This window comes from Lytechinus variegatus, chromosome 4 (genome assembly GCF_018143015.1).
Source record: "Lytechinus variegatus isolate NC3 chromosome 4, Lvar_3.0, whole genome shotgun sequence".
Lineage (NCBI taxonomy): Eukaryota > Metazoa > Echinodermata > Echinoidea > Temnopleuroida > Toxopneustidae > Lytechinus > Lytechinus variegatus.
Window position 1 is genome coordinate 59,332,366 of NC_054743.1, and position 72,089 is coordinate 59,404,454.

The 72,089-nt window shown below is 36.5% G+C and overlaps 3 protein-coding genes across 5 annotated transcripts; 1 reads left to right on the plus strand and 2 right to left on the minus strand.

Annotated features, from left to right (window-relative positions):
• Nucleotides 1-3,752: 3,752 nt before the first annotated feature.
• Nucleotides 3,753-7,204, minus strand: LOC121413117. Its single transcript, XM_041605880.1, has 4 exons — nt 7,120-7,204; nt 5,543-5,688; nt 4,645-4,848; nt 3,753-3,940 (listed from the first exon to the last, which is right to left on the minus strand). Exons 2-4 carry the CDS (start codon nt 5,661-5,663, stop codon nt 3,753-3,755), a joined length of 513 nt encoding a protein of 170 aa, XP_041461814.1. The 5' UTR covers nt 5,664-5,688; nt 7,120-7,204.
• Nucleotides 7,205-14,325: 7,121 nt separating this feature from the next.
• Nucleotides 14,326-34,234, minus strand: LOC121414411 (methyltransferase-like protein 27). Of its 3 annotated transcripts, XM_041607576.1 has the most exons (7): nt 34,054-34,234; nt 29,633-29,799; nt 23,436-23,558; nt 20,818-20,956; nt 18,244-18,336; nt 17,000-17,186; nt 14,326-15,306 (listed from the first exon to the last, which is right to left on the minus strand). In XM_041607576.1, exons 1-7 carry the CDS (start codon nt 34,058-34,060, stop codon nt 15,303-15,305), a joined length of 720 nt encoding a protein of 239 aa, XP_041463510.1. In that variant the 5' UTR covers nt 34,061-34,234; the 3' UTR covers nt 14,326-15,302. The 3 variants fall into 3 exon arrangements, with proteins under 3 accessions (XP_041463510.1, XP_041463512.1, XP_041463511.1); XM_041607578.1 differs by lacking the exon at nt 23,436-23,558; XM_041607577.1 differs by lacking the exon at nt 14,326-15,306 and having other exon boundaries at nt 16,996-17,186.
• A 30,417-nt stretch (nt 34,235-64,651) lies between these two features.
• Nucleotides 64,652-69,270, plus strand: LOC121413118 (uncharacterized protein K02A2.6-like). Its single transcript, XM_041605881.1, has one exon. It carries the CDS (start codon nt 65,356-65,358, stop codon nt 69,268-69,270), a length of 3,915 nt encoding a protein of 1,304 aa, XP_041461815.1. The 5' UTR covers nt 64,652-65,355.
• Nucleotides 69,271-72,089: the final 2,819 nt, after the last annotated feature.

The window sequence follows — 72,089 nt, forward strand, 5'->3', positions numbered from 1 at the left end:
TGCACTTGTACACATGTTTCATCTTGGTTTGAGAATTTTTTAAATCGGCTGCTCACGAAGTTAAACAATACCTTTAAGTCTTCAATGTTATTGTAAGAGAAAGCTTATTAGAAAGAAAAGGAAATAGTGATTATCAATACCCCAAATGGGATTCGTCGACTGGAAAACATTATTTCGATATCTGAATGAATAATGATAATATATATAATTAACTTAAGACTTTGTTTGTATCTAAGCGCGTACTTCTTTGTTTTCATCCCAGTCATCGGATTCAAAAGTGTCCGGCACACAACGATTGCACATCCTCCACTCCCTGGGGAGTATTCCATCTAGCCACTAAACCAGACGCATACAATGCTGGACAAGTTTCAATTACTTTCAAGTCATAAAGGATATCCACGGATGGAGAAGGGCGAGTTGTGGATTAACGCCTTGCCAAAGGTCATGGTCAGATTCGAACCCGCGACCCTCTGATTAAAAGGCAAGAGTCAGAACACCATGACTCTTGAAAAAAAGAATAAGCCAGTTCGTAGCTCCACTCTTTGCATGATCAGAGGAAGGTCATTGGTACTTCATTGGCATGGTGGTTTAAAATTTAATGGGATAAGCACCCACTTTGATATCTTGATTATTTTATATATTCTTTGGAATTGTGTTTTTCATTTACATCCACAAAAAACCCAATGCGTTCACGAACGACTGGTATTTCACAGTTTGCCAAGTACATTGTACAATATGTATATAATATGCATTCACAATAGAAATGCAACAAATAGTTTGATAGAGTGTTCATTGGTGTGCTATTATAGTCACCTGGTTTATTCAATTTCTTCATGCTGCTATGTCAGGCATGCTTACGTAATATCTTGCTTTAAACTTGAAGCATAATGAAAGAATGAAAATAATGAAAGACAGGTCATTTGACCAAATTGTCCATTAAGGAACTCCGAACTGGTCTATTGTTTCCATACTTTCTCTTCATTTTAGACTTCGCTTTGTGTTCGGTGGTATGTTTTTCCCTTGTGACATTAGAGAGTTTACGCAATTGCGACGAGGACGTGTTCTACAACATAGACAATCTATTGTCGAAAACCCTAAATGACAAAGAAGTCTTTGTCGAAAATTGATTACTCAAAGCAGCAGACTCTGTACAAACGACATATTTGACCTGCATTTTCAATAGATTTTCTGTGTTTTAGAATCCGCCCCCGTCGCGATTGTGATAACTTGCTATTGTAAGAAGCGGTTGGATATGTAACAGTACCAATACCAGTAGCGTTTCCAGCAAACATGTCAGGCGGAGCACGATTTCTTTTTGACAAACAAACACACAAAAATGGTTATCAACATTTTGTCGCGGTGGGCACTTTACCCCTGCTCCCATCCCCCTAGCCACGCCTCCTACATAATAGCTCCACGAGAAAATTCTTCAAACATCTTCCTCTTTTAGCTATAATCATTCTTAATAGGCATCTAAATAGATGCACATGGTAAGAAATAAGATGCAATTTTGCACCTTCATGTAAAAAGCTTATAAAGTTCCTGTTGGGGTGCAACTTTGCAGTCAAAATCATCTTTTATGATGCAGTAAGCGACATTGTTTACCCTGTTAGGGGTGCAGAGTTGTATCTTTTAAAAGTAAAGGACGATTTTGCACCTTTTTAACGCATAACAACAACATAAAATGATGCTCCGTGGAAGGTGCTTTTATTCTGGATGCAAACCAGATATTTTCTGGGTGCAAACAAGAAAAAAAGCGGCATTTTGCACCTTGGTCACGACTGCACCATTAAATTGCTTCTTGTGTTGAATTTATGGGTTGTTTTAAATCTAAGTAGTGCGCATGGTGGACACTCAATAAAAGACAACAACATACATTCAATTGAATATGTCTCGGTAATTTTTTTATATACTCTCTTCAATAGGGTGTCGTCACATGAATGTTATATCTTGGTCACATTTGCTCTTCGGCGGCCGTACGGCGAGTCGAAAACAGTCGTATTTAACATTTTTTTTGTACTCCCAACCGCGTAATCTATATCAACTACATAGAGGTGGTTTGAATTAAAATTAATAAAACGGCTGTTTTCGACTCGCCGTACGGCCACCCGTAGAGCAAATGTGACCAAGGTATTAAGGGTGCCGTGTGCGTTTTCATCCATAAATGTTATCAATAGTAGTATTGCTAATATAATATACATGATATACTGAATGAGTGACGTATACATGAATGCATTGCAAAATGAGCACACAAATGTGTTGTAAAATAAGTATGATCAAGCTTATTGCGAGTTTGAATCAACAAACCACACAAAATGTATAATGAATGTAAGCGGAATATATTTTTTTTCCAAATAATTCATTTCTACTTTAATAATAAAATTAACATTAACAAATATGATGCAAATGCCACAATACTGGAAATAAATGAGGCCGTATGCTGCATTTTCTTTTTTTTTTATAGTGGGAAGAATGCATCAAATGTTAAAAAGCTTATAAGCTTTTTAACATTTGATGCAGATTATATTATAATTTGAAGTTGTTGCTTGTGTAATTACCACAAATACCGCAAATACCTAGCATAATTTTTATTTTAAAAATATATAAATAAATAGTTGAAATGTTAGATCGCATGGAATAAAACTAATGAAGATTTTGAGATACAAAATCCTTAACTTTATCTATCAACGTGGCGTGATCACATGAGTTTATCTCGAGGTTAAGCACAGACAGTATTCTATCTGATTAATTGCCACTGCCAAATTTTATTTGAATTTACCATGTTTTCTAAATGTCTACAATGTAATATATAGTAGTCATATATTATTTTCCTATCACCAAATCACGATAAAAACAGTATGTAATATAAGTAGACTTAACGAATTCATGTGAAGAGGATATATGTGAACAAAATCTTCCACATTGAAAAAAAAAATCCTGTGAGACATGTCCATAAAAGACTTGCAGTGCAGAATGACACTAAGAACGGGTACACAACGTACGAAAGTTGAGATGAGGAGATATCTTGCCCAGTCGACTTTGCAAGAATAATTTTGTCGACATGACGACATGTAACACTTTCGAAATGGCGAGGCGTGTTTGTAACTTTGTAGAAGTCGACATGTCAAGAGACCTATCTGTGCCATGACGACATGTAATGTAGAAGTCGACATTACAAGATACTGTTCTCTTCCATGTAACTTTTTAGAAGTCGACATGGCAAGGGAATTTTCTTGGTCTAACATGTATATGTGTAGAAGTTGACATGGCAGATACTGCATGTTATTTGTCATGACGATAGGTAAATTTAAATAAGTCGACGAGGCAAGATAGCTTATATTTAAAAAGTCGACGAGATAAGTCTATCAAGTCGAATTGGCAAGATAACGCATCTCGCCCTCTCATCAATTAGAAAGCAGTTCAAAGTGTCCTTCGTATCAAACGTAGGATTTTTGAACAATATTAGTGAACACACCGAGTTAACAGGAATGCATATAGCATTTCTATTTATTCAAAGGCAGGATAACAGAGAGTTGTCGATTAAATGCCTTGCCCTCTGGCCTAGGTACCGTGGTCAGGGATCGACTTTTAAATGTCCAGTGAAGCGCCTAAGACCACTAGGCCATTCACCTCGGATGCATCTTCCATACTGATATCAGCCTTTCGTATAAGGTATTATAGGCCTACAATAAAAATACAAAGCCTATGAAGTCGACATCTTTCATCTCCTGTTGTATGATAATATTTGTGCGTCAGGGGAAGAAAACATGGTCGAGTAGAGCGACAAAGACGACGACGAAGGCACTGACGGTCATCGACGACAATGTGGCTGAGCAAGGAATGTCGACATCTTCATGGCGATCCTTGTTGTCGACGTAGTCGCTGTATTCGACGACCACAGAATTGCATGTGTGCAGATGATAGCTACCGAACACGACACCTGTGTTAGAAGGGATAAGGTTGAGATAGGAGGAGGAGAACGGGAGATACAGAAAGAAAAATTAGGGGAGAAGCGAGACGAGGAAGGGGGTCATCAAAATGAGTGAGAATGAGAGAGGGAGAGCGAGTGTGGGGGGGGGGGGAGAGGGAGAGAAGGTGAAGGGGGGGGGGGGGGGGGGGGAGAGGAAGAGAAAGAGGTTTTAACTATTTGATATATTTGTTTTGAAATATGAATTTGTTGTAATAATAGTAATATTAATAATAGACATTTATATAGCGCCATCTATCTAGAAAATTAATAATCTATTCCGAGGCGCAAGTTGTTTATTATTATTATTATTACCCTGGCTTTAGCTCGAGCTGCCTTTCAGCGCTAAGTGCATTCAAGAAATTAATCCTGCTGGGTACCCATTCATCTCAACTGGGTTGAGTGCAGCACAATGTGGATAAATTTCTTGCTGAAGGAAATTACGCCATGGTTGGGATTCGGACTCACGACCCACTTTTTCAAAGTCAGAAGACTAATCCACTGGGCCACAACGCTCCACGCGTTTAGTTTTAACTGTTTGCTATATTTTTTGAAGTGTGCATATGTAACAATATGACAAGATGTGTATTTACAATGAATGCAGAAGAAAATAAAACATGGGAATAAAACAAACAATTTGACACGATTCTTTGGAAAAAAGACTTCTTGTGGCTTACCTCCAGAAAGTAGATACGTCACATTCTCTTGTAAGTCGGGTATACCACAGGCTTTGGCTGAACTGATAGTAATAATGTCGACTGAATTGTCGACGGAGATGCCGTCTGTTGAGTTGCGGTATACTTCGGCTATCCGAACAGTGTATGTAATTAAATCACCGGCAGTGACATTGCCTCGGATACCCGTAACCGTTCCTCTGATACCTGTAAGTGTTGTACAAAATGTTTATTTTCTTAAATATAAAACCAACACTATGCATATAGGCTTATAATCAACTTGCACTTTTAATGCAAATAATCTAAACAAAAATTTATACATAGGCCTGAAGGTTCAATCTGAAAAAACAACAACCACACAACGGGACGCCCCTTGTTGAATCAGGGTTTATGGCGCTATCCCAGTGGTCTTCAATACGCATCTAAAAAAAGCGTTCAAGTGGTCTGTTCATATTTAAGTTATAACAGGGATCATTTTTTTATATTCATTCTGCAGCTGCAGGAACATCTGGTCAGGGGCAGGGCCCCCCAAAGTCAAACTATTTTCTAACGAATTTTAGATGGGTACGATGTTCCCTGCGTCGCACTTATGACGTGGCTTACAGTCACCCTTCCCCATTCTTAATGCAGGGGCGGAGCCAGGATTTTCCAAAGGGGGGTGGCACTTTTTCCCGAGGAAAATTTTGACAAGCAAAAAAAAAGAAAAAAGGTATTCACTTTCAAAGGGGGATGGGGGCACACTTCTGTTTTAACGGCAGTTTTACATTAAATATTTTAATTGTGCCTCTGAGGGGAGGGGGGGAGGGGATGGCACGGGCCGGCTTAGCCCCCCCCCCCGCCGGATCCGCCAGTGCTTAATGTAATTTGTAAAAAAAAAAACACTTTGGGCACTTTTCATTACCAAATCCTACAGAGCAGAAAGCCGGTTCCGTGGCACATTCGCAACCCGATGCCCTGGAGAAGATGGCGGCGAGAAGAAATATACTTAGCGCTGATGGGATGAACATGATGACGGTCGTCATGGAAACTATATATGTCCTTCAAATACTGTGAAATATAATGAAATTGTGGAAAAGAGAATGTAAGAGAGAGTAGGGGAGAGCGAGGATTATGGACGAGGTGGGCAGTGAGGATATAGGGAGGGAAAAGAATATAAATAGGTAGACATGGTAGAGAGAAAGGGGGAGAGAAAGGGGAGGGGGGTTCAAATGGGAAGAGATTCCCCATTGAAGAAAGGAGAACGAGAACAAAGCGACAGAAAAAATAAATATATAAGGAATTAACATTCAGATCAATGGTTCACATAAAAAACAACAACAACAACAAAAAAGTGTGATATACAGCCAGATGGATGGAATTTCACAAATGCACAATAGAAATAAAGATCAACCATGGACAAAAAAAATCAATTTTAAAAACATACAGGTATATGTGAAAGACGTTATAGTAAGCTTTTAAAAAGTAGTCAAAAACATTTGTAATAAAGGTACAATGATAATGTTATTTTGATAGAATTAAATTGAATATATACAATTGCATAAATAAATACATTTTTGTAAAGTGATCAAGCTCAAAACTGATTTGAAATGGAACTAATGAATGATAATTTGTTTTACAATTCTAAGGCTATGAATATGAAGATCTGTGTAAAGTAACGTACAGCTATAAAGAAAGAGGCAGATACGCATAGGGAAAGAAAGAGAGAGAGAAAATGTAAGGTTATTTTCGGTTTAAAACATATATTTTGGAAAGGAAAACGGAAGGAAAGCTGCCAGAAACTACAACATCCAATGTGGTGTACATGCAGTATCACTATAACACTTCCATGGTACTGTTATTGTGAGCCTATCCCATTGTCATAAAAACATTAGGTAATACAAAGAAATGGAGCGACCGGTATGCATATTACTATAAAAGAAAATCGCACTGCTCATACAGCCTCATACGTAATCAAATTTTATTCGAAATGATTCAATTATATCCAGAGTCAAGAGAAACAAAAAGTGTAACTGTTTACACAATACATACACTGTAAAAAATGAAGTGCTAATTTAGCACTTCCAGTGCTTGTATAGTGACTGCACTACCAGTGCTGATTTTCTAGTTCAAATTAAACTAGAAAGTCAGCACTCGAAGTGCAGTCACTATACAAGCTCTTTAAGTTCTAAATTAGCACTTCATTTTTTACAGTGTACATATATATGTTACTTTAGAGCTTGAGTAAAATTTTCTGGGAAAAAAAAACGCTTTTAGCTACCCACTTCCACCAAAATGACCCTATAGTATGGGCCATTCCTTCGAAAAAAAAACAACAACAACGAAGCACCCCCCTTTTTTGGGGGGGGGGGTGGTCAGCTATAACGAAGCTCATATTTTGTGCTCACTTGTTTTTAAAGGACACCCATCCTGCTATTTTTGTGAAAGGATAATGTAAATTAACGTACCATAAAATAATAAACAAAAATATATTATCAATACCACGGTATGTATACTCCATCCATGAACCTTGTCTGTCACAAACATACCATTAGACCACGGAACCGCTCCACATCGATTGCAACACCACTCGGCACGTTGTAAAACTTTTAACAACAACAACATACCTATAAGCCTCAGAGACTTGTCCACTCTCACCTTAAATCTCACTGGAATAAAACTTGACTGGCAGTATCCTCCTGATATAAAGTTCCAGGGGCTTTTAATTGTATCAACAAACTATATTTCACGCGATATTTAATCTGATGAATGTATGTCAAAAAGCTCCAGTATGTCCGTATCCAACGCTATTTTCCAAACAATATTTGAAAAAAAGGTTCACGATCTTTGTAACATGTTCTTTCAGAAACCGACGCCTCCCAAATGCTGAGTTGACGGAAAGTCACATTTCCAAGCGAAAAACACATTTTTTGGTCACTGTTTGCGGAAAGGCGACGTTCTCTATATCACTTATTGTTATCCGGTATTCACAGTATGCAATGTTTACCGAAATGATATTCATTCGATGTTCTTTGATCCAGCTCGGAAATACCATGTTTACATACCAGATCTCATGGCTTTGGTGTTCACATGACACATGGAAACTCATTCCCCGGGGCAAGTAATGTAATGTGTCATTAGGTAGATTACTATCGAGCATAATTAGCGGTTCTAAATTAGATCATTACAGAGTATAACGCATTTCTCTGAATGTGACTGTGATTACAAAAAGGGGGGGGGGGGGCCTCGCCCGCTGCCCCCGACATTTCAAGAACAATTACCTTTTCCATTTGGAATGCTCTATCGCCCATTATGTCCTCAGAAAGTAAGGGAGAGGGCGGGGGTGGGGGCTTAATGACGGCGATGCCGATTTCCCCTGTGCCATCGTTGTGTGACAATGAGGTATTTTATTTTTTTTTGGGTAAGGGAGGGGAAGGGGGCTTCACATACATTCATTCCGTGGTTGTAATTTTGTATGTAATTTTTCAGGATAATTTTGTGGAATCTAGTAACATTAACCATAAATTTTAATTTCAATATTGTAAAGGTTTGAGCGTTTGTAAGAAGGGGGGGGGGGGGGGTGGCATAGAAATTAGACCCCATTCCTTCAATAATGTATCGTGAAGGAAATTATAAAGTTATATCCCCTCTCGTGAGGAAAGGGGAGGTCGAGAGGGTGTTAATCAAACACCAAAAACATCAAAATAATTCACTTCCTCAATTTGCTGTGTCTCCCCTATATTAGTAATACATTACCTATATTTTACGCCACTGCATGACAAGTCCGACAGAGTCCGACAGAATTTAAAAAGTTAGATTTTCGCATGTTTTGTATATACAATAATATGTGCTTATGGAAATTTACACAAGGCAGAAGCCTGGAAGAACGTACTTTCTTTTGCAGTCAACTTTTAAATCCATGTATTTTGCAATCTTGATCACGTGATTTCATCGACACACGTACAACCAAGAGTCCCCATTCATGTCCTCCTTTTTGCTATTTATTCGTCTGGCCAATTCAAAATGAGGCATGAGAGTCTTTGAAGTCAGTAGCGTAGCTACGGGGGGGGGGGGCTGGGGGCACGTGCCCCCCGAGATTTGGTGTGCCACCCAGAAAACATTGGCAGAGCAAAAAAAAGAAAAGAAAAAAAGGGAGAAAGAAGAAAGAAAAAGGGAAAAGAAGAAAGACAGAAGAAAAAAGAAGAGGAAAATAAGAGGAAGACGAATGAATGAATAATGTGAGGGGAAGACTTGCAATTAAAAAAAATCATGTTACTATATAAAATTTTTGCTGGCGCTTCGTGCCATAATTGCCTGTTCGATGGGATTCATATCTTGCTCAATATGCTGATGTGGAGCAAGTTTTGAAGTCAATATGCAAAACACATTTTAGATCGGACATCGAGCTTTCATTATTTTTTTCCTTTACAAATTTAAGTGCTCTGTAAAATGTCCGTTTTATGGTCTACATATCAGCATTTTAAGCTCACGCTGCGTGGTCACATTTTTTGATTTGCCAAGTTCATATTGTCTACGTGTATTCCATAATGTTCCATTTAACAAATGTATTCAGAATGCCCATATTTTAGGTTTAAATATAAAACATGCGCGATAGCGTGCACGTTCTTTATTTAAAATGTACTTAAATTATCCAGTTTTACATCAGAATATCAATAATTGCCTGCTCACGCTTCACGATCGCTTTATTAATGATACCCAATTGAATATATCCTATTTATGACTTACAAAATATGAATAGTTTCCCGCTTTTAGGTGTAAAATCTCAATTTTCTTCCTCTCTCGCTTCGCGCTCGCATCAATTGTTTAGTTACATACCTATCCCATTAATTAATACAAAAAGTGCTTAGAATGACCATTTTTTTTTAGGTCGGAATGTCAAAAAATTTGCTCGCGCTTCGCGCTCGCATTATTGAAATATAAACCGTCTTCGTAGGTGACTGTAAGCAGTCCTTAACAGGTCCCTTTTCGATAATGCTAGAACAGTTGCTAAAAATTTCTGTTCGCGCTTAGGGGGTACATACGAATCTCGTTCAGGATTACACATAACATTGCCCAGAAAATTAAACTTCAGGAAAAAATACATTAAAGTAAAAAAAAAAAATCGCTCGCGCTTCGCGCTCGCACTTTTTATAAGGCTTATGAGATTATTTTATGTTTATGTTGTTTTATAAGAATAAAAATAACAGGTGACTGATATAGGTGAAGATAATTTCGGGCCCCTTCCCCGATTTGCGAAAGTCGGATCCGCCCTTGGGGACACATACACACCGGAAAAATGGCCGGTGCCCCCGCTGAAAAAGCAAGGACCCCCCAGTGCCCCCCGGGAAAAAAAAATCCTAGCTACGCCACTGTTTGAAGTATATTATCTTTTAACTTTTCGGTAAACTCAAAGCTACTGATCCAAGGGCAATTATATTTCCATTTCTTCAAAGGCGAACATGCATCACAATAGTTGAAGAGATGAATTGAATGTGAAATTCAATTCTATAATAGCAAATTATGCATCAAGCGATGTGTCAGTTAATCACGCACGTACGCCCATGCATTATCATGTTAAGCATTGCCCGTTGGTAGAACATTTTTTTCGGAACTGAAGTGGCTGAAAAAAAAATGACGTTATTTTTATCGTCATCATCATCATCATCATCACCATCATCATCATCATCATCATCATCATCATCATCATCACCACCACTATCATTATCATCATCATCATCATCATCACCATCATCATCATCACCAACATCATCATCATCACCATCACCATCATCATCACCAACATCATCATTATAATGATAATAATTATTATTATTATTGTTATTATCATTATCATTCTTATCATTATTATCTATGTTACCGTGTAAATCCAAGACTACTATTTTTCCTCTATATATCATTTGCTCTAAAAACACGTTTCAATTAAATTATCAGTCCCTCAAGCAGCCAAGGCCGGGCGCCGGTATCATTCGTACTTACGACGACGGTAATTGTGTCGTTATGGTAATTACAAAGGTAACCATGGTTGTGATTGGCTATCAAGCCCTGTTACCATGGTAGCTGATAATGACCCTAAAATTGCTATTTTTTGTAAGAGTTGTAACTCTATTTGAAAAGGGCCCCTGTTGTCATCTCTCCTTCAAGCGAAATAGTTTGCTGAGACCCTTCCCCCGAACCCTATACGCACTTCTCCACCATAATTCATTTCATGGTTTATTTATTTCCAGTAAAACAATCACACACATACTGCAGCTAAAAAAGCTGAAATGTATGCATTTACAGAGGTACAACAATTAATATTTGACAATATATTCATCATAAAACAATAATGTAATAATGATAAACTTAATGGTAAATTAAGAAAAATCCAGTATGTATACATTATGAAATTATAGAGAAAACATGCAGTTCACCAGTTAAGGAGACTGATAAAATCCGGTATTTTATTGTTTAAAACGGTTGGTCCTGGATTTATATTGCATTTACTGACGTTTATTTCGTAATTTCATGCCAACAACGTTCCATTCCGATAACCAGTTTTTACAATGTGGATTTTTGCTCACAGATACTGCATAATAGTTGCATAATTGTTAACGTTTATCGTTTAATGGATCCAGTTTACATCGTTATAAAGCATTTTCATAATCTAAATAACTTTTGCCTGGGATAATATGACAAAATCTTCTGGATTCTTTCTATTTTGTGTATTGTCTAAAGTTAATGTTTGCAAAAGTCGCAATGTAATCACAAATCGTAAACACTTGTGCATTACTTAGTCATAGATGAGAAAAATAAAGCAGTTAAACGAATAATTAACAGTTCTAATATCAAAAGTTTAAAATTTTGGTAAAAATGACATATTTAACAGAAGAATGTTATAGTCCAGGATAGGCCCCATAGAAACTTGACCAAACCTTGTTTTTTTATATATACAATATTTTTTGATGGTTTCTTGTCAATTCGAGGGTGCTGATTCCGAATCTGGATGATGCCACTCTTGTAACCTTGAGCATTTTCCGCAAATCGGCAAAATCCAATATGGCCGCCAAAATATGTAAATTACTCATGAAAATCCTAAAATTGTCCGCACATTGGATATGAAATGCATGAAATCGTGTGGCAGGAGTGAAATACTCTCTGAAAAAATAGTTTTTGACAAAATATTTATTTTTCTGATATTCAAAATGGCGGCCATAGGCCATTGTATACTCTATTATGTACAATATGAATAGGGAAAACTAATTTTCACAAAAATTAGCACTAAACCGTAAAAAATCGCGATGCATGAATGAAGTTATATATGCAAATCATCATTACTAACGAGATATATCATTTATTATGTCATACATGGGGATATTGCTGTATTTTGATATCTAAAATAGCCGCAGCTGGCCCAAAGAGTATGTACAATGGCAATGGCCGGGGCCAAAAAAAAATGACAAGAGTAAGCACTAAAATGCATATTATTAAGATAAACGAGTGGAATGCTGACTAAAAGCATCATTGCCATTAATATGCCATTTATGTGATAAATGCTGTTAAATGCTGATAAATGCTTTGACATCAAAATGGCCGCCAGCCATAGGCCCTATATTTACCATGTACTGTACAATGCGAATGGACGAACTAATTTTCACAAGAGTGAGAATCATAAAATGCATATAACTGTGATATACGAGTAAAAATATTGTATTAAGCATGATTTCCAACTAAATACATCAAATATTGGTCGTGGAGGTAATGCATGTTGTACTTTGAAATCCAAAATGGCTGCCATAGGTCCTAAAAGCATTGTGTACATTGTAACATGGGACATATAACTTTGACAGAATTTGGCTTTCCTTGACTCTAGATATTGCATGTAATTGTGAATTGTGAAAGGGTGAAATATTGTCTAAAACCATGGTTTCTACCGAGATATATTATATCATGTGTAATTAAGTTGCATTTTTAATTTGAAAATGGCCACCATAGGCCCTTATCGTACAATATATAATTTGAGTGGAGATAAACAATGTTCACAAAATGGGCATATGGCAGCCATTTTGAATGTTGAAATACAGTTTTTATCACCTAAATTACATAAGATATGATATATTTTGGTATACATGTAAGTCATGTTTTCAGACAATATTTCACTCATACATCACCATTTGGCCAAGCAAAGCCAAATTCTGTTGAAATAATTTGTTCCCATTCACATTGTGCATAATACCATTAGGGCCTGTAGCGGCCATTTTGACTTTCCAATAACAGTATTTATCACCTAACTGGCAGAATAAATGATATATCTTAATAGCAATTTTGCTTTCAGACAATTATTTTACTCATAGATCACTATTACGTGCATATATGGTGCTCACTCCTGTGAATATTGGTTTCCCACTTTGCATTATACATAATACTGTTAATGTCTATGGCGGCCATTTAAGTCAAAATACAGTATTTAACACAAACTTGAAACCTGAATGATATATTTCGTTAGAAAATATGTTTTTAGACAGTATCCCATTAATTTATCCATTATGATTATATATGCATTTTAGTGCTCTCTCTTGTGATTTCTTTGCTCCTCTTTCTCATTGTGCATAATACTTTTAGGGCCTTTTGCAGCCATTTTGAATATCAAAATAAAAGATTCATCACATACATGGCATATTAATAATATATTTCGTTAACAATTATGTTTTTAGTCAGTATTCCACTTGTTTAATCTTAATAATATGCATTTTAGTGATCACTCTTGTGAATTTTTTGGCCCCCATCACCATTGTACGCAATACTGTTTGGGCCAGTGGTGGCTATTTTAGATATAAAAATACAGCAATGTTCCCATATATGACATTATAAATGATATATCTCATTAGTAATGGTGATTTGCATACATTACGTAGTTCATACATCGCGATTTTTCGCAGTTTAGTGCTCATTTTTTGTGAAAATTAGTTTTCTCTATTCATATTGTACATAATAGAGTATACAAGGGCCTTTGGAGGCCATTTTGAATATCAGAAAAATAAATATTCTGTCAAAAGTTATTTTTTCAGAGAGTATTTCACTCCGGCCACATAATTTCATGCATTTCATAGCCAATGTGTGGACAATTTTAGGATTTCCATGGGTAATTTACATATTTTGGCGGCCATATTGGATTTTGCCAATTTGCGGAAAATGCTCAAGGTTACACGAGTGGCATCATTCAGATTCGGAGTCAGCACCCTCGAATTGACAAGAAACCCTCAAAAAATATTGTATATATATATATAAAAACAAGGTTATGCCTCTTCTATCCTTTACTAATTTCAACTCGTTACAGTGACTCTTGATTATTGATCGTGCTTCAACATCAATTTCATCATCTCCAGCATTGTGGACATTACTTCAAGGAATCTTCGCCAACCAACTTGGATTTATCTGGATTCAATACAGGACTATAACGATTTTGGATAATAATCAGAACTGACACTTCAAGAGATGTAAGATCATTATTATTTGTTTAGTGATCTATTTCCTGTAATAAAAGAAGAGAAAATCAATTTCTAAAAACTAAAGTTTCAATGTTATTTGTTGCAGTATCGTAGCAATGTGCATAAGTTTGTTTTGAAAAAATGCTTCTGTCCCACTCATTATGTTTATCAGACTCGATAAAACAGTTACGCAGATTAAATGCATCACTCTTGGACATAGGTGCAGTGGTGGGATTCGAACCCCAAATTTTATCTATTCATACTCGTTGAAAGTTAGAGATATACAAATAATGCAGCAATATCATTTTAATATACTAACCTTACAGTGGAAAATGTTCAGTACCTTCTTTAGATATACTTTTGTAATCATAAAGCTGAATAAAGATTACTAAAACTAATATTAACAAGGGTGTTAGTAAAATAGACGGGGCACACATAATGCGCTTGGTTATAGGAAGGGGAGAATTCTAAAAAGATTGTCTTTTATAAAATAAAAACGTGGACATTTCATCATAATTACTGTATTTCATCCTTTAAAGCTTTTAAAGTGTAAAGCTATTCGACACCCATGGATGAAATGCTGAAGTCCTGAGATTTATTTCATTTGACATCTTCAGAATAAACTTCTGAAATTCGTGTCGAGCATGGAGTACATTAATCGCACGTCTGCGAGCACTTCACCCATAAAGAATATCCCACTATTTAAACAATTTAACGACACTTATGCTGAAAATCATCCTGAATAGTAATAATCCTCATAAATCAAGCGTTTTAACGACGCTCATTTATCACGATTTCTCCCAAATTCCTAAAAATACTATCCTAAACACAAGAAATGTCTTAACTGAATATCAGCTGTTTCACTAATCTATAATCATACAGTGAATGTGATATTGTCAACTAAAACATTTGTCGAATCATCAATGTAATCTCAACTCTATTTTAATGAGTTGTATCTCGAATGACAAAAATAAAAACAGCATTTTATCATAATTCCAATGTTTTAAGCGTTATAGCCGTTACATATACACGTGCAAACCAATTCAATTTGTTGACTGCTTTAAGCGCCAATATGGCATTTCAGCAAGGTTAAAGTGCATCTATATTACCAATATTATAATCAATGTACATGACTCATTTGTGCATTGCACTTTGCGATGTTCAATTTAATCGACAGACGCTCCTATAAAGGAACCCTTTTCACCATGGGTGTCGATCGGTATTCTTGGTTGGGGGGGATGATTGACACAAATGTTCTTGTGGATGGGGATATTTCAACATTACCCCCACTAAAATCACAAGTTAGGACATTTGGGAGTGGTTGATATGCATGGTGTTCTTGGAAATTCCTTCATTGTTGTAGTGTACTATACTTGTATAATTTTTTTGAAAATTCAATTTGTGTTACAAGTAAGCCTATTCTAAACTCATACCAAGAAAAAAATGACAAAAATTGACTGGATCATGTACATAGTGATCTGTTTATTGAGCATGATGTATACACAGGGGCGTCGATCCATTTTTCAGATGGGGGGGGGGGGGCCAAAATTATGAATCAACGTTCCAAAGGCGCTCGATCACAATATATATATATATATATATATATGAGAAAGAGACACATACCTCACCTTCACCAACAATGCGAGCGCGAAGCGCGAGCTAAATTTGTTTAGTATGTCATGAAAATAGGAAAAATGTACCTGTTTAGGTTTGTTTGTAGTAACTCATGAGGAGGGTCGATGCATGTATCTCACTAGAGAGCGAGCTGAAATTTCTTTATATTCTGACCTGAAAGCTTGATATTCTAAGCATTTTTGGTACCAATGATTAAGATGGGTATCTAGAAGAACAATAGATGCGAGCGCGAGCTGAAAATTTTGATATTTTGATCTGGAAAAAGGACACTTTAATGGAAGATATATATCCAACAAAAGATTATTGCAAAATCAAAGTTCTTTTGAGGTTTAGAATTGAAAACGGGACATTATATTCACCTATATAATCATGAAAAGTATGGGTTTTTGGTACATGATGCGAGCGCGAAGCGCGAGCTGAAAATTTTTATATTCCAATCTGAAAAGCAGACATTTTGAGCACGATTTTAAATCAAAATCGAGTTGGTATCTCAATCTCGCTTGCTGATTTCAGTGTAGCATTACAATCCTATTTTATTTTTTAGAACACATACGGAATTATTGGGGGGGGGGGGGCAAAACGATATGTTTGCCCCCCAATATTTTCATTGGTGGGGCGATCACCCCCTGCCCCCCCACCCAGGATCGACGCCTATGTGTATACAACTTCTCTCTTAAATCTAACCTGACTGGCAATATCTTTATTCTTCTTAATGCATGATGATAAAATGCAGATTCGGACCAATTAAAACTAGCACAGATTACAACCTGTGTGGCTTCTCGTGCGCCATCGGGCTTACCGTCATTCCTTTATTTATCTTGCAACCCTTTTACTCCCGTTTATTTTTCCACCCTTTTGAATTAATGATTTATCTAAATTAATTTATTCACCACTGTTGGGATGGAACACCCTATCAACAAAAGTTGATTTTCGTTGGGGTCCTTTTATGTCATGTGTTGAAAAATATCAGATATATAAACATTTCATTCTTTTTCATCTTGAACCTCCACCCATCTGTTTAATAGTCCTGAAAAAGAATGTTTTTATTTAATAACAATATACACAAATTGCGAGGGAAACAAACTGATTGATGGCATACTATAATCATCATGATCAAACTTTTCATGTTTCATCATCATTATTATAATTTTTCTACCCTAAATTATTGGGGGGGATGATAATACAGGCCATCCCCCCCACTTGAAATATTGGGGGGGATATATCCCCCCCATCCCCCCGTGATCGACACCCATGCTTTTCACAACATTTTGTAGGTTAATATCAAGCCCGAAACTTTTTTTTCAGCATCAGTGAGATACTCTATCTCCTCATGAGATATCTTCTGGAGTTGACCCTTTTCTATCAGACCAGCAAAGGTAGACTTCAGTTTGATATCCCCAAGCTCTTCATCAAAAACGTTCTTCCTGGTAGTGATGATAAAAATTCCACCTGAAAAAAAGTGCACTTCTGAAGATGTAAAACAATGATATGTGATTTCATGTACAAGGCGTCCCTGAAAAATAAATCGAAACTGGGAATTATTGATGATTATCTAAACCTAATCATAAATCCATTCGACAAATGACCTATCACTGTCAAGCTAAGAATCTCTTTACTGTACGACTCAAAACATTTCTCATTCACACAGGATTGAAGAAAGGAAACAAAAAAGTCACTTAGGTGGCGGTATATGAATAAAAACGAAAATCACATGTCTGCAAAGTTATCATCTGCTCTTTCATTCGATACCAGAATCAAAGAAAATGGAACAAAATAACAAGTTTAGTTTTTTTAAAATAATGCTTGAAATTCAATTATTTTGCAAAATGAATCTGACGCTTTTACATGCTAGCTATCGGACCTTACTAAACACTCGTTTATGTGGACGACCAGCCACTTAAAACAAAGTCTAATGTTAACCATGCGATAGTTCTGGCAGGGAATCTGTGAAAACACGTTTATTGGAATTATGGAAGCACAATCATGTCAAAGAGACAGACCATTTTATTTGATTTAGTTATTATTAAAGGACAGATGATATTAATCTGTACTATACATTTGATTTTCTATTCGAAATTCAGATACCACCCGACAAGTGACTTTTTGGTATATTTCGTCGGATTGCTTTTGCTCAATCATGCGTGAATATGGTACCATCTTAACTATGCCAGATGGAACGCAAAGATGAATACATTAAAGTAAGAATATGCAATTTCTCAAAGTTGAACCAGAAGGTTCTGGAAGAAACATGCAATTTCTCAATATTAAACTAGAAAGTTCTTTTCCCCTATGTAGATGATTGAGTTATGCGAAAATTCAATCTATATAGTGCAATTCATTACTTCTTTAAAGAAAAAATCAAATTCAAGTCTAGTTATTACACAACTCTAAAAATATATACGAGACAGTCATAATACATCGATAACAAAATTCAAAATGATTCTATAATAATGAAATGCAATATTTAATTAAAAAATGATTTTAGGATAAAGGAGATTGAAATTACCAGGTTTAAGAAGACGGAATATCTCTGGTAGACAGGTGTGAGTGAGATGGGCTGGTACAAAAACACCACAACTAACTATCACATCGAAATACCCTGAAAATAACAAAGAGTATTGCATAAAAGTTCTTTACTGTTTAAGTACCAAGATATTTCTACGATGAATCATCTCAATTGCATTTTAAACAATGACAGGTGGGGTGTATCGTTATTATTTCCGAAATCCACTATCATTTATTTTGTTTATTTGTGTTTTACTGTGATATCTGTTTGTAACTTGCAATGAAATCGGCTACCTTATTCCTGTACACAACTTCATTGTTATTAGTAACTAGTTCAATAAAGCATGTGTCATCTGGATATTCAGCCATTTTCCAGTGTCCAGTGTTACCCTGGTAATCTGTATCATTTGTGAAAAGAGTAAACAGCATTGGCGACAATACACAACCTTGTGGGGTACGCGTATTGAGAATTACAGAGTGCACATCCGCACTCTTACCCTTTTGGGATCGACCTACCTATCATGAAATCCATATCGTTAGCATCAGCTCGGGGTTGACATTCATATCGTTCAACTTTATAATCAGCATATGTGGTACAATAGTGTTGAAAGCCGACCGGGGGGAGGGCATTGGCGGCGGAAGCAACAAAAAAATTAAGGGGGTCTACCTGAAATTTTGTGATGGACACAAGTAAAAAAAATTTACAAGCAAAGAAAAAAAAGTCATCAACCTAAATTTTAGGGGGAGGGGTGACAAGAGACATTTTAAGGGGTCCACCAGAATTTAGGGGGGGGGGGGGCCGCAGGAAACAAAATTGACAAGCAAAAAAAAAGTTATCAGCTAAAAATTTAGGGGGGACCCTCCACCCACCTCAATTTTTTTTTTTTTTTTGGGGGGGGGGAACTGTCCCCCCGTCCCCCCCGCTTCCGCCGCCTATGGGGGGGGGCACCTCCATTGACGAATGGATACCATTAATGACAGGCGTAAGTTTTTTGTTTTGTAATAATATTTATTAATCATTCAGTTCAAATCAAAGTGATGGTGCATTGTAAAATATTACAATATCAATATTAACAAAACACTCTTCACAAAAGACAAATAATTATCCACAATACAAAATATCGTACAAAATGACATATAGTATAACATATACAGTGGATAACTGCTCAATAGTAAACTGAATGAAATTTGTAATATAAAAAAACGGATAAGGGTTCGAGTGCACACTCCCCACACACGCCCACATACACACACAAACAGAACGAAATCGCTCTCACACCCGACCCCCCAACACAGACAAGACATAAAACAAGTAGACAGTACGAAAAAGTTAAACAATACAAAACAAGAAAGAAAAGCAGAAGGAAGGGAGGAAAGAAAGAAGGAAGGATAGAAACAAAGTGAGAGAGAGAGAAAGAAAGAAATAAAGATAGAAAGAAAAAGAAAAGTAACATGCAAAGTAAAGAAAACAGTACAGTTTAGTGACAGTTCAGCCAACCCCGCAGGTGTGCAAACCGGGTAAAGCCATCCCTTCCTCATCCTTCCTAAATAATAGTTGTTCCCACTTTTTATAGTGCTGTGTTAATGTTTTTCGCTCCATTGCAATTTTCTTATCTTCTTCTTTACTTTTAAAAAGCTTTACTTGTATCTCTTTGGCAGTTGGTATTTTATCATTCGCCCTTTTGTGATATATTGAAAATTTGATAAGTAAAATATATGATTTAATAATTGTCTATTTTCTGTTGTCTCTTCTAATCCAACATACATATCCTTCCACTGTAAGCTTTTAAGAATCGGAAATTTCCATAATACTTTATCCATTTCACATCCATAAAATATATGTCTATGAGTTTCTTCATCTTAACCGCAAAAAGAGCATTCATTACTCGATATAAATCGAAACCTATATAAATGGTGGTAATATTGTATAATAATTTATGTTGAAACTCTCTTAGCTTACTATCTAATGTGCAAATCTTGGACGATGAAATACTTTTTCGATTTCTTTTTCAGACCTATGTTATATGACGATTCGAGATTGTAAAAACTGACAGGAGTGTCTGCAATCTTTTCTATACATGATCTATACAATTGTTTTGAACAACTTGTAAAATATTTTTAAAGAAAATAAATTTGTCTTCAAACAATCAACTTAAGTAGTATTTTTAAATCAACTTTCCATTCCACATGTGCAATTATTTCATTATTGTTAATATTTCGTCGTCATTTAGACCCATAGATCTAAAATAACTATTTTAGATCTATGGGTCTATTTTAGATAAGTTCACCATGTTCATTTACAATATGGTGCAATTTGCATGTGCTTTTAAAAAAATATATATTTTCATGAAAATACGCTTTTCCTTCATTTCTAATATACCAGTTATCGAAAAAAATCATTTCTTTTATTACTTATGTCCTTTTTGATGAGCACAGTTATATGTAAATATGCTTTAGGTCTGAAATTGTTTCACTATCTTGGTCTGGCTACTTCGGATTCAGGACATATTCATTTAAGTTCTACACTTGTAAGTGCTCTGTATCTTTCGCTAATTTACTATACATCAACACTTACCATCAGCATATTCAAGAGGTGTGGTTGGATCAAATCTCGCTTTCACAAGCTTGGTGTATATCTGTTTCTTTTCAAGAACTTTGAGCATTCCAGCAGATATGTCTACACCGTGTATATCGCGGTATCCTTTATCAAAAAGCTACAACGGTAGTAGAAAGAAGAAGAGAAAGAAAGAGAGAGAGAGAGTTAGGGGGGAGGAAGGGGGGTTCTGTAAAATTCGCCATGGCTTAACAAACTTCCATTCCATGTACCTGGAAAGCTTGAGGAACGCTTAAAAATCAATTGACTTATTACAGAGAACGATTCACAACGGGGACGGATCGCTAATACTAACATTATTTTATACTGTAGTTAATCATACATAATACAGGGCAAAATTAATGTATCACAAAATGCAGATTTTTTTCACATAGTGTATTAGTCGACAATTGGGTAGTCTCCATGGAAATGGGGGTGCCAAGATTTTCCCGAGGGGTGCTGCGTGTATTATTCTCCATAGGCAGCACCCCCCGGGAATTCTGGAAGGTGTGAAAAAAAACGGAGAAATGTGAACAAAAATCACCTTTATTTTGAAGTAAAACTTTTTTTTTTGCTTAAAAAATTATCGGGACCAAATTGACCTCCATTTTTTTCTTTAAATTTTGTGAAAACCCTTATTTTGGCTTTTCAAGCTGCTCGTAACAAGACATTGTTCGTCATGAATATAGCATGATGAACCAAATATGCTAAAGATAGAAGAAAACAGTTGAGGTCAAAGAAGTCTTTTCAATCTCACCAAGTCTTCGTTGGAGCTTTTTCATATTCCAAATTATAAGATAGTGAAACTTCATGATAGTATCAAGACATCTTTAGATGACAGAACTTTTGATAACACTGCTGATAATACATCCCTGGTGGGTGTTTCATAAAGCTGTTCGTAAGTTAAGAGCGTCTTTAAGAACGATTGTTATAATCCTTTCTTGTGGTAAATGGTATATTCGATGGCGAAGGTTTAGCGCGTAAGAAAGGATCACCAGTCGTTTTTAAAGTCGCTCTTAACTTACGCACAGCTTTATGAAACGGCCCCTGTGTAGGATGATATTCCACTTCCCAAATTGTTTACTTCCTTCAAGAAACTTTTGATAAACTGATGAAAGGTTAAACATGTTCTCTTGATCCAGTCATATACTCCAGTGTTTAGATTTTGCTCAATTGTTCTGAATCATTACAAGCCATCCCATCTGACTGAAAAGTGGCCTTGGTTGAGCTACTTCTGTCCTCACTCTTGTTTTTAAGTGCGTTAATGGGAATGCCCCTGGTTATCTCGGTGATTTAATACAGAAATATCAACCCACTCGAAATCTTCGTTCGCAATCAAAGGATCTTCTCTCTGAAATACGAGTAAAGTCCAAGACTTTTGGCGATAGAGCTTTTGGGAATATGGCACCAAAATTGTGGATCAATCTGTTTCATAATACAAGGTCAATAACAGATTTCAACAGCCTGTGAGATTCAAATCTGTGTTAAAAGCACATGTACTAGCCCTATGGAAAACACTAATTCTTCTACACGCATAAAGACTATTTATATGGTATTACGCGTTTCAAAGAACTGCTTATTAGTATTATTCTGAAGAAACTGGGTATAGAGGTGATATTTAATAATCTTGGACCAGTCAGTAATTTACAGTGAGTATCATAGTTAGTTGAAGGATCTGCTGTACAGCAAATCCAACGACATCTTAATGATAATTCGTTGTTGCCTAATATGCAATCAGCATACAGGAAAATAGCACAGAGATTGTCCCGGGAGATTGCGTTGATCAAAAAAAAATATATCTTTCAGTGGACATGGAAAAACAAAGAATAGCATTGCTGGTACTATAGACTAAAGTGCCGCTTTAGACACCATCGATCGCACAAAAATTATTACAGATACTGAACTCTTCTTTTGGCTTAGGTGCCTATGTTTTCTCATGGATTGAATCGTATCTTGACCTAAACGACCTTTGACCTGGTCATGTGACTTGAGACTCCAGCAGGATGATTAACCCTATATGTCAAATTTTCATGAACTAGGTCCATATTTTTTTCTAGGTGAATATCACATTTCAAAACTTAACCTTAGGTTAAGATCTTGATGTTGATTCCCCCAACGTGGTCTAATTTCATTGACCTTAAATGACTTTCGACCTTTTACATGTGACTTGAAACTCGGGCAGGATATTTAGTAATATTTGATTAACATTGTGTCAAAGTTTCATGAACTAGCTTCATATGCTTTGTAAGTTATGATGTCATTACAAGAACTTAACCTCCGGTTAAAATTTGGTGTCTCTATCGGAAAAGCGGCACCTATAGTCCAACTCTGCTATGCAGGTGAGGCAAAAATTATATAATACACCATTTTCCTCTCTTTTTCGTTCAATTTCTCTTTTTTTTTTTGGTCGTGGAAAACCCAAGTCCCAAATGTGCAAATGCATGCAAGAATTCTCTGCAGGCATCGTGTATGATACATGTGGTTTTAGTCTCATTCTATCGCGTTGCTTGATGTTTTGTCTAATGTCATGGAAGACCATTACGGTGAAGCGGGTGAGTGGTGTGACACCATGCGTAGTTTAGAAACAAATGATAACTTACCTCTTTTCCAACCATGCCAATTCCACATCCTACGTCGAGTACTCTTATGTCTCGATTCGGTATCAGACCGAAGAGGGCGTTAGCAGTCAGCCTAGCTCCATTGCATTCCAGAGCATGAGTGATCTGAATAATGATTCCGGGTCGCGCGTTTCCGTTTTACACCCTGGCGAAGGCATTTTCCGGAAAAGTAGCCAAAAAGCGACTAGTGAAGAGTCTAGGTCTACGTTTGTTTACATTATCAGCTGGGCGCGCGATCCAAAGTCCGCACCGAAGTTATCCGCAGAACATACCGTACTTGCAAATGCAGCTGAGCTTATACTTGTACTTTCCAGGTTCAATACGAATGTTTGCCTTGATCATTTGCCTTGCCGATTTGCTGATGTCTGTCTTTCTCTCTATCTGTCTATATATCTATCTCTCAAATTCTATCTCTATCTATCTATCTATCTATGTAACTGCAGTATCTAGTCTCTCTCATTCTTTATCTAACATCTATCTATCTCAAATTCTCTATCTCTATATATCCATCCATCTGTCTGTCTTTCTCTATTTCTCTCTCTCTACCTACCTATGTAATTACAGTATTTATCTGTTAATTTGTCGCTCTTCTCCCTCATTCTTCATCTATCTGACATCTATCTATCTCTCAAATTCTCTATCTCTCTCTATCCATCTATCTATCCATCTGTCTGTCTTTCTCTATTTCTCTCTATCTATTTATCTATTTTTTAACTAGAGTATCTATCTATCTGTTAATTTGTTAATAATCTTCTCTGTCTCTCTCATCATCTTTCATATCTCTATCTATCCATCTGTCTGTCTTTCTCTTATTCTCTCTATCTATTTATCTATCTATTTTTTAACTTATCTATCTGTTAATTTGTTAATATTCTTTGTCTCTCTCCCTCTTTATCTATCTAACACCTATCTATATCTCATCTATCTATCTATCCATCTGTCTGTCTTTCTCTATTTCTCTCTATCTATATATCTATCTATGTATCTATCTATCTGTTAATTTGTCTCTGTCTCTCTCATTCTTTATCTTTCTATCTATCTAACATCTATCTATCTGTCTCTCAAATTCTCTATCTCTCTCCTCTAGCATATGTCTGTCTTTTTTCTCTCTCTCTCTTTGTCCGTCCATATTTCTATCTACAACATCTCTCTCTATCTATCTATCCTTCTCTCTCTCTTTCTCTCTCTCCCCCTCTCCCTCTATATATCGACCTCTCTGTCTCTCCCCCTCTCTCTGTTTATCTATCTATCCATCCATCTCTCCCTCTTTCTCTCTCCTTCTATCTATCTATCCACCTCTCTCTCCCTCTCTATTTCTATCTATCTATCTGTCTGTCTATCTTGTCTCTATCTATATATCTATCTATCAGTCTTCTATATCTATCTTTCGGCAGCTATAAGTGTATCAATCCATCAAACTTCAATTTGTCTTTCCATTATAAGTATCTGTTTATTTTGTCTGTCATTCTATTCATTTACAGTGGCGTAGCTAGGATTTTTTCCCGGGGGGGCACTGAGGGGTCCTTGCTTTTTCAGGGGGGGGGGGGGCACCGGCCATTTTTCCGGTGTGTGTGTATGTGTCCACAAGGGCGGATCCGACTTTCGGCAATAGGGGAAGGGGCCCGAAATTATCTTCACCTATATCAGTCACTTCTTAGTTTTATCCTTATAAAACAACATAAACATAAAATAATCTCATAAGCCTTATAAAAAGTGCGAGCGCGAAGCGCGAGCGATTTTAACTTTAATGTATTTTTTCCTGAAAATTTAATTTTCTGGTCAATGTTATGTGTGATCCTGAACAAGATTCGTATGTACCCCCAAGCGCGAACAGAAATTTTTATCAACTGTTCTAGCATTATCGAAAAGGGACCTGTTAAGGACTGCTTACAGTTACCCAAGAAGTCGGTATATATTTCAATAATGCGAGCGCGAAGCGCGAGCAAATTTCTTTGAAATTCCGACCTAAAAAAATGGTAATTCTAAGCACTTTTTATATTAATTAGTGGGATAGGCATGATAGGTATGTAACTAAACAATTGATGCGAGCGCGAAATGCGAGAGGAAGAAACTTGAGATTTTAGACCTAAAAGTGGGACACTCTATTCATATTTAATTTGTAAGTCATAAATAGGATATAGTCAATTGGGTATCATTAATAATGCGATCGTGAAGCGTGATATTCTGATGTAAAACTGGATTAAGTACATTTTGAATAAAGAACATGCAGGCTATCGCGCATGTTTTAGATTTAGAATCTGGGCATTCTGAATACATTTGTTTAATTGAACATTATGGAATACACGTTGACAAATCAAACAATGTGACCACGCAGCGTGAACTTAAAATGCTGATATGTAGACCATAAACGAACATTTTACAGAGCACTTAAATTTGTAAATGAAAAAAAAATAATGAAAGCTCGATGTCCGATCTAAAATGTGTTTTGCATATTGACTTCAAAACTTGCTCCACATCAGCATATTGAGCAAGATATGAATCCCATCGAACAGGCAATTATGGCGCGAAGCGCCAGCAAAAATTTTATATAGTAACATGATCTTTTTTTTTAATTGCAAGTCCTCTTATTATGTCATTCACTCGTCTTCCTCCTCTTATTTTCCTCTTCTTTTTTCTTCTGTCTTTCTTCTTCTTTTCCTTTTTCTTTCTTCTTTCTCCCTTTTTTTTGCTCTGCCAATTTTTCTGGGGGGGGGGGCACACCAAATCTCGGGGGGGGGGGGGGGCACGTGCCCCCCAGGCCCCCCCCCCGTAGCTACGCCACTGTTCATTTAGTTAATAATTTATTTTTAGAAAAAAAAACTATCATAAACAACGCGACTGCAAAAGCACGTTCGGATTTCACTCCTGACTGCCGCTCTCTCTGTACATGAAGTGCCGAGGAACTCTGTGCTCTGATCAGTAACTGTGCAAATTGCATGCGGTGTGGTGGACTCGCCTGTGTCGCACGCTGCATGCAACCAGCGACGTGTGTAGACTCTTCACTAGTCGCTTTTTGGCTACTTTTCCGGAAAATGCCTTCGCCAAGATGTAAAACGGAAACGCGCTTCCGGGTCAGTCATCAGAAAATTCCGGAACAATGAAATAAAAAGCAAAGAAAAAATCAAAAAAGTTTTCTTTATCGTCATTATTTTAATTTCTATTACTATCATTGTACAACATCTAATGTTGTAGCTTGTCGCACGCGAGCAAATAGGGAGGCTGAAATGCTGAACGTCAGACATTCGTACCATTGCACACGTACCGTCCATGATATACCGATGCATGGGCGCTGAGAAAATGCAAGTGAAAAGCTATTTGATATAAGACCTGAGCAAGCGAAGAGAGATAAACAACTTTTCACGATAATCTAAATTTGAGAAAGATTTTGACATGATATTCAGAGAAAACATCATTTTTTATTTGTTCTTGGTTGTAGAACTTTTTGGGACCAGGGCCTAAACATTTCCATCTGTACGCCAGTGCTTTGCGGGTAGGGTTCGAGGGTGGAGCCCAGGAACATCTTGTTATAACCTTCAGATGGCCTTCAGTTTTTAGTCAACACATTTCTTAAATGCAGAGACTTTGCGTAATAAACCACATATTTTGAGGGACCAAAGCCTAATAAATGCAGGAAAATTTGTAAAAAGTCGCCAGCGAACGAAGCGAGCCAAAAAAATTCCGCCTTTTGATATGAAATTCTAATTGTGATAGATTTTTACATTACATTAACCAAATAACATATCATATTTCATTTTTTTGCCTCCTTAATTGTCTGTATTTCAGGCTCGACCCCCTATGCACGCCAGTGCTCTAACGTGAAGGCTATGCAAACTTAAAACAGACTTCATGCCATCCATCTTTCTTCCCGTTCTTGTTCTTTATTTTTAATCTTCGGCAACCCGGTCATGTTATTACGTTCTTCTTTTTTCTTATTTTAGTTTCTCAATTTAAATTTTTGCTCATTCCATTTTACCTCCATTTCCCGATTTTCTTTGTCTCGTTTTTTTCCCTTTCCCATCATTCTTTCCCTTGTCACTTTGTATTTTTTTTCTTTCTCACATGTTCTTCGTTCCCTCCTTTTCCACTCTCCTTCCGTTTTCCCTTTTTATGTTTTTCATTTCATTTTTTCTTATTCTTTTTCTTCACCTCCTTCCCTCTTATTTTTTCTTTCTATTCATTTTGTTTTCCTTTTCCCGCTTTTTTATTTTTTCGGTGAAATCCGCCAAGGAGGTGGAGCCAGCCTGCCCCCTCCCCCGCCTGGTACGCCACTGTGCAAGATATTAGCAAAATAGTACTATGATGTTTTTCTTCAAAAAACATTCAATTCAATTCACTTGTTTTATTTTCCACTATTAATTTTTCAAATTTACAATTATCATACAGTCGACATAGTAAAATATACCGGTAATCACAGTTGAAGTATAAACAAACATTAGTAACATTAGAATTATTAAAATGATATATAATTTAAAAGGGAGGGAGGGTCAACTGAAAAGCAGAGCCTGCATAATGTAGGCACCTTAAATTTTTCAACCATATTTTCCCCGATCAGCCGCTCAAAGTTAATATTTGTTTCTTTGAAGGGTTAGTCCTAACAATCACTCTTTAGCTATCTCATAAACCCTATTAAAATAGTGCGAGCGAGAAGTGCGAGCTAAAATTTAAAAAAGAAATTGTTCATGTATTTTGTCCTGACAATTGAACATTCTTGGCAAGATGAGTATGTAAATAATTAATGCGAGCGCGAAGAGCGGGCAAAATTTTCCAATATACGTTCTGGCCGGATGAAAAGGGACCTAATAAGGACTGTTTGCAGTAAGCAATGGAGACGATAGGCCCTACATATTTTAACAATCAAATAATCCAAGCATAAAGCGCAAACTGAAATGTTTTAAAATTCCTACCTAAAATGAATGGACATTCTAAGTACTTTTTAAAATCATGAACTGGATAGGTATTATAACAAAACAATGCGAGCGCGAAGCGCGAGCGAAACAAAATTGTAGACCAAAAACATGGCACTCTATTCATGATTTTTTAATAATGAAAAGGTTGGGTAAAGGGTTATCTTCCTACATTAGTAATACGAGCGCGAAGCGCGAGAATAAAAAATCCCATTTGAATGTGGAAAATTTAAGCACATTTAAAATTAATAACTGCATATCTCAATATAAAACATGCGCATGTTTTAGATTTAGACCTAGAGCCTGGGAATTTTAGGTACACTTTTGCTATCATGAAAATCAATAATGCGAGCGCGAAGAGCGAGAAGAAAGTAATTGATATCCCGATCTGAAAAGGGGTCAATTTAAACACTATTTCAAGCACTGTGTAGAAAAATAATTGTGAAGTGAATATGGATTGCACCTTATGGATGAGGCGAGTGCGAAGCAAGAGTTGGTATTTTTTACAAAAGACTGGGAGAAGAAACTTGCTGATATTCTCTAAAAGGGACAATTTATCATTAAAAAAAATCGTCTTATTTATCAATCTAATAAACCTAATGAGAACGCAAAATTTGTTGATATTAAGGCTTGAAAATTAGACATTTTAAGCACTTTTGTAATTTATGAATGGGATTCATGGGTTAATACTTTGTTTAAACAATTAATGCGAGTTTAAAATAAATTGTCATGAAATGGGGATTTTTATGTATAGAGTTGATATAGAGGTATACATATATCAACATTCAAAATGCGGGCGTGAAGCGCCAGTTTACAGGTTCTATCAGAACTGAAACGGAAAGGGAATATTGTGAGAACTTTATGGAACACACGACGAGAATAGGTATCTGACAAATCGAATATTGCGAGCTGAACTGTTTGTATATTGACTGCAAGTTTGTTCAGGCTCCATATCATCTTATTGATCAAGATTAGTATCTCATTGAACATGAGATGCAAGCGAGAGCGATGCAAGTGAGAGCGAAATTTTCATTAACATAATATATTTAATTTTTCAAGGCTTCTCCTTACCTTATTTTATTCACTCGTCTAACTCCACTATTACCCCTGTTTTTTTTTCTCCTCTCTTTTTCCATATTTTTTTTTTTTTGGGGGGGAGGCTCCGCCAATAGGGGAGGTTTGGGCGGGCCCTTCGAGTCCCATGGATCCGCCTTTGGACCTCCTAGGCTATTTTCAATACACGTTCATAGACGCCCTCATGTGCGTTGTCCTTACCTCTTCATATTTGTCGGCGATATCATCGTACATATTCTCGAGTGCTTGAGTATTGGCTGCTTTTAGAAATTCGCCTGCTTTGTCAGTAGCCCATTTTAAAGTGCATGATGTACTTCCTTCTTCGCTGGTTGCCATCTCATTTCCATTCCCATTCATCATTGTTGATCCTTAAGAATAGGAAATTTAAAAGAAAAAAAAATATAGTAATTCATGTTCTGCACTTCTGTACTTATATTCAACAAGGGAGCGGGGGAGGGGGCAAAAATTAATCCTCGTTGGGTAAAAAAAATCCCTCCTAATGATAATTGAAAATGGCTTTTTTTTTCAAAAATGAAATGTGCACTTTTTAAAATGAAGTACCATTTTTAAAGTGAAATTCATACATTTTAGGTTATGAAAATAACTGTTTCTTAGCTCGCTTCAATTATTGTTTAGTATAAGGTATTCGTCCTCTTCATGGTTACAGAAATGCATACAATGTCCATTTTTCAGTGTGGAATATCACACATTTTTTTGGCGCGTGTTTCGCGCGCTCACCAATGATTTTTAGGTATGACATTAAGGTATAGTCATTCTGTTGGGGGTGAAATGAAATGCCTAGAATGTCCAGTTTTCTGGTTAGAATATCAAAAAAATTCAGCACGTGCCTCGCATTATTCGATTGGTGAGAAATGTAGCCCGTATCCTATTCATGATGAGTCAAAATTAGGTTTATTACTAAATTTATCTCGCGCTCGCTTTAATTCTTTAGTTAGATTCACATCCTTTTTTCATGATTGCAAAAACTGCTCGGGATGTTTACTTTTCATGTCTTATTACATGAAATTTCCAAAAGTTTGAGCTCGTGATTCGCGCTCGCAACATCTCGCAAGGATGCCCTTTTAACAGTAGGGGAAGGCGGGGTAAGTTGAGCATAGGGGCAAGTTGAGCCACCAGCCCCAGGCCAGTAATGAATGAGTCAGACATTGTGGTGGTGTCATGTATTGATGACCCATAGCATAACCCCTAACCCTACCACATTGTTTTCAACTTTGAAACAAAAAGTTGTTTTTTAGAGGGAAAAGTATGAATTTCAGCCAAAAAAGTAAAAAAGAGTGTGAAATAGATAAGTGCTTTATACACACACACGTCTTTAAATATAGTAAAGACATGATAACAACATTGTTAGTCCAGGTATGGATCTTCATTCTTGTCATAGTCTTTTATATGACGGATGCATAATAAATGTGTGGATACAAAATTATCACACTAAGTTTGGACTGGGGTAAGTTGAGCCAAACAGCATGGGGCAAGTTGAGCCATGGTAATTCTTATGGTAATGTATCTTAAAAAACAAACAAACCATAAAAATCGAATGAAAAGATGGCTGAAAGGAACAAATTTACATGACTGCTCTTTTCCTTTTAAAGGGTGTTAGTATTTATAGAGAATTAGCAAGTGAAAAGACTTTAAACAAGAAATTGACATGCTGGTTCTCCCCCCATACATTTTGTACGTAGTTTTTGTGGCTCAACTTACCCCAGACGGTGGCACAACTTACCCCATATATGGGGCAAGTTGAGCCGTTTGACATCGGTTTTTTCAAAGGTCACGATGACTTTCAGTGTGGGGGTAGAAAGTTATATGTAGGTGAAAAAATTTCCCAAGAATCAAATTTAAAGGCAAGGTACTTATTTCTACAATAGTACTAGTCATATCAATTCTAACATGCAAAATGCAAAAAGTGTCACAACTTACCCCGCCTTCCCCTAATTATAGCTCCATAATTGACCAAAAAGCGAGTTTTAAAACTTCAGATTGTCATGTACTACATCTTTGTACATACCATCACTTCGGGGTTAGTGAGGGTGTGAATATGTTATTTCCTCCTATTAAAAATTGATCGATACCATCAGGGACTCTTTTACCCCTTCATCTAAAGACGACATATGGAGTTTTACCAGCATTTAATAAAAGTTTGTTACAGCAGAACCTTTTGAATATATTATGAACTTCATTGTTTATCGTTAATGTAAGATGATGTATATCTTTGTGATGGCAAAGTAAGCAAGTGTCATCTGCGAATAGTGAATGAGTAAACAACTGTGATGAATTTATAGTGTCATTAACATTAGCAAAGAACAATAAGGGACCTAATTATGGGGTACACCACATTTCATCTCCCTAGATTATTATTAAATTCCATTGATCAATAAATATTGAAATCTATTCTTTAAATAATTTCCAATTAAACCAATTTAAGGTCACCCAACATCTAAAGATAATTCGGTTCAAAAGTTACAGCAATTAGATTTAGGGGGATTTACTTTTTTGTTTTGTATATTTGACTGCCCCCCCCCCCCTCGGATTTCAACACACTTCCTCATTGTAAAAACGAGAAGTTAATGTTAAGGGGGTATCTCACTGGGCTTGAAACTAGTTCGACATCTCTGAGACGTCTCATGAAAATTACAGAGTCTCCGAGGAGTCGCAAGAAGATTAAACATGTTTAATATTTTTGGAGACTGTTTCTAGTCTCCGCGACGTCTCCGCGAATTCTCCATCAGTTGCTGCGACGTCTCGGAGACTAATGATATCCGCGACTGCTGAGACGTCGCCGCGAAGTCTCAGAGATGTCTCAGAGACATCGCGAAGACCTGCTGGAGAGCAAAAAAAAATTATGATACATTGCGGAGATGTCTCCGCGACACTTTTTCACACTGTTTGACCCACTTAAGAAACCACGTGACTGAACGCGTGCTGATATCCCTCCTCCTGCTCCAAGTCAGGTGCATGATCTTTCAAACGTTCCATCGAGACGTCTCCTTGGTGAGAGCGCAAGCCATTTTTGTCTCCGAGACGTCTCCGCGACTGCAGCGACTGATAAGTTGGAGACTGTCGCGGCGACGTCTCCGTTGGTGAGATAGGGCCTTTAGTTTCAGGGAAAACCTGGCCCATTTGTGATGTTATGTGCGCCCACACGCGCCCATAGTAGAATAATTTAAAATCATAGTTCAATCATGGAGCTTCATGCACATGGTTCATTGAAAATCAATGTGTCTGCTGATAATTCATCCAAACAGAGGCAGCGTTCCGTTCATGATTTTCATTCATCAGGGGGTGGCGCTTTGTATTATCTCCTCAGATAGAACTTTCTGAGGATCGACACCGTTGTATCATTACAAAAACATCTTTCCTGTCGTATTTGACGTCTAGTAAAGGCCCTATCTCCATGCACATGGTTCATTGAAAATCAATGTGTCTGCTGATAATTCATCCAAACAGAGGCAGTTCTCCGCAATGTATTATAATTTTTTTGCTCTCCAGCAGGTCTTCGCGATGTCTCTGAGACGTCTCTGAGACATCGCGGAGACATCGCGACGACGTCTCAGCAGTCGCGGATATCATTAGTCTCCGAGACGTCGCAGCAACTGATGGAGACTTCTCGGAGACGTCGCGGAGACTAGAAACAGTCTCCAAAAATATTAAACATGTTTAATCTTCTTGCGACTCCTCGGAGACTGTAATTTTTATGAGACGTCTCAGAGACATCGCGAAGACCTGCTGGAGACCAAAAAAATTATAATACGTCTCTGCAACTAGCAAAATTTGTAGTCGCGAACTAGTTTCAAGCCCAGTGAGATACCCCCTAGATAGGGTTGTAGAATAGGATTGTCTACTATCTGCAAGAAAACGCCAATGAAACACATGCATGCCTGACATAATAAGCCAGTTCGTAGTTCCTTTCTGCGCATGATCAAAAGATTCTACGCATGATCAGAAGAAGGTCATTTGTATTAAAGTGACATTGTGCTTTAAAATCTAATGAGATAAGCACCAACTTTGATGTCTTGATTATTCATGCATTCTTTTGAATCGTCGTTTTCATTTACATCCAAAAAATCATCAACAATGCTTCCACGGACGACTGGTATTTCAGTTTGTCAAGTACATTGTGCAACATGCTAACATATGCATTCAAAGTAGGAATGCAACAAATACCTTCATTAGGTGTTCATTGGTGTGGTATTCTAGTCACCTGGTCTATTCAATTTCTTCATCCTGCTATGTGAGGCAAGCTTACGTAATATCTTGCTTTGAAATCTGCCTATCATGATGAAAGAAAGGAAAGGTCATTTGACCAAATTGCCCATGAAGTGACTACGAACTGGTTTATTACACTCCATCCTTTCTTCTTTTTTTGACCTCCATGCTATATGGTCAATTGGTTTTATAATGATGTATTCTGCGAGGCAAAAATCAAGAAGCGCCGGACACACTCCATGCAAACATGAATAAATATTATCCATGACACTTTTTAGGCACTTCCTAGGATCATCCCTTCAAAATTTTGCAATATCTCAGATCAATGATGAAAATATAGAATTATATTGGAATACAGAATACAATAACCAAATGAAAAAAATTACCTGAACGCTTACCTTTCATATGTGGGTCTTGATAAGCCTTAGTGTGGACAAGGACTCCTTGGTGTGGAGGGTCTAGCTAAACTCGAGGTGATTATCTCCTTGGACCTGCTACCTTTCACTCTAGCACAAGTCAGACCAGGCTATATCGGCCAGTCTCTTGCACGCACGTCTGTTCTCGCAGGGGGTTGTAAATTTATTTACAATAATAATACAATTTATATGTCGACAGAATTACTGTACTGTGTATGGTTGAGTTCCCGCTTGTTATAAGCCAGTTCGTAGTTCCTTTCTGAGCATGATCAAAAGATTCTACGCATGATCAGAAGAAGGTTATTTGTACCAAAGTGACATGGTGCTTTAAAATCTAATGAGATAAGCACCAACTTTGATGTATTGATTATTCATATATTCTTTTGAATTGTCGTTTTCATTTACATCCACAAAAAACAACAATGCTTCCACGAACGACTGGTATTTCACAGTTTGTCAAGTACATTGTGCAACATGCTAAGATATGCATTCAAAGTAGGAATGCAACAAATATCTTCATTAAGTGTTCATTGGTGCTATTCTAGTCACCTGGTCTATTCAATTTCTTCATCCTGCTATGTAAGGCAAGCTTACGTAATATCTTGCTTTGAAATCTGCCTATCATGATGAAAGAAATGAAAGGTCATTTGACCAAAATTGCCCATGAAGTAATTACGAACTGGTCTATTGTCATGTGGCATACATAATACATTTTGTCGTCTGCTTCTAAAATTAACTACTCAAAGCTTCCCCCCCCCCCACCAACACCACTATCTGTTCACGGTTGTATTAAAATCGCATGCGCCCGATCAGGTTTGAGTTAAACCATGATAGTCCAGGATAGGCCCCATAGAAACTTGACTAAACCTTGTTTTTTTATAGGCCAAAATACAATATTTTTTGATGGTTTCTTGTCAATTCGAGGGTGCTGATTACGAATCTGGATGATGCCACTCGTGTAACCTTGAGCATTTCCCGCAAATTGGCAAAATCCAATATGGCCGCCAAGATATGCAAATTACCCATGAAAATCCTAAAATTGTCCGCACATTGGCTATGGAATGCATGAAAGCGTGTGGCAGGAGTAAAATACACTCTGAAAAAAATAATTGTTGACAAAATATTTATTTTCCCGATATTCAAAATGGCCGCCATAGTCCATTGTATACTCTATTATGTACAATATATATAAATAGGGAAAACCAATTTTCACAAAAATGAGCACTAAACCGCAAAAAATTGCGATGTATGAACGAATTAATATATGCAAATCATCATTACTAACGAGATATATCATTTATTATGTCATAAATGGGAACATTTCTGTATTCTGATATCTAAAATGGCAGCCACTTGCCCAAACAATATTGCGTACAAAGGCAATATGGGCCGAAAAAATTCACAAGAGTGATCACAGAAATGCATATTATCAAGATTAAACGAGTGGAATATTGACTAAAAACATAATTGTTAACGAAATATATTATTAATATGTCATGTATGTGATGAATGTTGTATTTTGATATTCAAAATGGCTGCCAAAGGCCCTAAAAGTATTATCCACAATGAGAAAGTGGGGCAAAGAAATCACAAGAGTAATCACTACAATGCATATATATGTGATAAATTAATGAGATACTGTTTAAAAACATATTTTCTAACGAAATATATCATTCAGGTTTAAAGTGTGTGTTAAATACTGTATTTTTACTTTCAAAATGGCCGCCAGAGACATTAACAGTATTATGCACAATGCAAAGTGGGAAACCAATATTCACAGGAGTGAGCACCATAAATGCAGGTATTAGTGATCTATGAGTAAAATATTGTCTGAAAGCATAATTTATATTAAGCAGTTAAGATATATCATTTATTCTGCCAGTTAGGTGATAAATACTGTTTTTGGAAAGTCAAAATGGCCGCTACAGGCACTTACGATATTATGCACAATGTGAATGGGAACAAATTATTTCAGCAGAATTTGGCTTTGCTTGGCCAGATGGTGCCAGGTAAAAATGGCAGAGGTAATAATGGCAGAGGTAAAAATGGCAGAAGTAAAAATGGCAGAGGTAATAATGGCAGAGGTAAAAATGGCAGAGGTAAAAATGGCAGAGGTAAAAATGGCAGAGGTAATAATGGCAGAGGTAAAAATGGCAGAGGTAAGAACAGCAGATATAAAAAGAGCAGAGGCATAAATGACAAGAGGTAAAAATGGAACACGTGACAATAGCAGAGGAAAAAGTGGCCGAGGTACACTATTAGAAAAAAACAGTAGATTCTACAGAAAAAAAATAAAAAACAAGTTTTACAGATTAAAAAATAATTTTGAAGATTATAATAACAGGAGGGTTGTCCACAATTTTTCTTCAATTTTACAGAACAGACATGTTTTAAAAAAGGGGAAAACAGTTTTATTACAATAAATTTGTAAGGGTACATGCACATAATACAAATTTTCTGTAAGTTTACACAAATGCATGCATGTAGGATTACACAGTGCAGTAAGATTACAGGTGTTCTCTCCAGACCCTGTTGCAGGATTTTTTTTAATTTTTATGTTCTTTTCCCACCCCTAACCCTTTCTGTCTCTCCACCTCTCTTATGTCTACTCTTCCTCCTTTTTGTAACGGTAAACCTGGCAAAACTTTAGACATAAAAAAAACAGCTAGACAAAAAGTAATGTTATACAATGATGAATGAGAATAGTGCAGTTTCATTTTGCTCCTGATGAATTGAATGAAAAAATATTTGTCGTTTGATTTCTTTTTAAAAAGCCTTCACGGTACACTTCCAACGAATTCGTAAATAGCATTGTTAGGCCGATAAAGACATAATGATATGATGAAATGCCTAACCGTGACATGCACTTCTAATTTAATCTATGTACATGTACATGCGGGGGCTTTTTGACAATTCATTGCATCGGGGTTTGAGGCTGGCCATATTTTACCTAGAGCTGTCATTTTTAGCTCTCCCATTATGACCTCAGCCATTTTACCTCTGCCATTATTACCTCTGCCATTTTTACCTCTGCCATTATTACCTCTGCCATTTTTACCTCTGCCTTTATTTCCTCTGCCAATTTTACCTCTGCCATTATTACCTCTGCCATTTTTACCTCTGCCATTATTACCTCTGCCATTTTTACCTCTGCCATTATCACCTCTGCCATTTTTACACCGAGCCGGCCAGATGGTGATGTATGAGTAAAATATCGTCTGAAAACATGATTTATAACAAAATATATCATATCTTATGTAATTTAGGTGATAAATACTGTATTTAAACATTCAAAATGGCGACCAGTGGCATAAAGAGTATTATTTATTTATTATTTATTTATTTTGTTTTATTTATTTTGTACTGCAGGGTAGGCCTGTTCAGTTCTTAAAACTGCTTTATAAAGGCGCCCTGCAGTTTAAAATACATGTCAAGATAACTATGAAATATATCATCAAAAAACAATCTACGTCAAAAATACAAACTAATTAACATCAGAAACAATTAACGTAAAAAAAATTAGAGTGGGAAGTGACAATTTAAACATACAAGTACATAGCATTGTAAATCAATGGAATATTATTTGGCACTTCATCAATTCGTATGAAAGGCTTTGCATTTTTTTTTAAATTAACAAGGAGGTACAGGCTTGTAAATTTGAAGGAAGTGCATTAAATAATTTGGGTCCGAAATATGCAAAAGATTTTCTTTTATACTCAGTTCTAGCTTTGGGAAGCTGAAGGGGGCATCGCAAAGAAAACCGTCTCCTGTATTTCACGAGTCGTTTACATACTAAAGGTTTTAAATAATTTGGAACTAAATTGTTCATTATTTTATATACAAAAACACAATACTGATATTTTATACGCTGATGTACTGATTGCCACTTCAGTGACTGCAACAAAGAAATTTGTGATGTATTATAATTTTTTCAAAAGCATCCTGCCATATTTATTTTGAAGTTTTTGTATCTTATCTAAATGTATTTTTGCACTGCTTCCCCAAGATGTACTACAGTCATCAATGTAAGGTAAAATCATAGAAAAGTACAGCTTCTTCATGATATCAAAGGACAGTAAATGCTCAATCCGCCTTATACAACCTATTGCTCGAGATATTTTACAAACGATATCAGTAATATGTTCACACCAAGTCAAGCCCGGATCGAGCATGACACCTTTTACATTTTCTAATTGTATGTTCCTGAAATTCACTGGCAAATGAGCAACTTTTTCTTTTGACCAAATACCATGGCTTTTGTTTTTTGCGGGTGTAAATGCACATTATTTAAGTCTAACCATTTACATATTGAATCAAAATCATCTTGCAAATACTTTTGTACCTCCTTAAGTGATTCACCGTGATTAAAAATGGCGGTATCATCAGCATAAAGAGACATTTGAGAATGTACATGCAATTTCAAATTACACATGTCATTAATAAAAATACAAAATGTCAATGGACCCAATAAAGATCCTTGTGGAACACCTGATTTTATCTTTAAAATTCACTGCGACAATTGTTAATCATTACAAATTGCCTTCTGTCTGTTAAATACGATTCCATCCAGTTGTATTCATCGCCAGTAATACCATAGTACTTAAGTTTTGCAAGTATAAAATTGTGAGGAATAACATCAAAAGCTTTGCGTAGGTCCAAGAAAATACCACCAGTAACATGTTTCGGTCCATCTTATCATACAAAAAGTCTGTAATCTCAGTTAGACAAGTGGCAGTGGAATAAGACGGTCTGAAGCCAGACTGACAATTTGCAAGTAGATCATTTACATTTAAGTACTTATATCATTGATCATGTACTGCTCTCTCTAGTATTATGGACAGGACTGGAAGCACAGAAATTGGTCTACAATTGTCAATATCAAAAGATCCTCCCTTATGTACAGGAGTAATTCTTGCTCTCTTAAAATCTTCTGGAATAACACTAGTTTGTAAAGTTTCATTGAATAAATGGGTTAAAGGTCCAGCTATGCTCTCAGCTGCCAGCTGAAGAAACTTAAGGTAAATGCCATCTAATCCGATCGCTTTTGAACAATCAATATGTAATAGCTCTTTCAAAACATACTCCTTTTTGATTGCACAAAAAATTAAATTTACAATCTGGAATAAAAAGAGTTTGTAAATTGTTTAATAAATCTTTCGATAAATTATTCGAAGGGGCTTGCAACCTTGAGCCGACTTCATTAAAGGCTTTGTTTAGAACGTGAGCTATTTCATTGTTACGTATTTGATCATCATCAATTGTTATCTTAACATCATGACTCGTGGTTTTATTTTTCTTGGGTAGAAGCTTCGATAAAATGTTCCAGTTCATTTTTATGTCATTTTCGCAGTCCTTAAATTTGTCCTGATAATACTTCTTTTTCAAATTTTTAATCAAGTTATTAGCTCTGTTACGGGAAGACTGAAATTTATTCCACCAATGAATTAATCTTGTTTTTCTAAATTGCTTTCGACAATAATCCCTTTCGCGTGCTATCACCAAATAATCATCATTTATCCATTTATTATGTACAAGGGCAATGGCCGGGGCAAAAAAAGTGACAAGAGTGAGCACTAAAATGCATATAATTAAGATAAAATAGTGGAATAGTGACTAAAAACATCAATGTCCATATGCCGTTTATGTGATAAATGCTGTATTTTGACATTCAAAATGGCCGCCATAATCCCTATATTTATTATGTACAATGCGAATGGAGAAACTAATTTTCACAAGAGTGAGATTCATAAAATGCATATGACTGTGATATACGAGTAGAAATATTGTCTTAAACATGATTTCTAACTAAATAAATCACATATTGGTTGTGGAGGTAATAAATGCTGTACTTTGAAATCCAAAATGGCTGCCATAGGTCCTAAAAGTATTATGTACATTGTAACATTGGACATATAATTTTGACATAATTTGGCTTTGTTTGACTCTAAATATTGCCTATAATTGTGAATTCTGATGCAAGGGTAAAACGTTGTCTAAAACCATGGTTTCTAACAAGATATATCATAATGTAGTGTATTTAATTAAGGTGATAAACACTGCATTTTTAAATTGAAAATGGCCACCATAGGCCCTTACCGTATAATATACAATTTGAGTGTAGACAAATAATGCTCACAAAAAGGGCATATGGCAGCCATTTTGAATGTTGAAATACAGTATTTATCACCTAAATTATAAGAGATGATATATTTTGTTATAAATCGTGTTTACAGACGCTATTCACTCATACATCACCATTTGGCCAAGCAAAGCCAAATTCTGTTGAAATAATTTGTTCCCATTCACATTGTGCATAATATCATAAGGGCCTGTATCGGCCATTTCGACTTTCCAATAACAGTATTCATCACCTAACTGGCAGAATAAATGATATCTCTTAATATAAATTATGCTTTCGGGCAATATTCTACTAATAGATCACTAATACTTGCATTTATGCAGGTGCTCATATTGGTTTCCCACTTTGCATTGTGCATAATACTGTTAATGTCTATGGTGGCCATTTTGAAAGTAAAACTACAGTATTTAACATAAACTTTAACCCTAAAAAGACTGGGGGGGGCTGATTCAGCCCCCCCTCGACATTTTTCGCAATAAATCCGCTGCGAAATTTTTTTTGACCGCGTCGCTCGCTGACTTTTTACTTTCAAGTCTCGCGCAACTCTTGAGACCAAAATCGTGACCCCCAGGTACGCGGTTCCGAAATTACGCAACATTTCGTAAGTGCATGCAGACCAAAAATTACTCAAAAACGTGAATTTGTGTACAAATCCAATGCAAATAGTGTACTTAGCCAAATTTCATAAATGTATCATTATTTTTCCTTTTACTGCTTAAAATCAATTAATTTTATCTTTTTTATGGTCAAAATAAAGTCCCCGACAATTTCCATTGAAAAAACAATAAAAAACAAAAAGTCGAAAAACAAAGAAATACATAAGAAATTTAGAAAACAATAGAATACATAAGAAAATAAATGCGATTTTGAATTTTTTTTAAATCAATTTGATCAGATGCTTATCTAGAGTACGTGAAACAAAAATTAGCATTTCTGGGGCATTATTTTATTAATTAGAGCAAACTTATGATTTTACGCATAAATTAGCATAATTAATGAGACATGAGATTTTTTGCAGAGTTTGATGTTATAGTTTTGTAGATAATGCCATGGGTAACACGTGTGCCAATTTTTGTCGCGATTGCGCGATCGACGGCCGAGATCATAAGGGGGGCTGAATCAGCCCCCCTCCAGTCTTCTTAGGTGTCGAAATAGCCCAGTCTTTTTAGGGTTAAACCTGAATGATATATTTCGTTAGAAAATATGTTTTTAAACCGTATCCCATTAGTTTATCACATATATATGCATTTTAGTGATCACTCTTGTGATTTCTTTGCCCCTCTATCTCATTGTGTGCATAATACTTTTAGGGCCTTTTGCAGCCATTTTGAAAAATCAAAATACAACATTCATCACAATACATGGCATATTAATGATATATTTCGTTAACAGTTATGTTTTTAGTCAGTATTCCACTCGTGTAATCTTAATAATATGCATTTTAGTGATCACTCTTGTGAATTTTGGGGCCCCCATTGCCATTGTACGCAATACTGTTTGGGCCAGTGGCGGCCATTTTAGATATCAAAATACAGAAATCTTCCCATTTATGATATAATGAATGATATATCTCGTTAGTAATAATGATTTGCATATATCACTTCGTTCATACATCCCGATTTTTTGCAGTTTAGTGCTCACTTTTGCGAAAGCTAGTTTTCCCTCTTTATATTGTACTTAATAGAGTATACAATGGACTTTGGCGGCCATTTTGAATATGAGGAAAATAAATATTTTGTCAAAAATCAGTTTTTCAGAGAGTATCTTACTCCTGCCACACAATTTCATGCATTTCGTAGTAAATGTGCGGAAAATTTTAGGATTTTTATGGGTAATTTGCATATTTTGGTGGCCATATTGGATTTTGCCAATTTGCGGAAAATGCTCAAGGTTACACGAGTGGCATCATTCAGATTCGTAATCAGCAACCTCGAATTGACAAGAAATCATTAAAAAATATTGTATATATAAAAAAACAAGGTTACACCTCTTCTATCCTGGACTATTAAATGAATTTCTGCCTGTCACGGACAATATCAATGCAAACCATGTACCCGCATAAAATACATCTATCACTCTTAACTTTACCATTACAAACATGCATACTTCAAACAATATTGTCTTTAAAATTTTACAAAATACAACGCTTTTCACCGCAGAGAACAACAAACTTTCCAAATTCATTTGCAATGAAAATTATGTACCACTCACTTTAAATAAGTAGGCCTTCATATGACGTCACACATTTTTGGAGACTGCTAAATGACGATATCCTGCTATTCGGTACTGCTCGGTCATATGATTTATGTGATGAGTAATTAGTGAATTAATTAGGGGAAATTATGGACATATGCGATTGAGATTTAGATAGACAGACTTTTTAATTGGTAGCTAAACGATGGGCCTATATTGAGTCCAGATTACAAGTGGATTTAAATGAGTGATGATGAATACGTTGTACCGTTTTAGACCCAATTTGCCAAGATAATCACACAATTTCCTTTCGATTGATTTGCTGCAGAAAGATATATTTTCATTTTTTCGAATTACCTTTTACCCATCATGCATCTCTTCATTTACCCATAGTCATGATAGTAGACGTAAAAATAGTCTCGAGGTATATATAAGAGATAATGTAATACAAATCAAGTTCATACGACGAAATCAACGTTACATAAATGAATGAGCATCACACGCGCAACTACGTCACAAATTGAAAGGCTCTAATAAAGGACACAGTTAGAATCTAGGCTTAATAAATATTTCTCCTGCAATATGGGAAGGTGATCTAGGATCGAACCTGGGACCCACTCGAATGAGCGATTAGTACTTCCACAATAAAGTGGAGCGTTGTGGCCCAGTGGATTAGTCTTCTGACTTTGAAACACAGGGACGTAGGTTCGATTCCCAGCCATGACGTAACTTCCTACAGCAAGAAATTTATCACATTGTGCTGCACTCAACCCAGGTGAGGTGAATGGGTACCCGGCAGGATTTATTCCTTGAATACATGAGCGCTGAAATGCAGCTCGAGCTAATAATGATAAGATCCCGCCTTGGAATGGAATTATATTTCTAGATAGATGGCGCTATATAAATGCCTATTATTAGTATTATTATTACTATTATTATCATAATAGACGGGGAGAAGAGGGGGAGAGGAGGGGGGGGGGGGGGGTGGTCGGACAAATGGGGTGCTAGGGTTCCGATAGGGATAGGAATCCACCCCTATGTTCCCCTTCTTGGCACCAGGGGCTTCGATTTCTATACTTCACAGCAAGGACAGGTCTGGATGGTCTGGATGGGGTCTGTGGCATCATCTCGAAGTAAAACAAGTTTCAACCTCTTGTACTATATGCAGCTTAGTACCGAGCCAGAAAATATTTGTTTTCAAGAGGGAGATTGAACAATCTGAATATATAAGTGGTCGAATGAAAAAAAAAATGACCAAGAGGGCGGTATGGACCGGAAGTGTCCCCTACCTGGCCAATTTTCCATTTTACAGGTGAACAGGGGCAGCTCCACGATATTTTGATGGGAGGCAAGAAGAATAAATGTGACGTCATAATTTTTTTAAAGAGTAGAACAAAGATAAGGCCTTTCTATTTCTATATTCTTCTTCCTCCTTTCTCCATATTCCCTCTTTGTCCCCTTCCTTATCTCTTCTTTTGCCCTTTCAGCACTGCTTCAGGAATCACAAGGGCGATATACCCACTGACCCCACCTCATGTGGCTCCGCCCCAGTAGGTGAAGAAGAACCATTCATGAAGATCACTTGGACAGATCATATAGACATGACAAATAGATTTAAAACACGTTTGACGGAAGCTATCACTGAATGACCGATCCAAGATGTACTTCTGTTTGAAATCCTGATGATCAATTGAGTTATGAACTCAGTATGTCACTGGCTAGCAATGGCTTCTAATAAGTAATTTGGAAAGTGTTATTTAATGACGACATTCAGTGAATATTTAGTGAAGTGTGCCAAAGTTATTGGAGATGGGAGAGAGTTGGTCGTTCGATCATCGTCTTACTTTCACTTCATGACATCCTCCCTCCTTCTCCTCCTCCTCCTGCTTCTTCATCTTCTTCTTTTTCTTCTTCATTCTTCTTCTTATTTTTCTCCTTTATTCTTCTTCTTCTACTTCTTCTTCTTCTTCTTCTCCTTTTCTTCTTCTTCTTCTTCTTCTCCTTTTCTTCTTTTTCTTCTTCTTCTACTTCTTCTTCCTCTTCTTCTTCTTCTCCTTTTCTTCTTTTTCTTTTTCTTTTTCTTCTTCTTCTTCTTTTCTTCTTTTTCTTCTTCTTCTTCTTCCTCTTCCTCTACATGCATAAATATACATGAATGTACATGTCTGAATAAATCGTTGAATTTATAACTGAGAGACAGAATAGTAGAATGAATAAACAAATAAATCCAATCCTTGCATATTTTAATGGTTGAATGAACAAATAAGTAATTGAATGGATGGATTCATAAGATGGATTCATAAGAATAAATAAATAAATGAATTACGAATAAGCATACATAATTGGAAATTGTATTACATAACTTTATTGCTGCAGTTCTTGCATTCTGTCATTATTAAAGTAAAATAATAGAAATAAGCGGATTATAATTCATAATCGTCTGCAGACCAATACCCGTTTCCTCGTTCCGCTTGTATACGGCTGTCAGATCTCACTTCACCCTTCAAACCCCTTCTCGAGTTCTAGTAGGATCCAGGGGACCGTTTCATAAAGCTGTTCGTTAGTTAAGAGCGACACCTTTCTTACGCGCTAAACCATCGGCAATAAATATACCATATACCAAAAGAAACGATCACTACATAGGCGGATCCAGGGGGCCCGAGGGGCCCGGGCCCCCCTATTGGCGGAGCAAAAAAAAGAAAAAAAGGGGAAAAGAAAGGAAAAAAGAAAAAGAAGGGAAAAGAGAGGAGAAAAGAAGGAAGACAAGCATAAGAGGAGGAAGATGAGTAAATAAAATACGATGAGGGGAATACTTTGAAAATAATTTTTAACAAAATCTTTTATGTTGGGATGTAAATTTTTCGCTCGCGCTTCGCGCTCGCATTGCCTTTTAGGTGATATCTTCCTCAATATGGACCTTAAACTATCAAATTTTGAAGTCAATATGCAAAACATATTACAGCTGGGAAATTGAACTTTCATTATTCTGTTTTATTTACAAATTGATTTTTTAAAAGTGTAAAAATTTCTGTTTTATGGTCTGAATATTAACAATTTCTGCTTGCGCTGCGCGCTCGCAAAACTTGATTTGTCAGGTACCTATTATTTTCCTGTATTTCATAAAGTTCTCAAAAATCAGCTAGCGCTGCACGCTCGCATTTTGATTAGTGAGTTATGTATATCTCAATATTAATTCTAAAACAAACTACTTAAAATCACCATTTGATGACATAAATTTCTGCTCGCGATTAGCGCGCAAAAATGCTTTAAATGTCCAGTTTTCAGGCCATAATACTGATAGATTTCGCGCTGTCATGCTTAGGAAGAGAAATAGGAAGATATTCATCATTTCCTTATGATGACATAATGTCCTTATAGAATATCCCGGTCCTATGTCATAAACTCAAAGTAACAATAATGAAAAATATCAGCTCTGTTTTAACTGTGATCCTTTTTCACCTCACAATTTTTCCACAAAGTGCTTGCAATACAGAGCTTAAAGTGACCCCTTTTCAGATCGGAATATCATATATTTTTAGCTCGCGCTTTGCGCTCGCTTTATTGATTTTCATGATAAAAAAAGGTATTTAGAATACCCAAAGTCTAGGTCGAAATCTGAAGCACACATTTATTCAGATACGCAGCTTGTTCTCCATTTAAATAAATATCTAGTTTTAGATCACAATATATAAAAAATTTCTGCTCGCGCTCTGCGCTCGCATTAATAATGTAAGGAAGATCCCCACTTCCTCATCCTTTTCATGATGTTCAAAACTTGAATAGAGTGTCTCGTTCAGTAGGTCGAAATCTCGAAATTTTTTGCTCACGCTTCGCGCTCGCACCAATCGTTTAATTATATACCTATTCTGTTAGGTTACTAAAAAGTGCTTAGAATTTAATTCCTTAGGTAAAAATGTCAAAAAATTTCAGCTCGCGCTTCGCGCTCGCATTATTTGATTTTTTTAAATATGTAGCGTCTTCATCATGGCTAACTGCAAGCAAGTCCTTAACACTATCTTTTCCATCAGTTCATTTCTGCTCGCGCTTCACGTTCGTAATAATTATTCACTTGCATACACATCTTTTTCAGGATAACAAACATTGCCCAGAATGTTCAAAACTTTAGGAAAAAGTACATAAGAATCCCCCCGCAAAAAAAATGGCTCGCGCTTCGCGCTCGCATTATATAAATAAGGATTATGGTATTATATATGTTTATTCATAAGAATAAAGCTAAGAAATTACTATTAGGACTACCCATTTAAAGAATCCAAAAATCCCGGCAAATATCATATTCGAGTGGCCGATCGGGGAAAATATGGCTGAAAAAAAATTTCCGGGCCCCCCTATTGGCGATGGCTGGATCCGCCCCTGCACTAGTCAGTCTTAACACGCTTAAAGTCGCTCCTAACTTACGAACAGCTTTATGAAACACCTACCAGGACTTATTTATTTCTACCAATCCATACATGATCTGTATCGTCGAGTGTTACCCTCATTAGATGCGATGGGTTTTATTCTGAGGAATGTAAGAGGGTACATTCCTCAAGAACCGTGATAGAGATCTTTTCCGCGCCAACGATGAATACCTTACCATGAGCGGTGCATTACCGTCACGCCAACAAAACCGAGACCGATCAAAGCTGTTAAGGCATACCGAATGGCATATCATGCTTTTTTATATTATAAATTCCATTCAGTTTCATTAATGTTGAGCAATACCTTTCTGCATAGCTAGTAAAGCATGGTTTGGTAAATTCATATTGGTTATAAATGGCTAATATTTATACATTTTGTTACTAATATTATCCGCCTGTATGAATATGTTAAAATACTATGATATTTTGTACAATATTATCTGAATTATGGATAATCATTCGCCTTTTGTGATCAGCGTTCTTGTTGATATTGTAACATTTTGCGATGTACCACTTTTTATTATGATTTTGAACTGAATGATTTTAATAAATACTATTACAAAACAAAAAATAGCGATCGTTTGTTCCGTTTGGGTGTATGTGGATGTGTGGAGAGAGGAACACCTGATCCTTTCTTTTTTCACATGGATTAAAGTTAATGTTCGCAAAATGTCGTTATGTAATCTCAAATCGTAAGCACTTGTCTTGTGCATTACTTAGTCATGAATGTGAAAAATAGAGCAATCAAAATAATTTACAGTTCTAATATGAAAATTTTAAAATCTTGGTAAAAATTACATATTTAAGAGAAGAATGTTAAATGAATTTCTGCCTGTCACGGACAATATTAATGCAAATCATGTACCCGCATAAAATACATCTATTACTCTTAACTTTACCATTACAAAAAAAATTGTCTTTAAAATTTTTACAAAATACAACGCTTTTCACCGCAGAGAACACTCTTTCCAAATTCATTTGCTATGAAAATTATGTACCACTCACTTTAAATAAGTAGGTCTTCATATGACGTCACACATTTTTGGAAACTGCTAAATGACGATATCCTGCTATTCGGTACTGCTCGGTCTTTTTCGCGCCAAGAGAGGAACACCTGATCCTTTCTTTTTTCAGATTATGACTTTTAATCAGTTTCATTAATCATTGAACAATTGGAAATTATATTTTGCACGTGACTACTAAATCAAGCCTTTGTGAAATTTTATTGTTTATAAACTACACAATATTTCATTTAAAGATTTGACAATGAGGACCAACTTGACTGAAACATAGTATTAAACAATGCTGATTCCACATGTTCAGGGAGGAATTAATGGTTATTTCACTTGACGATGAGGAGAATATTAAAATATTTCATATTTCATATAATAAAGTACAAAATAAGTGGATGACGTCATCAGTCTCCTCATTTGCATACCAACCAGGACGTGCAGATAACTGTTTTGTGATATTAAGCGAAAATTTTAATAGTGACTTTAAGAACGACTGGTGATATTTCTTGTGGTAAATTAAAATGTTCATTGGTCATTATTTAGCGCGTGAGAACTTAGGGATCACCAGTCGTTCTTAAAGCCGCTCTTAACGTCATAAACAGCTTCATAAAACGGTCCCCGATTGCAGTATTCTCTTCAACATCAGCGTTACAATCATGGTGGGTAGCTGGATGTGAAAAAGGTATACTTCCAAAATGAGCTGAAATTATGAATACTAAGAGAAATGTAACCAAAAGTGTGGCGGTGTTAAAGTAATGACTTTTTAAACAGTGGAAAGGGGGTTTCTTTGAAGTTAGAATATGGTTGTAGTCTGGACCTCAAAATGGAGATATAATTTTTAAATATTTTTTTTTCGAGGGAGTATGGGCAGATATGAATACCGGTAAAGGTGGCCAAAAATGCGTTTTATAAAAATCATAAGTTTTGCTACTTAATTAATTATCTGGAGAAATACTCCGTCTATGTGTAGGTGAAGGGATGGAAGCACGCCCTCGGCGTTTGCTCTGGAATGTTCAGTTTACTTTCTTGATGAATTTCCAAGATAACACACGCCAATTATCCTCATTAACAAATCCTAAGTAATTAGGATACGCTCCAGGTTTCAGTACCCTCATTGCATCCGTTCTACTTTGCGTATATCACGTTCTGGTTGATTAGCTAGATCGTTGCACGTTGATAATTTTGGAACAGCCGGGAAGCGGGGGGGGGGGGGGGCATCATTTTTCCCTCCTAAGTATAAAGTATAAACTATAAACAGAATACAATGCGTTTAGAAACTCCCTTAGTAAAATAATAATAATAAGGATGATATTACAAGTTATATAGAGCATAAATATTCGCCAGAATCTCTGTGCGCTTTGCAAAAAAAAGTAATGCAAGTATACTGAGAAAAAACATAAATACTAAATGAACAATTAACAAAACATTATACAAACCTTTCCTTTCCTAAACAAAATAATCTAACAAATATATGTTTTTAAAGATTTGAGAAAGGTGGAAGTACATGTGATGGCCCTCAGATATACAATTAGGCAGTTTATTCCACCGTACAGGTGCTGCTGACTGAAAGGAACGATCACTAAACTAACAAGTTTTAGACGTTGGTACAGTTAATAAATTCTGGCTAGGAAGCGCCTTCTACATGTTATGTAGTATTATTATTTAATATAATGTCAAGAGTAAAGTATAAAAAATAGAAGAAAGTACAAATTTGGACAGTGAGTTTATTGGACTAAACATTTGTGATTTATGAAATATCTTATGCAACGTGATTCAAAGTCACTTGTCATAAAATGAACTTGGTCCTACTTGGCATGGTGGTCGGTCAGACTTTTCCGAGAATGAAAAGTCACGCGAGCAGCATGTGGTTTATTTAAACAAAATATTTGATTTACTTTCACTTATATCTCATAGAACTTACCGTGTGTGATTTTATTATTCTAATGTATTGAAAATCTTAAAATCAATCAAAGAACTTGATTCTTTAATTTCTTTTAACTCTAAAGTTGATCAAACGCCAAACAAAATATTTCTTTCGATTTGCAACCAATTTTGTAAATTTGGTTGAGATATGAATGATTGTTACTACGATACATAAAACAAATAAATGTCATATCAAAGTACGAAATGAACAAAATTTAACGATTAAAGAAGCAGGATGGAATTAGAATGTTATGTCCTACAGGTGCTTAAAACATCCATTTTATCTGCTATCATCACAACAATTTTATCTATTACTTTTTGAGGAACTGTTTGTGGAATGAAAGAGTCTGTCTTTGAAAGGAAGAAATGAAAGCAGAAGGAGGGGGAGGAAGAGAAGGAGAACAAGAAGACGAAGAAGAAGAAGGAGGAGGAGAGGAAGAAGGAAATGGAAGAAGACGAAGATGATGAAAACGAAGAAGAGGAGGAGGAAGAAGATGAAAATGAGGAAGAGGAGGAAGTAAAAAAAGATGAAAATGAAGAAAAAAAGGGAGAGGAGGAGGAGGGGAAGGATGCGAAAAAGAATATCACCTACTATTGATAAATATAAGATACAAAATAACTATTTACTCAAATTTAAATGAGATTTGTAGATGGAAGGAAAATAATTTTACTAAAAAAATATCGGAAAATATGGTCACTTTTTAGCACTTCATATGCCAGTCAGTCATTAAGTCATGTGATATTCTACAGACACACTAACGATATCGATACCAGAACGATCGAAGCTATCACGTTATTTTCCAATGACATACCATCGATCGGTATGGGGCGGTCTCTTTGGGATTGACTGTTACACTGCAGCAGCTTCATGAAACACCCCTACTCTAGCTTATAAATCAAGTCCAGTGATTTAAGCATTCCATTCCCCGTTTAATTCAAATAAGCTGATAGATGTCAAACAGAATCCATTGATGAAAGATAGAAGGGAAAAAGGAAAGACATTTTTATTTCCAGAATAGTTGGCCAGAGCTCAGGGAAAGGCGACCTCTCCCATTCCCAAGTATCCTGTTTCTATATACGCCTCCAGACCATATCGACAGATGAAGAAAGACATTTCTTTTTTGAAAACGAGAGAGAGATAAAAAAATGTAACGAGTATCTCAAGAAGAACCCCTGTTCACGTATTATAATTTCTGTGGCATAATAAGCCAAAAAGAAATGAGGGTACACAACAACATGGTGCATGTGACATAATTCTCGAGCGAGCGAAACATGCGAAAGCAAAAATTGCCCCCTTTTAAAATAATGCATATCCATTTTTGTGGCATGGTATATTTGACTTGGAATTTAGAAAATAACATCTCATCTTACCCATTTTCTCCTTTTTTTTGGTGGTGGGATTTTTTTTGTGCGGAGGGTGGGGGCATTGCCCCAAGCCCCCTTCCTCCATCGGTACGCAAGTGTAGAAATACTGTTGAATGTGAATTTCATTTGGTTCTTGGAACAAGGTATCAACCTGTTTCATTACTTATGGGGTGTCGTTACAGTGACAGGGGGTATACTATCTGGTATAATTTCAAAGCGATGCCCCCAAAATAAATAAAAAGGTGAATGGATAGTACAATAAGAATGATAAGGATAAAGACCAAAAAAAGAAATATATTGTATAAAATATATAGCTCAGGTGTGTAACGATATGTATGCAATTTGATAATACCTATATAAAATTATATTTTAAAACCCTTACATTTTAGTCATGTTTCCCCTCCCTGAAAAAAAATCCCTGGCGTCGACCCAATTTAATTATGTTCCAATTGTGCTGGCCTGGGTGTAAAAGCGTACTTCTTATTATATGTAGCCAAATGGCCGCCATAATGTAGGACATTCGTTTACTGTATTTTACATCCCAGGCCAATATTAAAACAATAATTACAGGTTGTGTCTTTCTATACTTGAAAGTCTTTTCAGAAACATCACATTTCTGTCAAATCTAGCTCAAGTGTTACGCAGAGGCGACTATAGCCTTGGTGGCTGGCTACGCCCCTGTCCGCTAGTGCCCCCATAAAAAGGTTATTTTAAGAATCCCGGGGGAGGGGGCGACACTATACATGAACTCGAGCGTGCTGGTCAAGTCTTGATCGATCTATATCGGTATGATTAAAGCTAGTCTCAATTACTTGAAAAGTAAACTAAATTTATAGATCCCCTAAGTATATACGAGACAGCTGAGACTGCAACCCATATCAAGTGCCCTCAACGTAGGAACCGAACACAACATTGAAAATGCCTTACCACAATAAAATAATACCCACATTTGTTAATTGATTGATTGATAAGTTCGTTCGTTTGTTTATTCATATTTTCATTCATTATCTATATTTATCTATTTATTCGGTCTATTGATTATTTATTTGTTTACCAAATTATTAATAAATAATTAATTAGTTATTTATTTGAATTGAATTGAATTTATTACCAAATATTACTGTCAGGTACATTTACAAGGAATAGTACATCACATATAAACAAAACATTTGGTAATTGGAGCTAACATGATAGCAAGATGCTAATCGAGGTTAGACCCAAAGTTAGCAAGATGCTAATCGAGGTTAGCCCCAAAGTTAAGTTATTTATTCATTTATTAGATTATTCACTTATATATTTATTTGTTTATATATATATATATATTTATTTATTTATCTATTCATTTATTCACTATTTTTTTTATTCAATTCATCTACTATCAAACTATTCTATTCATTTTTATCGAACTAGGGAAATAGGAGGTTAGAACCTCTGACTTTCCTGGTCGTACACATAATCATCCTGCTTTACATGTGTTGTATCCACCAATTACTTTGAAAAAAAAACTTACCCCGATCCATAGGCGACAAAGTCATTATATTTTTTTTAGCATTTAGGGTGACAAGACGAGCTCCTCTCAAAGGCTGTTGCAACCCACCCCCCCCCAAAAAAAAACATGCCCCACCCCATCCCTCAGTATTATTTTTTTCAATCGTTATCACGATGCACATTCGTCGATCTTGATGCAAATTTTTTTGTAATTATTTCCACCTTCCCCCGCGTATAAAGAGCAAACCTAGTTGAATATATCAGTCGGAAATCCGGCCTTTAAAAATCCAAACATCTTCCAAACATTTCCAACTTCCCGCTCCTATCAGAAGCAAACCTTCTTGAATATCAATCGGATATCCGACCTTTGATGTAAAATCTGGCATCCCTAAAAAGTCCCAACCCTCTGTAACAAGCGGAAGACTATCTTCACAAAACTGAAGATGGTTTCTGACAGTTGCCATGGAAACTATCTAAAAATCTCTCCCTTTTCTTATCTCTTTACTCTAAGTTAGCTAGGTTGAGATGGTATTTTGACATCCTGTTGTCAAACTAAATTTTATTGTAGAAATAAAACTACTTAATAAGGTTTGATTTCTACTTTTGTACTTTTCTTTTCATGTTTTTGAAAAATTCGCCAAATCTGCATATTATAATATAACCATATAATGTATATGAAAATAAAGAAAATAAAACAAGAAACATATCTAACAGATACACAGGAAAATATATTAATAAATTTGCAGCAATGCAAATGCAGCAATGATGCAACAATGATGTTGATTATTTTAAGATAGATGTTTTTTTTTAAACACTTCAATTACTATGTTCTCTTGCACAATCAATATTAAAAGATAATCAATTCCATTTTTGGACCTGTTGGTCTGGAGCTATCTTTTTTTGCAATATACGAAATACGATTAGATGAAAGGCTCCACCCTTTTGCATAAATGTTTAATGAGTAACATTATATGAAAATAAATAAATTAAATATAAAGCAAATTTGATTATACACACGTGGTCAAATCCTTTAGTGGCTTCCCAGAATCAGAAACACATAATTCCTCTCTAAAATGCTAAACTGTCTGAAAAGCTAAAGATTCTTGACAAACAGTTAAAACTAAACAGATTTAAATGAATTATCTGCGAATGTGCTTTGGTTTCTCCTGCCACTTTAGATGTAGTAACACGATAAATGTGATATGTCATGCTAATTGATAACATTGTCTAAGTATGGTTCAGGGACGGATTCAGGATTTTCCAAGTGGGGGGGGGGGCACATTTTCTCGAGGAATATTTGACAAGCAAAGACAAAAAAAGTCCTTACACTGTAACTTTCAAGGGGGGGGGGGCAAACTTGTGAAAGAACGACACATTTACATAAGAAATATTGACTATGGCTCTAAGGGGGGGGGGGGTAAGGGCTGGATGTGCACCCCCTTTCCCCTCACTGGATCTGCTACTCGTATGGTTTATATCATTCAGCGGATTTTTGTTTCCGGCAATATCATTTTTTTGAATATTTAACGTGCTTGACGCCAATCAATCGAGAACGGCATAGACGAGTAGGAGGAAGTATTTTCTTCATGCATTTTTAACTAAGAAAATAATTTTGAACAGACAAACATTTCCAAGGAGACATATTTTTTCGTCGAGGATAGACGAATTATTTGAACCAAGATCTGTTTTCAAGTTTCAATATTCCTCAATGTACAGTTGTATCTCAAACATTTCCTACAAATCAAAACAATATTCTTTGACAATACTACCAAGGATAGGCGAATTAGATTTGGTTAAGATCTGTTTTTAAGTTTCGAGATATTTCTTGATTTATTAAACAATGTATCCCGATCAAAACTTGTCATGCAACTCATTTTCATTGTTTGACAAAATCATCTCGGATGAACAAAAAATTGTTTGTTTCAATGATTCCATGTTTGCTTCCTGTCTACAAACAGAATTATTTTTGTTTTAGCCTGGCAGTATATTTGAAGTAGATAAAAACGACGGCAAATATGACACAAATACCAGCACAAATGAAAATTATTGCAGGGAGATGGCTGCGTCATGACTTGGGTGACTTACCTCGGCAGTGTTAAGCTTTTTTTTCGTCCCAGGGTTTCGGCGCGAATGATCCCTGCCTGCAGCCACAATTTGAATCTCGTCTCGACGGGGTATTTTCATGAATTACCCAAGCACAGTCTGGCCTTTTTTGTTTGTTTCTGGTGTTATTATGTGAGTCAGTAGACTTTTAAAGGAAGTGAGGTGTTTTTTATATGTGTTTCACGTCATGTTCACGGCCTTACCCCCTCCCTCGACCCACCCCTTCACCATACTCACACCCGGGACTCACACCACATTTTTTTCCTTTCCCGTCCCCATGTACAGTAAAACGCTGTTAAAATGTTATACAACGCTGTTCATGGCCCTGGAAAGCGGGGGGGGGGGGGGGTGCTAAACGACGACCCCCAAATTTTTCCGGGGGGGGGGGCTTTGCGTGTATTATTTTCCATAAGCAGCAACCCTGGAATTCTGGTAGTTGTGAAAAATTTCTAAAACTAGGCAACGGTTTCCAAATGTATTCGGATGGTCAAAATTGATAGCATTAAAATGCGAGCTTACTCATAAAAAGGTCTGACTGTCTGGTTTAAAGGTTTTATCAAGTTTGTTTAATGATTAACTGAAATTTGTTTTAAGGATTTGAGAACGTTATACCTGAAATATGGTCAGGTTGGATTTAAAGTTTGGTATCATATCAAAAATATAATTTAATGTTAAATTCAATTTACGTCAATACGTTGTTAATCATCGGAACGCAGATTTTGTATCTCTTTTTGTTTGTTAACATACAAATACGATGAAAGAATAAGATAAAATAAACATTAATGGGAATGAAATAAATTCTCAACATCATTTTGACGTTACGACAATTGATTTTTTTCCATATTGAAATATTTTTTTTCTGTTGCCGAATTCTAAAATGAAGTTCGGTCGTATTTGGGTTGCCTGAAACTTTCCATTAATGCCATTAATGCTTACATCATCAACAGTAATTACCGCGATGACAATTCTTAACATCCAATCATATTCAAGGAATCCGTGGAAGTCGTAATTGATGACAAGTACCATATAAATTGAATGTTTCTTCAAGCCGGCTCTTTGGCATCGCGGAAAACGTTTTGATGTGATTTTAAAAGGGGAATATTTTTCAAGGAATAGAATACATGTAGATATATAAAGTTATTAAAAATATACTTTGCAAATGTGATTTTCATTTTGATTTACATGTGGGTTGCTGAATCCTTTAAGTCTTGATATCGAAATTAGTTGAAGTTTATTGTCAACTTTCAAGACTGGGGAAATCGAATCAATTATCACCTTCCTATCTGGGGTGATGCTGATGAATGCTAAATAGACGGGGATGATTTCAACGTCGCTTTTCCTTAATATTCTGTACGAGTTCAAGGTTTGATAATTGGGACTGATTTTGGAGAGAGCTGAAACTAGAACGGGATTTGGGGTTGAATTAAGTGTCCATTTATCATTAAAGAATCATGCTCTTAAATCTGGAATTTTAATATAAATTCGGAAGGAAGAGGAATTAGAGACAGGTCATCCATACTAATTTGGTCATGACCCCCTTTTTTAATAAAAAAAAATCGAGTCATTGTATTTCGCTTATTTCCTTCATTCAACATGTTCAAATCTTGATGTTACATGTTTTTGTATGTTGAAGTATCCCTTGCAAGAATTTTTTTACCATGTTACTTTCTTTTGTACAATGGCGTACCGGTAAACGCGGGACTAGCGGTTAAAAACATTTTTAACACTTAACACAAGGGTTGTTACGGTGTAATGGGTGGGAGGGGGGGGGGGTACTGTGACCCACTCAATACAAGAGGGTGAGAGAGTTTCGATATTTTTTTTACTTGATAATATTATATATTTTTTTTTAAGTGAACCCCTTCTTAAAAACAGCTTAGAAATTGAAAATATTATATTAGCAGCAACAGTAGTAGTATTAGTAGTAGTAATAATAGTAGTAGTAGTAGCAGTAGTAGTAGTAGTAGTAGCAGTAGTAGTATAGAAGTAGTGGTAGTAGTAGTCAGTAGTAGTAGTTGTAGTAGTAGTAGTAGTAGTATAGTAGTAGTAGAAATAGTAGTAGTAGCAGTAGTAGTAGTAGTAGTAGTAGTAGTAGTAGTAGTAGTAGTAGTAGTGGTGGTAGTTGTGGTGGTATTGGTGGTAGTGGTGGTAGTAGTGGTAGTAGAGGTAGTAGTAGTAGTAGTAGTATAGTAGTAGTAGTAGTAGTAGTAGTAGTAGTAGTAGTAATAGTAGTAGTAGTAGTAGTAGCAGTAGTAGTAGTAGTAGTAGTAGTAGTAGTAGTAGTAGTAGTAGTAGTAGTAGTAGTAGTAGTAGTAGTAGTAGTAGTAGATGGGCAGTTATGAAATGAGTCCAAATCTTTTCGGTCTTTTCGTAAAAAAAGTTATGTATCCCTATTCTCGTTCGGTGAAATCAATGAACATGCTGATGGACAGAAAAATCAGTCTTTGGCCATCTCTCCTATAAAGGTCGACCAATCGAGTCTTCACAACTACAACGGCGACAGATTTAAGAACACAGTAAATGTATTGAAAATGTCCGTCAAATGACAATGAACAGCTGGGAGGTCTTTGTCGAAAATTGATGAACACGAATGCAGTTTCAAAGTATCGGAGCTGACAAAAAAATTGCAAACATTTCGTTTGTCCAGAGTCTAGAGCGAAACAGCTTTGATTACCAATGTTCGACAAAGACCTTTTGGTTGTGCTTTGTCATTAAGCGCATTTGGCAATACATTTTCTATGTTCTTAAATGTGTTCTGTGTAGCGGTACCCCCCCCCCCAAAAAAAAACAAACTCCATAATGACCCGATGGAATCAAACGGAACGATCTTTTATTGGTTTTTATAAAAGGTTTCCCCCAAAGGGAAATGCTGTCATATGCATCCATTTTATTCATTAGTGTCAAATCAAACCAGGGGGCGGTTTCACAAAGCTGTTCGAAGTTGAGCGCGACTTTAAGAACGACTGGTGAACCACCTTCCTACACTGTAAAACCTGTGGTGTTAAAACTGACACCAATTGGTGTTAATAGAGGACCACACCCTGAGGTGTTAAAATAACACCCTGGAGATTGTACATAACACCAAAGAGAGTAAATGTATCAACCAAATGTGTTAAAATAACACCTATAGGTGTAAAACTAACACAATCAATTTAACACCGGTGTAAAATAACCGGTGTGGTCCTCTATGTACACCACAGTTTTTGCTGTGTACGCGCTACACTATCGCCAATTAATATTTTGGTGTATACTATTTACAACAAGAAAGGTTCCCCGGTCTTTAAAGGAATGGTCCGGGCTGAAAATATTTATATCTAAATATATAGAGTAAAATTCACAGAAGAAAATGCTAAAAATTTCATCAAAATCGGATAACAAAGTTAATGAATTTGAAATTTTATAATAATAATAAGTATTTCTAATGCGCACTTAATTGATCATTACTCAAGGTGCTACATTGTGTGTATATTCACACAATATTATCAATATTGTGTGAAAACAGTTATATGCTCATCACATGAATCTTCATCAGGTTGGCTGACTATGTCAAATCCCCGCTTTCCTTTTTCTTATGTTATTACAAGAAATCATAAATGTTTCATTTTCATATGCAAATGGTGTGTCACCATTATGATGAAATAAGTTGCGGCAATAAATAACTAATGTACTTAATCAATTGCCAATCCAATTGTTTTAGTTCTGGGTGGAAAAAAATAGAATAAGCCTAATTTTATATAATTAAAAACAAAAGAACAAGTGGGGATATGACACCATCAACCAACCTAATGAATATTCATAAAGACATGCCTATATATCTGTTTCACTGGAATAATGCAAATCTTTGAAATTCAATAAATTCGTTATTTGTTATCCGATTTCGATCAAATTTTCATCATTTTGCTTAGTGAATCTTACTTTATCTGTTGAAATATAAACATCTTCAGCCTGGACCTTCCCTTGAAAGTCGCTCATCACTTAGAAACTGTTCATCTGTTGTTCGTCTGATTTTGGATGACTTGTAATAAAATCACAAACCATACCTGTCCGATCTTTGGATTCCTTTTATTCAATAACTTTGGATACTTTTTGAAACAGTCTTGTTTTTACATGATGCTATTATGCCACTTCAACATTAATAAGCACAAACAATGAAATGTTCAATTGTACATTTATGACTCATAAACAGAAAAAGGAAGAGCAGACAGATAATGACGGAGTGGAAAAAAAACGACACTGTCGTACATGTTTTTGAAATGTCAAGTTGAGTGGCGCAGTACGAAGAGGTGTCAACAAAATTACAGGACCAATATCGGACTTCCTCTGATTAAGAACTTGACCCCCTCATGACGCCTTGGGTATCAAATATGGCGCAGAGAAAGAGAGACAGAGAGGGAGGGGGGAGCAAAACGACATGGAATTTAAAACGATTCCTCCAGCCGTGACCCAATTTATTTACTTAATAAATCTAAATAAGATATGTCTGTGATGATCATTCGAGATGTTAGGTCATCTTTTTCTCCTTGTTGAAATTTATGCTACAGACGCGTGAACATATATAGTTCAGAATGAAAACTGCAATCTGGGATGCATGCAAAAACTGCTCCAGATAGTACGAAATAATGAGGAAAATTTGCAGTAACGGTTTGAATACTTTTCGTATACTAGTTTACAGTTCTCTGTTAAACGTAGTAAATATAAGAGAGATATAGAATCCATGTTTGCATCACTGAATCTGTACTGCTGATGAGAAAAAATGAAATAAAAGTTTCTCCACGAACGTTATCATACGCATATACCGTTATAGCATATACCGTGTGGGAATCAAGCATTCTAAAAATCACTCGTAAAATGGGAATTGTGTCGCAGATAGCACTTACGATCGCATATAGGCTCCTACAAAATATTAAAGAGCGGGTTTTCGAGGCGGTCCGCCCTAGTTTTAACTTTAGCCCTCCCCCTTCTCTCCTCGATTTTGAAAAGAAATTTCCACATTTTCGCGTAAAACTCCCCACCAGGGATTAAAGTAATTAAAATGGGGGAAATTCATTTCTCACACGAAGGTCAACGAATGATAATGCTGGAATAAGATGAGGTTAACATGGTTAATCTTTGAAGAGTTCCTCGCGATATTAGGATCGGAAACGTCTTGTCAGTGATGCATTAAGGTTATGAACAGGTGAAAAATCTATCTAAACAACCAATGCACAATATCCAGGGGTGTATATCTGTTTTGTAGACATTTCTTTAGGCAAGGACTATATTGATTGTTAAAACATGTCATTAATTTTGCCAATTCATTATCAGCGATAAAGCAATGAGAGATGATGGCGGGGGGGGGGGTCATAGTGCCTTCTGTAAAGTTACACAAGATTTTACGATCAACTCAACAATGAAGTGCTAATAATGGAAGGGGTATATACAGTATATATATATATACCTAACTTAATAATATTTTGAAGCAAAGAACACAGAAAGATCTCTACTGCAAAGTTTTTTTTTGACAAAAGTAAATTATAGATTCATGAAGTACATTTTAAGGTTATTCAAATATAAAACGAAAAAAACAAACAATCACCCATAAATGAGAATGAATACGTCTATCTGAATTTTTTTTATGCGGATCAGCTAGAAGTTGCGCGAAGTGATTTGCATTCCCTTCGCAAGTGTATAGTAGCGTAAATCAACGTACAAATATTCAATGAACAAAGATGACTCTCTCTCTCTATTTGGAGATGGGGGTTGTTTTTCCGCTTCTGCCATCCCTCTGCTCCCCGAAGCGGATCAAGCTGCCTCCCTTGATTACCCCCTCTAAAGCCTAACAACATTATGACAAATGCACCCCTGTTGCCCCGTTTTAAATCCCCCCTCGTCCTATGATGCAGAGTCAAATGGAGAGGATTCCCCGAGCGAAATCGTGAAAAAACCCCTTTCCTTTTCTAATTGAAATTATCCTTGAAGAAACATCCTGAAAGAAAAAAAGTCATCAAGAAAAAGAAGAATCCTTTTTGAGGGATGTCAAAAAGTTGTCGAGAGATGGCGCTGTAACGCCCAGAACTTCTGAGCCCCTGCCCTTTTACTGCAGAATAGAACCCTATTTGATATAAACTTGAAAAGATGACCTTCATTCAAAACCATATTTTGCTTACGAGGTGTTTTCCAAGGCTGGATGAATTATTTTATAAATCTATCAAGGTTTGGAATTTGCATGACACTGAACTATATTGGACTTGTAGATAAAATAAGAAAATAATGATATAAGTTGATAACACTCAAAATCGATTGATAAGATCAGTGTTTTCCTGCTCGACTCACACATTCCCTGTTGTACTCTTTTTATAAGGTTTTGTTAAAATATGACATTGAAGTCAATTGGACACCCTGTAAAAAACTTAAACAATATTAATTCTAATTTCCAATTTATTGTGTTTGCGAGTAAAGAACTGCATTATCGCTGATGAATTAAGGAATATTCAGAATATAGAATTACGATGAAGGTCAAGTGAAATTGGGGGAAAAGACGGGTGGAACGGCATTTGCCTTTTAAAGGAAACCTCTAGCTGTCAGCATAAGGGAGAAGTTGGAAAGGGTCATTTTCACGATAAACGAAGTCGGAAATGTTGTAGTGAAATTAGAGACTTTGGTTGGCCCAACACGGTCGTCTGTAGATTGAGGCAATATTTTGAATGTCAATGTTGATATCTCCCTGAGCGACGGGTAAGTTAGATATACTGATCGTCTGAAACACTTTCCGTTTCCTACACGCCCCCCCCCCCTGTCTCGACTATCTCACCCCCCTCATCATTCGATGTACTCCATCCCCATTGTTCCATGTATTCGTCCCCCTCCCCTGGAAACGCCTTTTCTCTCTCTCTTATTCTTCCCCCCTCTCTCTGTCTCTGTTTACTGTAACCCCTTCTCTCAGTCCCCTATTTCCACTCCCCCCATCAGTACCAATTTCCTGCCCAATGTATTGCTAACAATTCACCCTCTCCTCCTCTCTCCCTGTCCCATCTCTCTGTTTCTCTCTCTTCTTCCTCGTCTCTGATCTTATGAATTCATTCTCATAAAAATATTTTCTGTGTCAATGTTGATGTCTCCTATACACTGTGACTCATAGATGTCTGCTATATTTTCCACTTCGACAGGATTATTATTCTCTTTCTCTCCCACCCTCTTCTGTTTCATTCACAGACAAATCTCCTCATACACCCGGGGGGGGGGGCACTTCCATTCACGAGTGGATACCATGCGCGACCATGGGGTCTCGAAAAGCACCCTAAACACGTAATTTCTATATTCTAAAAATGCACCCCTTAACAAATATTGGCGTGTGAAAGCAGGGGCGTAGATAGCGGGGGGATGGGGGGGATGCATCCCCCCAGAATTTTAGGTGGGGGGATGGTGTGTACAATCATCCCCCCCAGGTTTCTGTGGGGGAAGAAGCAAAACTATACAGTAATAAAGCAATGAATGCTAGTTAAAATCAATCAATAATAATAGCAGTAATAATCATAACGTACAGCAATGACAAACATGATCAAAATTGGACTTTTATTCAGAGTCAATCATCTTATATGCATTTACAACTTGCAAGTTTTAAGTAATAACAACTGTCTTGCGTCGTCATATACATTTAAGGATCGTTATTCAGAGTTTCACCAAGTACATTTCCTTATAATAATTATGTATTTCCTTACCTATGTTTTTATCATAATCATCATAACAAGGTACATAATAAGAAATGAATCGAAATTATAACAAGTTACTATCTATACAGTTTACTTCCGACAACCCGGTGAGGTTTATTTCATTTCCATACTTAATTCAATCAAGCCTTTGTAATCATGGTAATTTTAAACAGAGTGTGCTTATCATTTTAGTGTCCGCATATCTGCACGTGGATAAGAAATATAATGTTGAGCTTTTTTTTATTTTACCCCTATTACTATAATTGTAACTGATATTTTTTTTAGTTATTTGGCTGTTTATTTGTTTATTCCTTTAGTTGTTGATTCATTCGTTTGATCATTAACAATATCGCTACTTTTAAAAGAGTATACTACTATACTAGTAAAATAAGGAATACTAGTTATTCTAGATCATGTTTAGCAGGACTGTCATGACCAAGATGATAACTAGACATCCGACAAATGACATTTCTCTTATGATCATCTTTACTCATTGTCATTAATCAAACAAAAGATTACTGCCATGAAAAATGTGCAAGGAAGTTTGTTTATTACTGGATGCCCTGTTTATTGCTGAAAGCAAAGTGATTAAAAGACACACGAGATAATCCATGAGGCAGATCGTGTTATTTTGTTATCTTTAACTCGTCTGCTTTGGCCCATGATATTTTGTTTTTATCGAGTACGTTATCTCCTTCATTCTTTAAATTTATAAATTAATTATATATATATATATATATATGTATATATAAATATATATAATATATATATATACTTTATATATATATATATATATACATACATATATATATATATATATATATATATATATATATATATATAGTATGACCCAGCTAGGGATCATCCCCCCAGGTCTAAGGACCTGTCTACGCCACTGTGTGAAACCCTACCCTTAACAAGTATTGGAATTAAAACGATACTCTTGGCAATATTCCCTGAAATGAACCCCTAAACAAGTACGGGAATGTTTTAATGTTACGGGTCCTTCGGTCGTCGGCTTTACCTTATTTGGTTTAGTACGACCCCACCTTCTACACCTCGCGCAAATCGGACTCTAAACACGTAGTGTTGGGGTAAAAAGGACATCCTTTATAAAATATTTTAATTTTGTTTTATCATCCCCGCAAATTCGACCCTAACCACGTAATTTTCCTAGCGAAATAGATACCCTTTTTTCATTATTTTAGTGTTTTTTACACCCTTATCACGTGACGTAAGTAACGTGCCCTATCATGAAAAAGACGTGTAACGTGTTTGTTTGGTCGCGCATGGTATCCACTGGTCAATCTAAGTGGCCCCCCCGGGCTCATACATCAACGGGGGGGGGGGCATTTCATGAAATAAATGGCGAGTGATTTTCATTGATCAACGTTATAAGCGTCCTTGCGTCAGATTGGCTGGGATCAAAGAAAATCACCTACAACACTTTTCATTAAACTCTCCCCAGACTTGAACAGATTACTGGATTTAATGTAAAGAGATCAAGCCTAGCTGTTCGTAGTTCCACTCTGCGCGTGATCAGAAGATTCTGCGCATGATCAGAAGAAGGTCATTGGTACTAGAGTGACATGATGGTTTGAAATTTAATGAGATAAGCACCAACTTTGATGTCTTGATTATTCATATATTCTTTTTGAATTGTACTTTTCATTTACATCCAAACAGCCAATGCGTCCACGACCGACTGGTATTTTAGTTTGCCAAGTACATTGTACAACATGCTATGTACATGATATAAAAATGTCTATTCAAGTTCTTAATCCTGCCAAGTAAGGCATGCTTAGGTAATATCTTGCTATGAAATCTGCCAATCACAATGAAAGAAATGGAAGGTCGCCCAAAATTGTCCATGAAGTAACTACGAACTGGTATATTCTTTTTACTCGGGGACCGTTTCTTCAACTTTAATCTGACAAGATCTGGTAACTTTCCTTGGAAATTGGACTGTTACTATGGTATCGGTGATGGTATGGTTACTACGGACCAAAATGTCCGACAAGCCCTTTCATGATACGCCCCCCCCCCCCCATTCAGCCAAGGATCGAACCAGCGACCTACTTTTCGCTAAAATGTTGGTATTTTTTCTCCAGAATATACAATTGTACAAGCCTAGACATAGTAACCGAAGATTAAAGGTCAGCTTCGTCAAGAATACATAGTTCATTCAATGTTCGCTACAATGCAAAGCAAGTCATCAGCATTAATTTTTACACCATGTTTGTATCACCACTGTGTGGTGATAACTGATAAAGGTCTGCAAGCGTAGACTATACTTTGTTATTACACGTGACTACTTGCATAGAGAAAGTTATGGCTGCTGTCAAGATGACGCAGTAGTGATCATCGTTGTTGCATCTCAACTAATAAATGTCTGTTGTATATACGTTTAAAGAACTGCCTACTGGACTTTTGATTTATATAACCTAAGTTCCAACCATGGTGTCAGAAGTTTTTCCATCAGATCCTGCATTATTATGCTGAGTAACCCACCGAGCTTTGAGATGGAGGAATCATTGAAATCAGGCCAGTTCATTCCATTTTCTCCCTAACCCCCGTGAGGAGAGAGATGGTGAAAGACAAAGAGCTTATTGTATTCATGTGTATCAGTGAATGACCATTGCTGTATGTGTGATGTTATGTCCATAGAAGTTGGCTATGTCGTTGTATGGATTTGGAGTGCATGAATGTGCCTGGCCAAATTACAGTATGACGGACAGTTAGCGTGACGTTTATGGGACATGAACATTCTATCTCAGTGAGAGTAGTAATAATTGAGCAAACATAATTGTTGAAAAGATACAAATACTTGCTAATTATTATACTGTTCATGAGTATATGCACAAGTGATATTGGTATGTTAAAGTTACTAAACTAAAAAAGTAAGACAAAGTTACTAACATTAACGATACACAGAAACAAAGACAACAACAGACAAAATGACAAATCTAAGTCAACCTCCTCCACTTGACTTAAAGGGAAATATTTCCGAGAATTGGAAAAGATTCAAACAAAAATTCACTCTATACAATGTTGCCTCAGGAATGTCAGAAAAAGATGACAAGTCACAAACATCAATGCTTCTACACGTAATTGGTGATGCTGCATTGGAATTGTATAATACGTTTGTATTTGCCGAGGATGAGAGCATGAAGCTTGAGAAAGTGTTGGACAAATTTGAGGAATATTGCATGCCAAAACGTAATCTAACGTATGAGAGACATAGATTTTTCACAAGATCACAATTAGAGCATGAGAGTGTTGATCAGTATGCAACTGAATTGCGAAGTCGTGCACAGTCGTGTGAGTTTTCTTCGTTGAAAGAGAGTCTTATACGGGACAGAATTATCTGTGGTATCTTAGATGATGGTCTAAGAGAGCATTTGTTGAGGCTAGATGATCTCACATTGGATAAAACGTTGCAAGTTTGTCGGGTGGCTGAACAAACTCGAACGCAGGCCCAAGCGTTGAGTTCCACCGGGAAAAATGCCTCAATTCCGGTTGATTCTCTCAGCAAGAATAAGAAATCTTCTGGTAAAAAGTCAAACCAAACAAGACAAACAAAACCTCAAGATCGTACTAACAATAAAACATGTACAAGATGTGGTAATAGACATACCAAAGAAAAATGTCCTGCACAAGGTAAAACATGTAAAAAGTGCGGTAAGCAAAATCATTTTGCTAAGTGTTGTCGTACCTCAGTAGCAAAAGTCAATGAATTGCAACACTTAAAGGTAGATTCAGATGGTTTCATGATTTGTTCAGTTGATTCACAGGAACATGAATCAAAGGAAGAGTGGAAAGTCAATTTGAGAGTCAATAATGAGCCAGTTGAGTTCAAGATAGATACTGGAGCTCAAGCTAACACTCTCCCTGAAACAATCTATCACAAATTGAAACCGAAACCAAAACTACAAAAAGCCAAAGTGAAGTTAACAGGTTACTATGAGACTAACATTCCAGTAAAAGGTCGTTGTTATGTCCAAATGGAGTACAAAGGAGTTAAACACAGTGTTCAATGTTTCATCATTCCTGGAAATCGTCAACCATTGCTAGGTCTCAGAACGAGTGAAGAGTTGTATCTAGTAAAACGCGTCTATCATGTTGATAAACAAACAGAGATAAAAACAGGCAAAACTGTAGTGCAAGATTATGACAATGTATTTGTAGGATTAGGATGTCTTCCAGGCAAACATCACATTACATTGAAAGACAATGCACAACCAGTTCAACATGCATGTCGCAAAGTTCCATTTCCACTTCAAAAGAAACTAAAAGAGGAACTAGATAAGATGGAAAACATGAATGTAATCAAACAGGTTGATGAACCGACAGATTGGGTGTCTTCTCTTGTTGTAGTCAAGAAAAAGAATGGTCAACTCAGAGTCTGTCTAGATCCACGTGATCTTAATCGAGCAATCAAACGAGAACACTATAAATTGCCTTCTAGAGCTGAAATAACCTCTCAGTTTGCTGGAGCCAAGTATTTCAGTAAATTAGATGCATCAAGTGGTTTTTGGCAAATCCAACTAGATGAAGATAGTTCCAAGCTTTGTACATTTATCACTCCGTATGGAAGATATAGATTCTTGAGACTACCTTTTGGTATCTGCAGTGCTCCTGAAGTATTTCACAAGATAATACATAACTTGTTCGTAGATATACCTGGTGTCAATACCATGATGGATGACATAGTGGTATGGGGAAGCACTCAAGAAGAGCATGACGATCGTCTGAGAAAAGTTCTAGACATCGCACAAAAATCAAACCTGAAACTCAATCGAGACAAGTGTGAGTTCAATGTGAACCAGATGACTTTCATTGGTGACTTGATCAGCCAAGATGGAGTCAGACCAGATCCTAAAAAGGTGGCTGCCATCAGAAACATGGCAAGACCAACCTGTAAACAGGACATACAAAGGTTCTTGGGGATGATAAACTACCAAGCAAAATTCATTCCAAACCTATCAACAAGGTCAGCACCTCTACGTATTTTGCTTGACAAGAAAGTAGAGTGGATGTGGGAAAATGAACAAGATAAAGCATGGTGCGAGTTGAAAGAAGCTCTAATGAGTCAACCAGTGCTTCATTTCTATGACTCCACAAAACCCACAAAGATATCAGCTGATGCTTCAAAAAATGGACTAGGAGCAGTTCTCCTACAGCAACATGAACAAAATTGGCATCCAATAGCTTACGCATCAAGAGCTATGACTGATGCAGAAACACGTTACGCTCAGATAGAAAAAGAACTCTTAGCTATCACTTACGGATGTGAAAAATTTCATCAATATATCTATGGTCAAAAGATAGAAGTTGAAACAGATCACAAGCCACTTATCCCATTGTTTGTTAAGTCATTGGCAGATTGTCCTTTACGCATTCAAAGATTACTAATCAGAGTACAGAGATATGATCTCAAAGTGTCATATACACCTGGAAAGTACATGTTCACTGCTGATACACTGTCAAGAGCAGTAGATCCAAAAGCAGAATTGAATGTTGAAACTGAAGAAGATATCAGAGTCTATGTAGATATGATAGTACAAGCAATGCCAGTAACATCAAACAAAAGACAAGAAATTGTTGAAGAGACAAAAAAAGATGTAGAGCTTCAAGAGTTGCTAGCCACCATCAGAAATGGTTGGCCAGAAAGTAAGCAACAATGTCCAGCTAGAATAAAACAGTACTGGAACATTCGAAGTGAACTCTCTGAAGCAGATGGAATCATATTCAAAGGTTCTAAAATAGTAATTCCAACTTCCATGAGACGGTACATACTAAACCAAGTACACGAAGGTCACTTAGGCATTGAGAAATGTAAGAAACGTGCTAGGGAAGTAATATATTGGCCAAGAATCAATGCAGACATCACTGAAATGGTCCAAAATTGTACTTCATGCCTAATGTACAAACCAAAACAACAGGCTGAAAGCCTAAATCCTCATGCAGTGCCTAATCGTCCTTGGGAAAAAATTGCAGTAGATCTATTCACTTTGAACAAAAGAGAATATATGGTCGTCGTCGACTACTACTCACAATTCATTGAAGTATGTACTTTGACTTCAACTACAAGCAAGGCCGTGATTAATCACATGAAAGCAATATTTGCTCGTCATGGTACACCATGTGAACTGATGTCGGATAATGGTCCTCAATTTGCAAGCCAAGAATTCAAAAGCTTTGCAAAAGAATGGGATTTTCACCATACCACATCGAGTCCACATTATCCACAATCAAATGGCCTCGCAGAAAATGCTGTGAAGATTGTCAAAAATCTCATACTGAAGTCACAACACAGTGGACAAGATATCCACAGAGCTTTACAAGTCTATCGAAGTTCACCAATAGCATGCGGAAAATCTCCAGCAGAACTTCTGTACAATCGTCAGATTAGGTCAAACCTTCCCATGCTTGACACTTTGCTCAATAACCAACAGATTGATACTAAATCTGTGAGGGGAAGAAAGGATGAGCAGAAGGTGAAACAAAAAGAGCGATTCGATAAACATGCTCAAGACTTGCCAAAGCTAAAACCTGGAGATCATGTGATACTCCAAGACATGAAAACTAATACCTGGTCACAACATGGTATCATAAAGTCTGTCAATAATCATTACAGATCATACCAAATTGAAACAGCTGCAGGCGAGATACGTCGCAGAAACAGACGTCACCTCAGGCCAGATCCCAGACACCAAGCCAAGTCTATTCCATTACCAACACAGGATGACTTCGAGCTAGATGACAGCGCAGAAGCGGAACCAGCATCTGATGTTCGCGCATCTTCGTCACCATCCCGAACAACCAGAAGCGGACGAGTCGTTAAACCGCCAGATCGTTTAAACTTGTAAATAGAGGAAAGCGAACTAAACACAAAAACTTTCGCGTTTCGTTTTGTAAATAGCCACATGAGTTCAAAAATAACTTTGAAACTGTAAATGGTTTGAACTCTAATACAACCCCATGATAACTGCATGATTGCATGTGCATGATATAAATTTGCATGTTATAGTTAATCAGCAATACGGGATTGAATTTATCGCTATCACAAAACTCAACTCAACAGATGTCTCTACCGGTTCAACGAATTGTCGCATCATACAAACAGCAAAAAATGAAATATATATGAACTGTAATGTTGCATGTTAAAATATTTGACAGCGACAGTACTCCAGCTTTAAGGGGCAGAATAATCCCCTAGTACTGTTGTAAGTGTACAGGTAGTCCACCCTGTCACTCTGTAGTTTAAGAAGTATTATATATGTGTATATAAACCTCTTTAAAGAAAGGGAGGTGTGGTGATAACTGATAAAGGTCTGCAAGCGTAGACTATACTTTGTTATTACACGTGACTACTTGCATAGAGAAAGTTATGGCTGCTGTCAAGATGACGCAGTAGTGATCATCGTTGTTGCATCTCAACTAATAAATGTCTGTTGTATATACGTTTAAAGAACTGCCTACTGGACTTTTGATTTATATAACCTAAGTTCCAACCACACTGTGAAGAAGGGTACAAAACTTATATATTGTTTCCAAGTCTGGGGTTTGGAAAGTAACTTTTGTAAACTATTTAAGTATCTTTTTTTTCTTAAATTCATAATCATCGTTTGTTTTTACACCAAGTTTTAATAAAGTGCTTTTATTATCGCATCAGTAAACTTTTTGTAAATGACTGTAATTTACGTCTCTGAACACATACTCTTACCTTTCATACACCAACACCTTCGACTTCTATCAACCTCCTCTTTCGGCACAATTTAGGCTGTGAACGACGCTGCCTGTCTTGCACTGCTCTTCTAACCATTGCGGGATCGTGACGAAGAACATCGATCTCATGCCGAATGCGCGCCTCTGCAAGCCACCCTGATCACGGGATGGGGATGTGCATACCATGCTTTTTAGGTATCCCCAGAGGAAAGAATCGCAGAATGCCAAACCAGGACATCGTGTATATAGACCACGATTCCATATCACAATCGACGGCCGTCAATACCTTGGCCAAATAACTCTACCAGCCCCAACGGACAGCTAGACGACGGTGAGTTGGATCGAGCACCATCCTGTGCCTATGCAACAAAAGTACAAGAACATTCCTTGATCCTGTCGTTCAAAGATTTCTTCCATCCGGGACACAATGTCGCTTTGGATCATGGTCTAAGAACAAGGTGCCATTAATGTTTCTGTTGGAGAAGAATTGCCCAATTGTTTGGGCACTTCATATTCACAGCCAAGCCGAAACACTGCATTAAAAAAAAACATGTTTACATCGGACTTGAACTCTTGTGGATGTCCTGCAGTTAGTACTCCCATGTCCTTGCTGAATGTGGCTTCATTGCCAACAAGGAGGTTTTACATGAATAGGCATAACCCTTAATCCTACCAAGGAGCCACCTCGAACAGTTGAACTTCTGCCTCTGGAAATCCTTCTCAAGCAGTTGATGACGCTCATGCACTTTGTAAGGATACATGTTGAGATCCAATCTGCAATACAATGGAAAGTTGTTGGTCTTATCCTTAAACCATTACGGTGTACATGGTGTAGACATTGGACGGGCCTCCAGTTGGATCCTGACTCCTGACAGCCTCAACATTTTCTGGACTTCCTCCACTTCCGGTCTACGGTCCACCTGCCAGAATTAGGCCTACCCGTGTTTCTGTTTAGACTTTTTCCGTATTGTTGGTATTTCTTTTCATTCGCCCAGATAGTCTTTCTGACTGGAGGATCTCTGTAAGCAGAAATGCTTCTCTTACTGGTACAATTGAATGTTGGCATTAGCTCTACTGTAAGTTGCACCATGATCAGATACCATTTGCTGTTTCCTTCTACATGTAAGACTGCACCTGGGGGCCTGCTTGTCCCTTTTGAATTGCAACTCAGTGAATTGAATTTATTGAAACTATGTTGGGATGTGTACCGTTGCCAGAGCAAAAGGCTGTTAATATCATTGAAGCAATCAATATCATTCTTTCGGAAGAATGTTGGCATTCGCTCTCCTGTCATTGCAGCTGTAAATTTACTCCGTGATAATGAAAAAGGTCCGATCATTTAGATGAATGTGATGGTGTGCATACCTGACATTGCAGCATGGAGTTACCCTGTTAGATTAATGTAGCAATCAATATCGTTCATCTCTCATTTTTTTATTTAATTAAAAGAGCGGAAATGAGGTCCATAGCAGTGACTAAGACACTATTCATAGATTGATCCAGGTAGGGGCCGAGGGGCCCGGCCCCCTGTTGGCGGAGCAAAAATTGGGAAAAAAGGGGGAAAAACAAGAAAAGGGAGGGAAAAGAGGAGAAAAAAAGAGGAGGAAGACGAGTGAATAAAATAAGATGAGGGAAAGACTTGGAAAATAAATAGAATCTTTCATGTCACTATATAAAATTGTTAGGTGATTTTCATATTTTATTCAATACGGAGTTTAAATATCAAGTTTGGAAGTCATGATATTAAACATATTTCATATCGGAAATCGAACTTTCATTATTTTGTGTGATTTACAAATCGATTTTTAAAAACTGCTCTGTAAAAATATCAGTTCTATGGTCTGATTATTAACATTTTCTGCCGCGCTGCGTGCTCGCAAATTTTGATTTATCAGGTACCTTTTATTTTCGTGTATTCTATCACGTTTTCAAAATATCCCTTTCAGGTCTGATTGTCAAA

Coding starts and splice junctions, on each gene's coding strand:
- LOC121413117 (XM_041605880.1), bottom strand. CDS start 5,663: ATGACGACCGTCATCATGTTCATCCCATCAGCGCTAAGTATATTTCTT. Junction 4,849..5,542: donor TTTCTGCTCTGTAGGATTTG/GTAATGAAAAGT, acceptor CAACACTTACAG/GTATCAGAGGAACGGTTACG. Junction 3,941..4,644: donor GACGTATCTACTTTCTGGAG/GTAAGCCACAAG, acceptor CTTCTAACACAG/GTGTCGTGTTCGGTAGCTAT.
- LOC121414411 (XM_041607576.1), bottom strand. Junction 20,957..23,435: donor TTGGCATGGTTGGAAAAGAG/GTAAGTTATCAT, acceptor CTACCGTTGTAG/CTTTTTGATAAAGGATACCG. Junction 18,337..20,817: donor ACCTCTTGAATATGCTGATG/GTAAGTGTTGAT, acceptor TGTTATTTTCAG/GGTATTTCGATGTGATAGTT.
- LOC121413118 (XM_041605881.1), top strand. CDS start 65,356: ATGACAAATCTAAGTCAACCTCCTCCACTTGACTTAAAGGGAAATATT.